The sequence below is a fragment of the Centrocercus urophasianus genome, unplaced genomic scaffold, assembly GCF_019232065.1.
Source record: "Centrocercus urophasianus isolate 14NV4802_14NV808 unplaced genomic scaffold, USGS_Curo_1.0 seq_28, whole genome shotgun sequence".
NCBI lineage: Eukaryota > Metazoa > Chordata > Aves > Galliformes > Phasianidae > Centrocercus > Centrocercus urophasianus.
Genome location: NW_024884844.1, coordinates 4,002,490 through 4,073,635, shown reverse-complemented (window position 1 = coordinate 4,073,635; position 71,146 = coordinate 4,002,490). Strand labels below are relative to the sequence as shown.

The window sequence follows — 71,146 nt, the reverse complement described above, 5'->3', positions numbered from 1 at the left end:
ATCCTTTCTGATAAATGGGAAATATTAAACTGGAAATATATCCAGAGGCGTTCCTGCACTAGTTTCAGCACATTCAGAATCAATTCACCCTTTGCTCAGGGAGGAGAGCAAACCCTCTCTAGTCAACAGTGAACACCGTGACTGTAGGACTGCTACTCTCTGACTCAGCTGAGGCGACAGTAGTTGGGTGAATTTTATCACCCAAGTCAAAAGCAGCTCAGCTGCAGCTCCTCACCAGTTATACCATGATGCGGTCTGCAAGGGGGGTGTCAGCAGCAGGACTACAGTGCAACCTGGGAAACACCAATAGAAGTCACTTTTATGAATCATTTACAGAAAACACATTTACAGATGAAAAGTACATTTATCTGAAGAGCATGTCATCAGTCAGAAGTCTTGAATGCACTGATAGGAGAGCTTTGGAGAACACTCAGGATCCAGTACTTTTTGGTATGGCTTTGTTACCAGATTTGCTTAGACTGCCTGCCAATTGGGCTACGTACCTATTGAGGAACATCACTCTAACTGACAGATAGCCCTGCTGGAGCAGGCTGAGGGAAAACCATGTGTAGGCATTGCTCTTTAGATTGCCACTCTGAGAGAAATCCATTGGCTGGAATTTTTTTGGGCGAGGGAAAATGACTAATCGTACCGATTTCTAAGATAGCTCCTCCACCAAAGTAACAGAAACACCAACTGACAGACTACCTGAAAGAAAGAAAATCCTGTAATTCAGCCAATTTCAGTGTGTAAGAGACGGCACCATAACAGGCAAATTAAGTTGTTAAGGTATCAAAGCAAGACCTTGTTTTCAGTTCTCAGCTACGTCACATCATCCTTCCGCAATCTTAGATAAATTACTTGACCTCTTATAGCTTGATTACTTGGCTTTTAAACAACTTCAGTAAGCGTCTCTTTGTGGAGGCTTGTACAGCATCTAACTCTTCTCCTCTGACAATATTTTAGGGGAGGAAACAGCATCTTTTATCTACTACTGAAAACACAATAATCACCAGAAAATTTTCACTGCATCTATAGTTCAAGAAAAGTGTTCTCATTCCCAGGCCACAGAAACAATCAGGACAAACTGAATTCCTTAAGCCCCCATCAAAGGAGCTTCAGATGGGACACGGGCTGTCCGGAGGTTAAAGGTTTTCAGCATGCCTTCGATGGCGCTGCCATTGCCTGTGGAGTCTTCAGCCCAAACAAAAGAGCAAAGACACTCCAACTCTTTGGGGACTTAGAGGAAAAGAAATCTTCCTTTGAATTGAGGAAATCTTTAGAGAAGGGACTTCAGACCTCCAGTTATAAAGGAAATAAAAAGCATCTGCACTGACAGCTCCAGTTAGGAGTAAAAAAACACAAAGGGCTTTGAAAAACAACCAGCCTTTCATCTTCAATAGCAAGCTCAACAGCTCTGCACCAGCTGCTCAGTAAACAGCATAGCAAGGGAAAGCAAATCATTGGCACCAAATGCATTAAACATGGCAGTATCTTCAGATGACATATTTTGTAAACTTCCTCCTTACAAGTTATGTTATTTCTTAAATCTAAAGAATTACTTGCTGTTTAGCAGCAGAGCCATTCTTCCATGCACTTGGGCAGGTTCATTACCCATGTTTCTTGCTGAGTTTCCCACAAAGCAGGCTGGCAGCTTGCATAAGAGAAGATCTAACAGGATGCCAGGTGACTTGAGTTCATCTTCTGTCTCTGCTTCACATTTTCTGAAGGCCAGCAAAGCACTTAATCTTTGGGCCAAGTTTTCACCTAGAAAGGGAAAGAACAGTCACTGGCAATCTTTATTGACTCTGCATCCATAAGACCATTTCAAGAGACAAGTATATAGATTCTGCCTGGAAAACTAAAGCCTCTGATCAGAGTGGGGTTTTTTGTTTTGTTTTGTTTTGTTTTTTTTTGTGTTGTTTTTTTGTTTGTTTGTTTTTAGTTCTGGACCACACAGAAATTGCCCAGGAACATCCAAAAACCTGCATACACTCCCACATTTCCATTTTCTCTCCTCATGTAGAAATCTGTTGGGATTCTCTGGTCACTTAGACTTCCTAGTGGGAAGGGAGGTTATAGCTCACATCTTCCTGCTGGTCTTTGTGAAACAATCATCTGAAGACTTTCTTAACATCAGCCAGTCTAGCCATTTCTGCCCTACCAGCTACAGCTAAGCCAGATGCTGTTCCCTTCATCATGCATGGAGACTTCTCAGGAGCTGCCTTGAGAAGAGCCCAGCTGTCTCACTGTGCTAAAATAGACACTTCAATTTGTTCTCTCCACTTTGGCCAATGAAATAGCATATGGATTCCTGCTCTCTTCTTTCATCCAATGCAAAGCAGCCCCAGGGCTTAAGCAGACAGCATTAGGTGTCTACACTTGGAATAACCCTGAACATATGTCCAGGTGGTATCTGCACACTCATTAACCATTCCAGTATGAAAAACAGCATCCCTACATCCCACATGTCCGTGGGGCTGCAGCTCTCGTCTTCAAAGCAGGCAGTGCTGGCAGCTCAAACCCAGGTAATGTGCTGTAGAAATACTATGCTGGCAGAGCCCTTTAGCAGCTCAGCTGCTATTAAATATCTGCTAGGCAGAAGAAGGCCTTGCTCCCACTAAGTGCAGCCCTAAAAATCCTACCTTCTTCCCTCAAAGCTGAGTCATGAAGAAGGCATTACCAGTGGAAAAGCTGATGTTTTACATACCTTGCTGTGATGGGTCTTTATGACTTGACTTGACGAGATTCCTTTAGTCAGAGGCATGGCACTGTAAAAAGGAGACCACAGAATGGCTGGTACAGAGCTAAGTTTCAGCAAGCTCTTGGACCTGGTCAGTTCTGCCTTCCTGTTGTAAAGAAACAGGATGAAGAGGTGTCATCACACAGCCAGAGCAGAATTTAATGGTAAAGGATCCTTCCACCTTAGTCTCAAAACCAACCTCCTTCCATTCTCTGGAAGCAGAAGCCTGTCAGGCAGGATAATAATGATGAAAACACCCTTCCTCACCTCCCTTCTTCCCCTTGTTAGGCTAGTGTCATTATCCTGTTACAAAAAAGGGGAAACTGAGACACAGAGCAAGATGACAACTTGTCCAAGGCTGCTCAGAGCAGCCACAAAAAGCCATGCTCTGTGCCTGGGAGGATGCTTTTCTGAGTTCCCACAAGAGACCTGAAGAAGACCACTGTGACCAGACTCTGATCTGCAGCAGAGTTAAGGACCTCTGTTACAGCCCACTTTTTCCAGAGATGTTCAGCAGGAGCAAGACAGCCTCCCATTGCCTTGGAGGCTGCTTCTACCAGACAGGCAAGGGGAAGGCCACTTCCCTGCTCCCCCAGTCCGGCCCACTTCTTTCCACAGCACAAGTGACCCCAATTCAAGCTGCTCAGGGTGTTTCAGAGCTTCATTATTTGTGAATGCTTTTTTGTGTTGTGCCACTGGCACCAGCACAGCCTGTTCTCAGCCTGTTCCAACAGCTCCCTGATCACTGAGGTGACAGACTCAAAACAAAGCATGGGATCCAAGCAGGTCCTCACTAGGGTCAGGGAGAGAAAGGAAGGGTCCTGGTGGATCTTCTTTTTCCAGCTTCCCGTCCCAGCTTCATGCACACAGCCTTCAGTTGCTGCTCTCCAGAGTTCAGTGCAGAGAGCGACTTGTTTAAAAATATATAAATTTTAAGACCTTCAAATTGGGCAAAAAAAGACTGCATAGTGTTGTGAAAAGGCAGAAGAAACAGCTGAGAGATTCCTGGGATACATTAGTGAGGAACAGGCTTGAACACAGACAAAACTCCATATCCTGACTGTGAGGCAGCCAGGCCCAGGGCAGTAGGGAGCTGCAGGCACCAGGGTACTAAGTGCTGCCAGGGCTGATCCACTACATCCCCAGTTACCATGAGAGCTCCGTATTTAAGAAAGGGAGGCTTATTCTGCGGAGTTACTGTGTAACCTGGCAGCCAGAGACTGGTAGCTGAACTATTCATTGCCCCCACGATCTCCAGCCTGTAGCTGATGCCAGGCTGAAGTCAGGGAAGAGGCTTAGGTATGTTCTCAAGCAACTTCTCAGCATTAGGGTAGGGGGAATAAAAAACAAGAGAGACTGAAGAAGAGCAGCATTCATAGGATACATTAAGCACCCACCTCAGTCAGGAGCCTGCCTTCAACCGTGGCCAAGGCAGGTGTCCAAGGAAGAGGAAAAACAGGGCAAGAGATGCACTCCCAAATGCTCCTCCAGTGTCTGAGTTTGCAAATCAAGTGCAAATGAATGAAAAAAATACCTCAGATGTGAGACCAGAGCAGAGAAAAGCCTCCTGAGAACTGAAACCTGCAAAAGTATGCCATGTGAATGGACATCTTCTGAAAGAGCAACACCATGCCACAAGCAATGGCATCTGTTCAAAAGAAACAAACAGGATCAGTATAGCAAGCTGGAACAAACATCTCAGTATCTACAACGTGACCAGTAAAATATACTTTGCTTAAAGACACTGCAAGCTTGAAATATGTCAAATGAAGCTATGTGGCACAGTGTCCCATAATGAGAAGTAGCAGCCTGGGGTCTTTCACTGAAATCCCACATAATTTGTAGAATTTCTCCTCAATAACCATGGCTGCTTTCTGCAGGATCTCATCCAGAGCAGTTTTGACAGGACTGTCCTCCTCTGTCCCACCAGATAACCCAGCTCTGCTGCACCTCTGTCAAATCTTCACTTCACCTGCAGCCACAGCACTGCTCCCATATTTCTATTTACAAATCACACCTTCATCACTGCCAGAAGGGCAAATTGCCTATTTTCCCAATGACAACAAACACAGTTACTGATGTTGGCCCTGGCTGCTTTGAACAAAGACCAGAAACTCTCACACATCCATGCAGGAAGTCCAGTTCTGACTACATAAGAGGGCAAAACTCAAAAGCATCCTTAGAAATACCTGCAATCAGCTGAGCTTGTTCTTGCTGTCAAAGGGTAAATGTTCCTATTTATTATGCATAACATTAATTTTTCATTTTTCTGTAGAGTGCAACATTCAGATTTCTCTATAATAATTTTATGAGTAGCCTCCTGTGTCAGCCAGTGGAAAACTATTAGAAAAGCAGTGCTTCAAAAACATGCCAGAATAACACAGGCCAAAACTCAACAAAACAGCTCGTATTGTCGAACAATAAAAATCAGGCTGCCATTCCAAAGTACCCCATGTTTTTTTCTTTTCTCCTGACAGCATTAACAAATCTATGCAGGTGACTATCTGGAGGGAAATGTGGCTAAGCAGGCACTCACCCAATCTGCTGTGATGAGAGCGGGTTGATAGGGGCACACGAGCACCTGAAAGCAGAGCACAGCTTAACCTTCAAAGGCAGGGCAGGATCTGAACGAGAAATTGCTGCCTCCATGTTCCTCCAAAATAAGGGCTGTTCAAACTGCTACAGAGACTGCAAAGTTCAGCTTCGAATGCCAGTCACAAGCCATCTCACCCATGTGACACAGGCAGCCCCTCCAGTAGATGGGGAAGGAAAACCAGAAGGGGCTGAGTTAACAGTCTTTGCCATATCGTTGCTGTGCCATCACTGTCAGCTAGAAGAATTCACAGTACATTAGAGGCACTGTTGAATTAAAGCTAGACTTTTTAGACCTTAGAAATCCTACAAACTCTATTTCATAGATGGAAATAACACGGCCCATAATGCCAAGGGCAAGAAATCTCATTGGTTTTGTCCAGGCTGTTCTTTCCTTGTTACTTCAGTTGCTTCTTGTTGTTTTTCACTTTTTTTTTTTTTTTTTTTTTTTTTAACCACCAGACTTGTGCACCTGCCCTTGATTGAGCACACTGGTCCTGCAGTCAATCACTCAACCCAAGTTAAAGGGCTAGGCCCACATTATAGGTCAAAGTAAATACTTTTTGTAAATGCTACTCTGAAAGGTTTTGTGTTTGGGAACAGGTAAGTGTTTCTCTTATTGGAAAACTGATTTAATTCATTGTTTTAAGTTTTGTTTTGAGCTTTAAGCCACTGCAGAAGCACAGGAAGTCTCCAGCATGCAATAGAGTGGCCAGCACACAAAAGCACAGTAACTCATTCAGAAATTATCATCTGAAAATTACTGTCATTACACTTCATTATTTAGAGGCCTTGAGTGTGCTGTCTGGGAAGACAATCTGTTTAATCCAGTTACTTCTTATGTGTAAAACTCAATACTCACAGGCTAGACCAAGAGGACAGCCATCATGCCAAGGGAGGAGATGCGTTTTATATCCTCCTCCACAAAACACTGTGCAGGGCACGAAGACAAACACCTTTCTCTCACAACAGTTACAGCCTGCAGCGTTGATCAATGGATTGATCTTAAGAGTAAAACTCTTCAGGCAGATCAGCCAGCAATGCAGTGATATCAAGTAGCTGGTAAGCATCAAGGATAATTCCAGCTCTTGGGCCCTTAACAGAAGAAATGCCTACAAAGGCTTTGCTCTGGCAAGGAAGCCCTTGAGAGGCTGATAGCCCTCACCGGGTTTTAATACAAAACCTGATAGCTTTGTAAGCAATGAACTTAGAGCTCACTGCAGGAGCAGGCCCAAATATGCTGTGTGATTACAGATTCCAGCAGCTGGAAACCAGACATGCATCCTACTTTCAAAGCACCTTAGGAATATAAACTGGACTGCTTTGATCTCAAGCAGGAGTTTATTAAAAAGAATTGAAAGTATTTCTGACTGAGTTTGTCCCAGACATAAATAAATTGATGTAGTCGCTCTTCAGGAAGAACAGAAAAATGCTCTTTGTTGGGATTGCAGAAGATTTACCAGCTTTGTCCCTGACACCAAAGGGTGTGTCAGAAGTCTCCCAGCCCCATCCAGGCACCAGCTGCACGAGCAGCAGCCTCCCCTGACACCAGTTCGATCAGGCTGCTGGGGGTGACAGCTTGGGTTAATTGCAAGGGTGAACACCTGAGCTCAAGGCAGCACACACTGCACAAGGCAGCTTTCACTAACACTTTTTGGTGGCAGAAGAAATCTATTTCCTTTACATGAGCGGAGAAGATAAACTCTCACTGAGACCACCAGATTTCATAGATCTTTAATGCATTTGCTGCTGGACTGAGTAGTAGGGGACAAACAACATGGGTGTTTGATTCCTCAGTCTTTTCCTAGAAATGCCTACATACTGCAGTTACACCTCAAAACTTGTCCTTTCCCCAGTGCAGCTCTGGGACGGGATAAGCAGTGAGCTCCAGGCACTGAAGGACTCTGCCCAGACAAGCTGTGGGTGCTCCGTCCCTGGAGGTGTTCAAGGCCAGGTTGGATGGGCAGCCTGACTTGGTGCCTGATTTAGTGGCTGGCATCCCTGCCCGTGACAGGGGGGAGTTGGAACTGGATGATCTTGAGGTCTCTTCCAGCCCCAGCCATTCTATGATTCTACAATTCTGTGAGTCTGCTGAGCCTCAGTTGTTGGTTCTACACACAGATCCTTTATTCCTCTGGCCAGACTTCCTACTGACACCTAACTGCTCAGAGATAGGGGTCGCATGCACGTGCAGTACCTAGAATAGTGGAATCTCTGTGCACCATGCAAGAGGAGTTGCAAAGAAATGCCCCAGATGGACCAGGTAGGATCAGAACTGGGGAAAACGAAAGGGCACAGTAAGGCAGGGGGAAGCACTCCAGAACCAAGGTGGAATGGGTGTGCAGTGGATTTGTTGTTCTGGCTCGGGAGCGCAAAGCTTTAAGTTACACATCCCAACCAACAGTCCTGATACCCCTGAAAGCTTTGGCCCTGCCAGATCCCAAGATGACCCAAACAGAGTCACATCCCAGAGCTGTGCCTGTGTGTTATGCTGCATGTCAGCAAGCAGAGGAGACATTTGGCTGCTCATTGGCACCAGTTGCTCTGAGCATGGGATCCCACATGGACTCAGCTACACCTCTGCCTTTGCCTTAGACTGTCACCATCCCTCAGGATGACTGGATACCACTGGTCTCTGGCTGCTGGACTGGGCCAAGAACTCAAGGTTAACCCTGGCTGTCTTCCCAACACACAGATTATCAGGACATTTGTGTGTCAGGTGAATCAGAGCCCATCACCATCTCCCCTGTCAGGAGCTGAAGCCACAAGGCTGTGACTGCCTGCCTGACAGCAAGCCCATACAGCAAGGGGCAGGCAGGCCCAACCTGCCCAGAAGTAGGAAGCCAAACTCTGATCTTTCCAGCATAGATGAGTCACTTCCCACCAGGCTATTAAGTTATTAAATTGTATTATTATATTAACGTCATTGCCATTTTCAGGAGAAGATAAACCTAATTTTAATCTGCTAGTAATTGAAAGCTTATCAAGAGACTGGCTCAATCCCTACACAGAGAAATGGCTTTTTTTTTCTTCCTTTTCCCTTCCCCCCCCCTCCATACACCACACTCCTAATGCTGATGAAAAGAAACATCTCTATTCATCAGAAAAAAGCAGCTTGGAGTCAACCAGGTCTGTTAACCTGAAGCTCAGGCTGCTAGTGCCCATCGGACCTCCCCAACAAGAAGATGTAGGAGCTGACGGCCCTTTCCTTAGCTATTCGTTTTTATGGTGGGCACTTGACAGTTTCCATTAAGGGAAGTGAGAATATTTGAACAGCTCTGGGAGAAAGTTAAGTATATAATACAAGGGGACTGTGTAGATTTTAATTACAGATTCCCCAAAAAATCCATAGAAACTCTGATTAAACTCCTAATTACTTTTAAAGAAGTGAATAAGCAGTCAATAAGATGAACAGCAGTCTCTCTCCTCTCTTTTTATTGTGAACAAGCTCCATGCTGATAGCACACTGCAGATGTATAACCACAGGCAAGCTAATAGGAGAGGAAACATTTCTCTCAAAACTCCTTTGAAGGAACTTTTGGTGACATACTCAGTGAAAAGCCATCAAATCAATCGGGTTGTAGTGCTGTGCACCAGCGGAGGACATGCCCATTGCTCAGGTTATGGCTTCATTTTGCAGGGTCCTCTGGGAGTTTGGATGGAGCTCTGCTCCTTGTACTAACAATGCTGACCCTTGGGGGCTACAAGTGGGTTTCAGGCCCTTGCCTGGCACATGAAGGTGATGCTCACAGCAATGTGCACCTTGTCCTTTGGGGCTGGAGCTGGTTCTTCTGGCTGGGACCTTAATCAGAAGATGCAGGTCACCTCTGATAAAACTGATGGCACTTTGATGCTAAAACCATCCTGTGCAGTGGCCAAAGGAACGGAGCTCAGTGATGGCTGAGAGCTCTCAATGTTTTTACCATATAAATAACTTTTGTCAGAGAAAACACACCTAAAGTAGTAAGACTATAGGGCATGAGCATCTGAAGCCTCCTTTTTGCTTTTGTTATGGGAAGAGAGGGTTGCAAAATGGGATCTTCTAGTGAAGAAAAAAAATGAAGGAGGAAGAAGATTTTGCAGAGCTTTGGAGAGGTAAGTTAAGTCCTAAGCTTTCAGCCAAGCGGACAGGAGAGAAAAAGGGGCTTGGAAAGAGAAGAGGATAAGGGGTTTGCTCTGCAACCAAGGCTGGGTAATAAGGCATATGTGGCTTCCAGTGACAGTGTGTGAATTTACAGTATAATAAAGATATATATGGCCATTTGGAAGAAGCTATTTCTAACATAAAACGACTGTGTATATTGATTGCCCGAGGAATTTGTACAGAACCTTATTTCCAGACATATAACTGAGAATATTATTTACTCACCATAAAAGCTGGATAAATGGCCAGCCTCCAGGAGGGTGTGAGGCAATGGTAGCTGTTCATTGACAGGATGAATGGAAGGAGGTTTGAGCATGACAGAGAATGCCAGGATTCTGGAACAGATCCCACCAAGCCAGCAGCTTCACCAAATCACTGTGACTGTATAGACCAGGTCTATCTGCTTGCTCTTAAAAAAGGTGAGAACTCTTCAGGAGGCATGAGCCCAGCATACAGGGAAACACTACTGCTTCTGTCAAGCATCACTGAATAATAAGGAATCAGAGACCAGCAAGTCCAGAAAGCAGAGAAGACTCTTAAAGGACAGCATATGAGCAATCACTTGAGGTCCCAAGCCATGGAAGCCCAGTTAGACCCCACATCATTCACTTATTAATGATGAGGAGAAATGACAGCTGCAGACCTGCCCCTGCCTTGCCTCCCATGAGCCCAACACCCACATAGTCCGAGATTGGTCTCCTTTGGCAGTACTGAGAGCTCCTGCTTATTTCCAGCTGACTGGAAGTGCCTGAATGGCATGCTATGGAGTTCAGAGGACCAATGCTTCCAGATCTCCCTTCTGCTTCCCAAGAGACCCCTAGGCATGCCTGTTTCCATTGGGAAGGCTTCTTTGTCTCATGAACAGACCGTAAGAGGTGTGAAGGAAGAAAGAGTCAAAAGATGCAGGGAGGAATAGACAAATATCCTTTGGTTTCCCAGAAGGCAAGCAAGCAGTAAGACCACCTCAGAGACAGGGAATTCTGCTAAGTTTAGCAGCTGTACTGCAATTATATTTGGCATATTGATAGTTTTGCCTCAACTTGTAAAGCAGGTGAACAAGAAACACTGTGATCTTGAGCATTCTCCTCTGTACCTCCTTGCCTTTCATGCTCCATTGCTATATTATGTGTAAGCAATCCTGAGTCCAGACTGAGATCCCCTAGGCAGGGACTGCATCATTTCCACATTCTGTTAAGTGTCCAGACAGTCCCCACATAGCTGTTACACAGAGACCCAAAGGACTGCCCAGACAAGTGAAGAGATCCTGATTCATGTCTTCTGCCCATCAGCAAGGTGTTCTAAAATGGGAAGGAAAAAAAAAAAAAGGAAAAGGAAAAAAATAGAGAGAGAAAAGTTTAATAGGTTGTAAGGGTTGTAAAACTGCCTTTATGTTCAGCACAAAGCCACTCTACCACAGCAGTTCAGAGTATCCAAGAGGCTGAATATTCTTGTACTCCTGCTGCCACCTAAAGGAAACTTCTCAGCAATGTTCCAAAATGTCCTGGAATAACCACGTTTTTGTTTCCATGCTAGGAATGGCTTTTAGGTGAAGAAAGATCCATTTGGAATATAGAATATTACAAAAGGGATATTTCTGTCTTCCAGAAATGCTGCAGTGTCCTGGTAGATTTCCGCAACCACGACTGCCAAAGGATGGGGCCAGAAGTCTTCTGCTGCCAAAACTGCAAGGACTCCAGCAGTGATAATCTTGGTGGCCATGGTCGAAGGATACAGGCAAAGGAAGGTTTTTAGAGTAGTATCTTTTGTTAGGTAAGCAGGCATAAATGGAAAATCAAAACAGCTTTAGGGACAGAAAAATATCTTTTTCACTTAGGATTCAACACAGAAATACCACAAGTTCTTGTTCAGTGGCTCTCTGAAATAATTTTCCTCAAGGCACTTGATTCCTATGTGTGTGTTCTTCCCTTATTCAGGAGAGATGCTGGGTATTTGCTGCCTTTGAAGACATGAGAGGAAGGTCAGGCTAGTTTAGAAATCTGGCACCATGGCCTGTTCCTGGTGTCGGCTTCCTTAATGCAGCTCCCTGGACAAATCCATTCTTCTGGGATCTATTATATTTTTTTCCAGAATTGGGCATATTCCAATGGTGCTGGTGGTAGCTGGGCAAAGTGGAGATTTCTAAAAGGCAATGTTGTTCCCATATTGTGCATAAAATAGCAATAACTTTGTTTAAGCTTCTATGCTGAATAAATGCCCAGCACCAGAAGTTCTGTACAGTCAGCACTAGTGAGCCCAGGGAAATATTAAATTGCCTCATAAACTGGAAGCCAAGTGGAAGTATTACTTAAATGTTCAAAAAGTGTAATTTGCTGCTTCAGATCAACGAATTGCCTTATTAAATAGAGGGAACATTACTACATGAGGGAAATTGGCTTTGCAATTTTAACTACGAAGTTCACATTTTAATAACTTACGTTTGTGGGGTAATATATCGTATCCTACTTAACTTTCCACCATGTATGCACATGAGGGCATGCGTGGAAAAGCACACATACAACATTCAGAGTGGTCAGAAGTACAGCAAGTACAGAATGTGGTCAGAGTCCAGCAATTCTATTGAAATGTATCAGAAAGTATGAGCACTTAGCACAACTGGGACTATACCCCTAAGTCAGGACTCTGGGGAAACTAAATGTGATGATAAATAAATGCTTCCCAATATCACAGTATGAAATGGAATGTTTGTCAAGAACAGGTAGCAGTGTGTAAGCTCCAGTGCACAGCACTCTCTGATGTATCATTTCATGTCTAGAGAACTTATTATCTTCCCCACGTATTTACATTCTGGGACGACTGAACACTTTGTTGTCCTTATTTCACAGAGAGTTAAGCTGAAATGCATATGCATTAAGCAATTTGCCCCAGAGTGTCCTACTGCTATGTGTCATTTGATGATAGCTGCTCTTCCCTGATGCTATTCAGGAAACCATTTGACTTCCAGCCTGTGACTAATGTCTTGCCTGAACAGTCTTGTCAGGAGATGTGATTTCTACATATGCTTTCATTCTCTGTGCATCCCACAGAAACTGCATTTACTCAATTTGGTCTAATACTTTCCCCATTTATCCTCACTAGGGAATTTTAGCTTCTATTGAAAGTGGAAACAGAAGCTATCTAGGGCAAAAGACACAGATGAATACGACCTTTTAATTAAGTCTTCTGAAACCGGTGAAGAATTGGGAATTGAAGACAATAAGGATGATTTTGAAAAAGAGAATGAAAAACAGCAAATAATCCTTTCAAAAAGGATTGCCTCCCTGTGCCTCGTCTTCCTTTCCCTCCCAGACCACACTCAGGTGCAGCCAATATTACCACAGATACTCAAATAGAGACTGCCCAGGTTCACTGATGTGCTGTGCTGCGAGGCCAGTGCTGTATTAACTCCACAGCCAGCAGCTCTTGTGACTGACGTCAGAACATATATCAAAAGATGAAAACCAACAGGGAAATCAAAATGATTGGGCTTTATCTTACCATTTTATTCCCCAAATGCCCAGATGTGAAAATATTTTTTCTCCAGTACCAAGGAACATGTATTTTCAGCTACTTGCAATGAGTGGCATTCATACCGACCTCCTGCTGCTCTCAAGGTATTGTCTACAGACTATAAGAATTCCCAGAGCCTTTAAGTCTGAAAGTGATAGGGTAAATGACACTAAATATCCCTGCAAGGGCTCTGCGATGCCTCTCACTTCTCAGCCACCCAGAAGTTATACCTGCAGTCTAACCTGCTCACTGGGACAGACCTTCTAGTCACTGAGAAGAGACCAGCACTTCTAGCAGTTCATGCACCCATCTCTGGGCCCTTTCTTAGGAGGAGATGCAGTTTTCTCAGCCTACATTTAAATGGCTTGCAGGTAGGGCAGAGGATTCCTGCAACCAAGAGGCTCAGGAGGCTGTTTGCCATCATCCTGCTGAAACACAGGCTTGGGGGCTTGCTCAGGGCACTCTCCACTTCTGTTTTGTCTCTTCCAGCAGTGTACAATAAATATACAGATAAATAATCACAGAAACCAATACCACATGCATATCCTTTCAAGACAGGAATATGCATTTTATATTCTAGCAATCTGAAACACGTCTCTGAGGCCTCAGGTAGCATTTACATCTCAGCCAACCAAAATTAATTTTGCTTGCTTCTATAAGTTTATTCCATAGTGTTTCACACTGTTTTCTTACCTACATCTATTAATTTTTGTAATGGTACGTAGGAAAAAAAGCAATTAGGTTTGCTTGGCATGCTTTGATTTTGAATACAAAAGAACCCAGGAGTTTTCAGTTTTCTCTTCTCTATAACAGAAGTCCTCACGTTCTTTTGAGTCATGCCAGAACCATAACTAATGCAGAATCCTTATACCTTACTTGGTTTAAGTCTCCTCCACTTCAAACTTTGCACTTATGCAAACTCTGGGGCTTCAAAATTCAAGCAATAGAGCAGAGCAACACTAGACACAAGATGCAGCATGCACATACCAGCACGTGTGAGGCCTTAACAGCATCTCTGTAAAAGAAGGAAGATGGAGTCATACTTAGCTTTTTGGCTTTATAAAAAAAGCCAAAATTGTTCCTCAAGATCTTTGCCTTTTTGAAAAACTCCACAATACTTCAGCTATCTGGCCCTTCTTGAGCCCCCAGCAGAATGTTATCCTGCTAGTGTTGTTACTGACACAGGAAAAAAAAAAAAAAGGAAGACCAAAAGTTAGGTGACAAGAAAAGCACTTAATTTTGGCTCAGCAAAGTGAAAGAGAAACTACTTCTGTGTTCACTCAGTTAACAAGCTGCCTGGGAAGATATTGCCTTCCTGTTAACAATCCTATGTGCAGATGAAGAATTTTTGCGCTGCATGTACAGATACTCATATGGACATTAGCCAATGTATTGATCAGATCAAAAATTCTCTGAGAGGCATTAGGAGAAGATTCACCTGTGGTCTTTATTCTCATTTTAGCACACTTTGCTGTGAAGAAACCACAGGCAGCAGTGGGAGTAATGCTGAACTGGATGAAGATCCTTTTGCCGTTTACACAGGTTAGCAACCCTCAAGCCACATTGTATGGAGCAGGCCCCCAGCTGTGGTTCATAGGGAGGGACTGCATCACTTCTGACCTGGCACACACGGAAGACTGGGATGTGGGGTGAAACCCTGCTTGGATTTGTTCCTGGTGCTGGAGCAAAAGAAATTGTGCACATACATTATCACACTTCACATCCAAGTGGGGATTAGTTACAGCTACTGAAAAAACAATAGGCTGCAGAAAAGGAAAGCTGCTCTGGCACTGTGTAGAAGAGGCCTTTGGAGCATCAGTGGCAGAAGCAGTTAAGGAACTGAGAAACCAGGGCTCTGCCCCTGGATGCTCTCTCACATGCACAGGTCCACAGGCAACTCCGTAAAATTACTGCTTCACCTGCTGAGAGCTCAGTGTTAATTACAGAGTCTAGACTGGGAGGAAATCCCAAGGCATTAGAGGCCAATGTGTTTAGGCCAGAAGGTAAAGAGGAGTACAGGCAATAAAAAGAATTGTATTAAAGATATGAACTACCTAGCAAGGGAACCAGAAGTCCTATAAAAACAAAGAGAAGTGAGTAAGGAGGATTATTAAGGAACCAGAAAGAGATATTGAGTATCAGACTTACAGCGAGGCTCACAGAAAGCACAGAGCACTGTGGACAAACCTGCGCCAGACAGAAGGTAAACAAGACAATTACTCCAGTAAAAATCATAGAGGCAAACTGGAGTCAGCGGGTGATGAAATAGGGGAATTTATGAAGCAGTTTTTTTCCTCCGTCCTCTTTGCACGGAAGGGAGGGAGGGGCCCAGTGCTGTATACAGGGTCTATATCTCTGGTTGGAAAAGGGCTAGATAGTGTGCAGACAGTAATAGAAGTGATTCTGGAAAATATAGAGCATTCACCACCTCCAGGTTTCTGAAATACTCGCTTAAAAGAGAAAATGCACCTAGCTGCTGTGAGGGAAATGAAGATAACAGTCAGTGAGCATCGGGTCTAAGAAAGGTGTTTTAAAACATCCAGCAGTGCTAGCAAAGGATCACAATGGAAGACATGTTTTGATTAGCATTAGTACACATTCCTACTGTATTAGCACAGAACTGAGATACTCAAGCAGGACTGGAGGAACAGCCAGGCAAGCAGATGCCCTGCCAGCCCCAGGACTATGCAACAGCTGCCATGACCACATCAGGCCCCATTTCATTGGGTATTTCAGAGTTCCTAGGTTTGGCTGATCCAAGCCCACACAGTAAAATAGGCAGATGGAGAGCATGGAGGAATTGGCAACCTGCTTACCTTCAGGAAGCCCTGGACAAAGGGGTAAAGACTTCTCCCTCTAATTCATTGTAACAGCCAAGCAGAAAGAAAAGATGTGTTTTGGATGGCAGCCTTATAGCAGGACTGCAGAAGGCTCATGCTCTAGCTTTTGATTGGGACTGTAGGAACCTGCCAGTAGTTCTGCCCGTCAACCACAGCACACTGGGATTCACTGTGTTTGATGCTCTCCACTCACAGCAGGAAATAGGACTGCAAAGGTGGGAGAGGAGAAACTAGGGCACAGAGCTGTTACAGAGGCTTGGCCTCTTCCTTTGCACAGGCAGCTCATGGAAGAACCTTCTTGTGGGTCCATAACAACTTTACTCAAGCCTGGGCAACTTGCAGGGAAGTGAGACATAGTACAGAAAACAGCTGCAATTGCACCTCTTCCTTAAACGCAGGTTTCTGGGTGGTAAGCCACCAGTGCTGGGGAATTATGGTGTCAAAACACTGGTTTATTTTCAAAGGAAAAGTACAGAGCGTCACCAGTTTCTGCTCTTACAAATGTTTCTGTGTGGGGTGAGTCTTAGTGAACAACACAGCCCTCATGAAGGTGTCCAGAAAGGAAGAAGTGCAAATATTCAAAGACCTCATTTCCCACACACTTTGTACCTTATCTCACCTAACGCCTGTGTTCCCACATACATACACTCTTGATTTCTTTTCCCTTAGAAACAAGGCAGAGCTGTTTTCCAGATCAACCCTAAATTGTCAATAGTCCTACACTTACTAAAAGCTGGGGATGTAATTTCAGATCTATATGATCAGTATGGGAATAAATGTCCAGTGCTATCATGCCTATCTGGTAGCTGGTTCATTTCTCATGACCCACAGTTAGCCTCTAATTAGTACTAAAATAGTCACCGGTGGCAGTGATTAATAAGGTGAACTGTCACTCAGGAGACCTAACTTCCCTCCTGCTTCTTCTGCTGTGTCTATATGGGCAGTAAATTATTTGTAGTAAAGACTATGTAGAGTGTGTCCACCTATTTTCAGGTTTTGCACCTATTTCCTCAGTAGTACTGTTCAGGCTCAATTTTCCAGGACAAATAAATGTTTTGTATTACATTTCCCATAGGCATTAACTCAAGGGAGTGTATGTGGCAAATTTACAGCTCTTTCAATTTGTCTACAGGAAGATGAGGAACATGACTGCTCGTAAATAACAGGTTTGAGGATGTAAATTATCACTCTGCTTCAGTCTATCCCAGAGACTCTGAAGCTAAAAATGCGCAGTTCATTACTGCACAGTAGTTAGCCAAGTTTCTGGTAGTGTTCATGCATCTTCTTATATCAGTGACAGATGAAGTCGATTGGCTCAGCCCTGTTCTGTGCATGGGAGAAGAGGTAATGATGGCTGCAGGAGAGACTTGCACCCTCTAATGTGTTCAGAACAGTCTCATCTCCTTAGTTCAAGAACTATGCATACGAAGGGAGAGACCAAATACAAGACTCATAAAATAGTTACAGCCCTGCCTTTTCTTCTAAGCCCTCCACACATGCGGTTCTCAGTCAGGGAAGGCTATGCCCAAGGCACAAAAAGAAGACCTTGGATGGAGGTAAGAGGCCTAAGGGATCCAAAACAAGAAGATCTTCCCTCAGCTTATACTGCATGTTTCCATCTGATCACAGGCAAGCACTTCCCTAACACTCACTTTTGGTAGTGAAAGCTGTGCATCTTCTACCTCCTTCCAGAATGCACTGTGCCTTAGGATACTGATTTGTGTCAGAAAGAGGGCAGAGCAGACACAACTGGAAGTGCAAAGCAGTGTCTAGCAGGCATGGGTAACAAGCTGAGTGATGAGTGGTACTGACACGCTTGCAAGTAAATAATAAATCTGTCTCTTCTGTGATGCATGTTGCACAGCAGCTAATTCCTTCATCTCTGCATAGCTGCTGCTGAAGAATGGTGAGTGACTACACACTCAGTGACGGCCTGCCCCTGAGCGTGGGATAGCAGTGCGGGGCCCCACCACGCTATCTTGACTTTGAAGAATATTTTAGTAGCTTTAAAGCTCTCAGACATTAAGAAACCATTACTCACTGTCTCCTTGGAGCTGATGGAGTCCTTGCCCTACGTGTTCTCCATTTAACAAATGTCACTGACTGTTTTACAACACACTCCGCTGAGGAACAGAGGAATCTTTCAACTCAAAGAGAACTGCAATAGATTTAAACAGCAAGGAGCATTTCATGCTTGCTTGGGAGCAAAGCAGTTCTGCAAGCAAAGGTCAGGCTAAGAAGTCCTGAAAGAAGTTATCCCGGGGGACTTTCTGCTGGTAAACTCTGCAGCCAGTTACAGACTGTGGTACAGCATGCTTGGCAGTAAGAGATGTGCCAAACACCAGGTAGCAAGTCTGTAGCAAATTAAGGCTCATGTGCTCCAGCTCCTGCCCAGCTGCAGACCAGGATCATACTTTTTGAGCTCTGGATACAGCAGTCAGGCCTCCCACGTCTCTGAGGCAGCAAAAGAGGACAGCATGGAGCTGACAGGGAACTTCCCATGTGGGCAGCACCAGCGCAGACATGCTGTTGTTCCAGCTTCTGTGCAGAGGGAGATTAAGCTGACATCAAATCATCATCAGTTCAAGTAATTATTAAAATTTCCCAGTGTTAACCCAGGAGATAATGTGAAAGTCTGTAAATGCAGTCAACGGTAATTGTGAACCTACATCCTGATAATGTGAAGGACAATTAATAATTTCACTCTGCTTAATACAGAGAAAGTGCTATATTATAGCTAAGTATCTTTTTTCCGAATCTGAACTGGACAAAGATAAAATAGCACAGCCACTCTACACTGCCATAATAACTTCCATTCCCTGAGCATAACGGATTTAATGTCATTATCTAGAGATAGTATGTGTTCCTATTCTTCTGAAATCATCTACTTTTTGCCTGTGGTTAATTACTTTGTATGAAAGCTGCTTAAAAATTATTTCCCCCAGTGGAAAATGTGGATGAAAACGAGAACATTCTGGTCTAAAATCAAAATTCTCAGCAGAAAACTGCTGGTTTGTTTTTTTTTTTTTTCCTTCTCCCCAACTGCACAAAGCATTCTATTAAAAGTTTTGAGTTCAGGTTTTCCAGTGAAAAGCATCAGTTTTTCAGCTGTTTCGTTTCGTTTCCCAAAGAAAGCAGATGCCCTCCATGAACCAATTTTTGCTATGTCAAAATTAATTTTGTATTGGCTTCAGGTCTGACCACCGCGTGGGTCTCACTGCTACAGCAGCTGACGAATACCCCAAAGCACTTAATATCTCTGACAGACACCGTTATTTTTTAACGCTCTCACACTGTGCTTTGCAGCAATACCCTGGGTTTGGAACAAGCTCAGTGCAGGGGAGGATGACGTGCAAAACCAGACCCGGGGAGAAGAGCACAGAATATTTTTGATCCTACTTTCTTGTTCCCACAGGGTTGTGCCAGTGGCACTTTGGCAGCTCTCAGCTCTGGTTTCTGAAGCAGAGTGACTCTCTGCAGCCGCAACTGGAACAGACTTTTTCACCTTTTACCCTAGGACCAAACAACCTTCCCCCGAGCCTCATCAGAGCCATCCATTTGTGAAATGGCTGTGCAAGAGGAGCACAAATGGCAGCAGGAACTTGGATGCTATTCCAGACTTAATGTAATAACAGAGGTGCTGCTCAGGAGTGATGTACTCTGTGTCCCTCAGTCCCTCCAAGATCCCAATTAATACAATTCCATTAACTTCAAAAGGTGTGCTAAGTAGTAATGCTCTGGGCCATTAATTCCAACAACGTCAGCATGCTCTTGCTATGACATTTACCTTAATTAGTACTACAACCCACTATTTAACTGCAAGCCTTGCAGGTAATGATTCATACACCAGTCTCCCCTAAACAGAACTTTGGTTGCTCTATGCTAGAAACTGTAACCAATTTATACATGTTAAAAGACAAGCGGCTAGGCACACGATTTAAAATGCAGTAAGGGAAAAGAAAAGGGTTTAAAAGGATGCCACTGAAATTATTGTAACCCTTTGGGCCTTGGTTACCTCCTTAGAGGTGTGCAAGGCTTCAGAACTGACAGTTTATTATGTTCTTAAGTGATCACCCAAAAAGCTATAGACAAGAGAAAGTGTCCTTGGATAGCATTAGCCTCTAGTAAGCTCTAGGCACCTTGTAAAATCTTTAGATGGATGAGATTCAGCTGATAAGGATTTGGTCCCTCGAAAATGAGAAGCAAGGTCCTTATCCACCCAGAAAACAGCCCCTGAACTACTCAGACTCTCTGCTGCAAAAATTTGGTATCAGACATGTCATTTTGTTTCTCCCTTAGTGATAATAAGGTTGTCCTTGGGGAGACAGATGGGGAGCCAGATTTGTAATTTAGAGTGGGGCAAGAACACCTACTGGCAGAAAGAGGCAGCTCTCAAGGAATCTGAAACACTTTGTGCTTTTCAGAAGTAATCTATCCTCAGATTGCAATGTATTTCTCAAATCCTAATGAGGCAGGCTGCTCCTGCGGGATGTGTTTTTGAACGTTTTGTCTCAAAGGAAAGCCAGATGTGCAGGAAAGGAAAGGGATTTGTTCAACCCACCTATTTTTCGGAGACAGAGCTCAGGCTCATGTCTTAAACACTGGACAATAACCAGTTCCACTGGGTTATCTATAGCTTTTTCAGGGAGACATACACCTCAGGGAAGAGGAGGAGGCAGCGATCTTCTCAGATAACTAGAGCAGGAGTGATAGGAATGATCCTCCCGAAGGAAATCATCTTGGTCACTATACTGCCTGCTACAGCGTAAAATGTTTGAACAGTCTTACAAAAGGAGCATGGGATAAAAGGAACCCAGAAGATTCCTGAAACAAAAAACAGGTGAGAACGCTGAGACACTGGAAATGAAGTGGCTCGGGTCTATCCAGCTACCCAGCACCCATAGACTGGGTTCTCTTTCTTGTCTCCTACAGCAACAGGCAGCCACAACAGCTGTCTTACTATCTAAACAAAGCAATCTTCACAGGCAAAAGGATCAAGGCTACCTTTACATTGGAATCACAGAATCAGAGAATTGCAGAATCATAAAGTCATGGAATCACAAAATCCCAGGATGGTTTGTGTTGGAAGGCACCTTGAAGATCATCCAGTTCCAACACTCCTGTCTTAGGCCCCAACCAACCTGGTCTTGAACAGGCTGAACAAAATATTCATGCAGAAAAATGTAGCTTGATGGAAGGATACTGAATATTGTATAAAGACAGGAAATGTAACCAAAAATGTCATCTCCTTCAAGTTGGTCTATTTGGAATTGGCCCTAAAAAGCAAGAGATTTGGATGCATGCTCTGTCTTCTAAAATGTAACCAAAAATGTCATTTCCTTCAAGATGATCTGTTTGGAATTGGCCCTAAAAACAAAAGGGATTTGGATGCATACTCTGTCTTCTAAACATTACCTCTTTCTCCACACAGACAAGACAAACAGATGCTTCCAGTAACAATCCCTCTTGTAGCTAAATGAGATAACACGGATGGCTGAGAGAGGCCAGAAATGTTGTTCCCAGCCCACCCATTTCCTTGTCTTTCCAGCTGAGACTGACAAGAAGAGAGGCACAGACTGCTACTTAAGAGTTTCTGAAGGCAACACTGCTCCAAAAAGAATTCAGATGAGACCAAACAATTCATTTCCCTCACGACTTCATTTTCATCAGTAGGGAAGAAAATGCAACACATTCCTGCAGGCCCTTGACACTGAAGTCTGAGGGTCTCAATCTGATCTCTATTATACTCGTGTATATTAAGTTTTGCTAGTACCACAGAGATAGTGACATTTCACCTCTTCAGTATTAATAAAACCCTGGATATTTCCTTCCTTGCCATGCATTCTGAATGGAGATGGAAAATGCCTTGTTATAATTCACTGCCCTTAACTTACACCTGTGAGCTGGTCAATTGCTAAAAGAAAGGAGAAAAAGCCCTAAAGCTGAAGGGAAGGGTTGTGTTGGTGCAGTAGCTGGAGATGGTCTACTAGAGCAGACCAGATATACCTGCAGAAGACATTAACTGATAGGGGAATGGTCAGCAGTCCTCATATGCTATCTCCTTGGCACATGGTTTGTATTCACATGTTGCCAGCATAGCCTTCTGATGGGAACTTAGCAATGCCTGGGGACTGGGTCAGAAGTCCTGCCCTCACCCACCCCACTGCACAGAGCCCTGACTCACAAGCTTTTCTCACGCACGTGTTTGTACTGGGACAGCATCCGCCCCAGGAGACTGACACCCTTCCTACGACTAGTATCCATCCTCATTCCCCAAGAATGAGAGCCTTAACGATTCTGGTCATTCTCTAGCTTTCTGCTAGGAGCAGACAGAGGAACATTTCAGGTGAAAAGTACCTGTTTGAACTATGCTGAGTAAGGTGTTTTGACGTTCTAGGATGGGTTTTGCAGCCACCAGGAACTATTTGCATTCCCATTCATTGCAGTCATGATCAGTTGCTCTCCGCTGATCTGAAAAGCAGTACAACACAGCAGCCAGCAACGGGTTAAATGGAAAATAAGAAAAAGACATGGGCACGATCCCAGTCCTAGTGTGTTCAGTGCTAGAAATAGCTCTGACTGAGGTTCAAGCCACAAGATTTCCAAACAGCTCCCTGACCCCTCACACTTCAGGAAGGCTGAGACTGACTTTTGTGGCTTGAATCTTACTGCCAAAGAGGTTTTTTTTCACAGAGGCAAGTCTATGTCTACAGACTGTGCAGCCTGCAGGATCTAAAAGCCACTGCAAATTGCTGTATAGTCCAAGTCCTTTTCCTAGCAAGACAGCTCATCTAATGCCACTCATGTTTAAAGTGAAAAGGCTGTGCAGATTTTTTAAAGTTCTCCTACTGTCTTCCTCTGAGGAGAGGAGAAAAGTAAAAGCATGATAGGAGCTGCTGGGTCTCCTCACTTAACATGGGGCTGAAAGGCAGGCTGGCTCCTCAGCACCACCAGAGAGCCACATCACTGACAGCCAAGTCCACATCCACACTTGGTAACAGATCCTGGTCAAAACCACCCATAAGCATCAGAAAATTCAGCCTGGGTTCTGAAGAGGGTGGCAACGGCCCAACAACACAGTTTCCCATACTGCCCTGAAAACAGACTTTCTGCTAAGAAAAGAGGCACTAAACAGAAGCGCCACTTCTTTCAGACACACGCTGCCAGCTCCAGAGGATGTCAGCTCTCACATATAAATTAGTCAATATAAAATGGAGAACCCAACACTGAAAGAAATGAGAGGAAATAATATGAGAGGCTTTTCTTGGTTCATGACTGGAACAGCTACTGTCATTTAAATTTTATTAGGACAGATTAAAAGGAGCCTTGGAGTGAAGCTGCTGTGATGAAGTGGTCCCAGGGTCCCTATAACTGTGATTGGCACCATACTGATGTGTCAGCCTGACAAAGTTATGATGGTTATTACGCTGGCCCTAAACCAGACCCTTCAGCCTGAGGAGATACAATAAAAAATGGGGAAGAAATCTCTAGAATGTAGGAAGATCCCGTCCAATTGGGCAGAGAGAGACATTTATATTTCAGCGTTATTTTTTCAGAGGTGATATAGAGTAGACAAACAACAGTGCCATATCTGTACATCTCACTCATCCTGGAGGAGTCTTTGAGTGTGGTCTGTAGGCTCGGTGTGTGGCTGGTCCATGCTTTCCCTCCCCTGCAAATGCAGGATCCCCGGGACACAGGAAGGAACAGGCTGACAAACCTGAAGACCAGTTCAAGGCTGTGCTTGCCTTGTGCATCTTGGCAGTTTCTGTCCCCAAAATGGCACAGCTCCTTAGTGAGTCAACCTTAGCGCTGGCTAAAGAGAGCCTCTGGTTTTACGACCATCTTTATCATAGGTAGGGAATAAACAATGATTCCCTGGGCCGGTATCACCTGAAAGTCAAAAATGCTTACCACATGTGACAGCACAGCTGTAGAAATCTCAGTTTGTGCAAGCTGCTGCCTTTGAGAGGTCTGCCTGCCTTCGAGATCTCTCTTGACGCATGCAGCCAGCTCCCCAACCCTATTACACTGCACATCTGAGCGTAATCTCTGGCCCCAAGAGACACTGCCTGCATAAGCACAGCTAACAAACAGAAGCACAATGAGCCCTTCTCGCCAGCCCAAAGTTGAAGGTGAGATGTCTTTTTAATAATGGGGTGTTTGGAAGGATTTATAGGCTCTGGCTGTTTCAATACACAAATGACAGTATCAATCAGAGCCAGACAGCAGAGGAGGAAAGCAATATACCTGCTAGGTGAGGGGAATGCTGATGTAAAGCACAGGCAGGAGAGGCTGTGACCAGCAGGAGCTGGTCTGTGCCTGTACCTCCCTACCTGGTGAGAGAGGATGAGCTAGTAATAAATTTGAAAGAAAAATTGCATTCTGCATCTCAAGAATGTTTGGGTTGTATTTTAAGACCAGATAAGTCACTTTGATTCTTTCCCTTCCTGTCTCAGGGACTCTGCCTGCTGCTTATGTAATACCAAAGGACTCCACAGAGGCTTATTCCAGCTCTGCTTATACCCTCAGCCCCTCACTGGAAGGTGGTAGATGCAGAATCATATTGTTATGTGCTGCAGAATAGACACACATCTGTGTAGCAGACCTAGTGCTCTATGATTCCTCTGCCAATATAAAGGCCAAACGTGCTATCAAAATCAATCTATTTTCTCATTCAGAGGGTGGAAAAACAGAGGCGATTTAGTTTCAGTAGCTTCAATCCTTAAAGACACATTGAGGAAAGTGATTTGAGGCAACCAAAGATATGTGAGAAGATGATAATCCCACACTGCAGCAAACACATCCTCTATAATATCACACATGAACTCAGGCAGTCCAGGATTACCTGACAATTGAGCCAACTGGCAATCCACAATACCTCTGCTCTGGTGCACCCTCTTTGTGTCATTACACATAGAAGGGTAATAAGGTATAATACTAGTGCCAGATATTCTGTACAAGAACAAGGCAGATGATACTTGGAAAAGGGGCAGGAGGTCAGAGACATTGTTTTCATAACGCTTGATTTGCAATTCCAAAGCAGAACAGGAGCCTCCCTCACCAGCAGGATCATTTTAATTCAAATTCATCCAGAGAGAATTGTTTAATTTGAGGAGCTCAGGGCTTTGGCTTACTCTGTGTTTGCCTAGTAACTGCACTGATAATATCTATACAAATTGATAGGAAACTTGCATTCATGTTTTTTCAAGATTTTCAGCAAATCTTTTGGGCAATGCTCCCTGATTAGAACTTACCTGGAAACTAGAGAAAACTACTAAGCTGAGGGTTTAATTGCCTTTCTCCATTAGGACAGAATACACTGTACATTCAGTCCTGTGTCCCACTGCTGTGTGTGCTCCACTGAGACAAGTACAAGGAAGAGGTGATCTCCCATCACACAAACATTTCTGCGACTTTGAAAAAATCCCATTTTGGAATAAAACCCAGGTTCTCTCAAATTCTTTCTGAAAAGAAATGAATGCATACCTTGGTGACTGAGGGAGATCAGCTGAGATGGGAGAGGTTCCTCAAGTCCAGGTTGATCTCACAGCAGGTCATCCACATTTCCTGATGTCCATGTAAGTTCTGTAACCCCTACACTACACATTTCTACAGAGCATGCAATTGTTCCTCTGTGTGTCCTTGATCCAAATGAAGCTTAATCAAAACCACCTATCGTTTTTAGAAGTGTCTTCAGAGCAAAACTGTTTTATCCACTTCAAGTTCAACAGCTCCAAACCACTTGTTGCTTTGTGCATACTCTGAAATTTAGGAGATCAATAGGCAATCTTTGCCTGTATTGGTAGCCACAGTAAGACCCTTTACTGCTGCAGACTCCTTTCTTTCTATGTCCTTTCAGAAAGATTTCTGCATCAAGCTTCTCTTTGCTTTCTCTTTGCTTCTCCACATGCTCATGAGCAAGGTCAGCATCTCATTCAATGAATAGATGAAGGAGAACAAAAAGAAGGATGAAAATACACCACTCTTGCAGAAAGGAAAGCTGAGCTCTCTGTCTTTCTTCAGGGCAAACCAAGCAAGCACCAAAAGCACTAACTTTTCCTTAGACAGCCATCTGTCAGCCTTGATGAAATACTAGGACACAGGGAGCATGTCATGAGCAGTTGGGCTAGCAGAGCCATCTCCCAAATGGCACAGGGCTGAGCAGATCTCCTGGTGGTCTGCACACTGTCCTTGATGAATTCACAGAATCACAGAAAGGCCAGGGTTGGAAGGCATCTCAAGGATCACAAATCTCCAACCCCCCTGCCACGCGCAGGGACACCAACGTCTCCATTCCGTGCTAGACCAGGCTGCCCAGGCCCCCATCCAATCTTGCCTTGAACACCTTCAGGGATGGGGCAACCACAACCTCTCTGGGCAGCGAATTCCTTCCACCTTTCCTCTCAGTCTTCCCAGCATAGGTGAGAGAGCCCATCCAGCACCTCATTTGTAACCAGCGCACTCCTTGCCAGAGCTCACCTCTGGAATTTAGCTTTGCTTTCAGTGCCACTGCATGGCCGGCCAGGGGACTGGCATTTGCTCATCCAGTGTGCCATCTGCCTTCTACACTGGCAGTGTTACAGATGTGCAGCCCAACTCACAGAGCTCATCATGAATCACTGCTGCTGCTGGGTCAGGAAAACAGATCTGTACAGTCCAGAAGGCAGGAGAGACTCCTTCACAAACACGCACAGTTTGACAGATGACCCAGGCTTTGGACATGAGATTCATGTTTTCCATTACTTTAAGACTCTTGTCCCTAAATATGCATAATTAAGTCCTTACAGAAGGATACTTCCATTTCCCCATCAGTACACTCAAATTAGTCACCAAGCACTCTCTTCCATTTCAAGAAAAAAGAGAACAACTACAGTTTCCCAGCATAAGGATCTCCCAGTCGCCTCAGAGATCCTGTGAAAGAGATGCAGCAGTTTCTCCCTCATTCTCCAGGGCTTTAGGGCTCATTACAAAATTAACAAATAGACAGGGTTTGCACATTAGGAGCTTTTCCAAATGGCAATCTATCTGCAATTCAAACAGCTTAGAACACAGCAGGAATGCAACACAATTTATCTTAAATGGAAAAGGCTCCAATCTGGCACTGTTTGTCTTAGAAAGTGGGTCTCCCTCCTAGGCTTCTTCATGTTACACAAAGCTCTGTGTCACCATACACGTGTGGAGTTTGATGCTGAGCAGTTTCTACTTGAGAGGGAAAGCAAGGCACACAGGCCTTCTAAAAGGTCACTTGGTGTCCTACAGCCCATCCAGCTGAGCAGCTGTAGGATGCAGGCACCAGCTTCAAGCACTTCTTAGGATAAAGCTGCTACTTGTCTGCACTCCTAATACAAAGATTACATCTAATTCTTCCTTGTAAGCAGCAGCAACTGGTAACTGCAATAAGAAAAAGATTAGAGAGCCCTGTCATCAGCCTAGGTTTATTATGCTGAAGACCTAGGAGCTTTGGATGATGGCTCACAGACCATAAAACATGCCAATCACAAGCAGAAAATTTGAAGATTCTTTTTTACAGGATTTTTCAGTCAACTTCAAGTCTTTCTCCACTCTAAGCCCCATTAAATGTCTTGCTTTCCTCCCTATAATTTGTCATGAGTTAAACAAACATCCTTTTCTAAAAAATGTGTCACGTTGTATTCTGAGGCTGTCAGAGCAAAACATCTGATAAAGTTCTCCCTTTTATTTTTGGCCCAAACAATTCACTGAACATAGGCAGGTTCTCAAATAATTTCCTTCCACAAAACTGTGTTTTTCAGTGATTTAACTATTCCTCAAAAGGCATTTCCCCCTCTGCTGATCGTGTCTGCCATTTTCTTCTTTGATGTGACAAGTAATAAAAGACAATAAACAGAGAACAAAACACTCCTTTACCCCTACACAAGCAGCTCCACTCCCAACCTATCTTTCATGTTAGACACAGGCTTCTCTGGCTTTCAGAGACCTGAAGTTTCTCCAGTCAGAGGAAGTAACTTGCCTATAGCCACACCAGGTCACTTGCAAGGCAAAAGAGTTCACTTGCATTGCAACTCTCTGCTTGAACAACAAGACACTTTTCAGGAGGAGAGATTTATTTCTACAGTTTCCTGATTTGCAGCAGAAGTACCACTATAGGGGTTAGAGTAAGGAACAATCATTAGAAATACCAGAGCTGTACCTAAAAGCACCAGTTACAACTGCCACTGTGTGAGATGTCAGTCCCACACCTCATAAGAGCCAAGTCTTGGTGCAGAGGACCTGCAGTCTGCACACACAAGTGAAGGATGAAGTGGAAGCGTCAGCCCCTTAAGAATGTTGATAGAAGCAGTGAGAGAGCATCCACACCATTCATTACACATTCCCACAGCAGCAGACCAGTAGATAGGCCAGACTTTCTCCTCTGATTTCTACTGACTGGGAAACCATGCTTCATTTATGCATGTCTCCTGATTCTCCCTAACTATTGCTGAGACTTCCTTTAATGCATTATGTGTGAACTCTGATTCCTTCCATGCAGGCTGGAAGTAATATGAGCAAGGGTGTGTGGAAGAGATTTATTTTTGATCAGATAAATGCCATAGAAGGATCTAGAGTCTGACCATAAGGGGACATGGACACTGTACGTTTTGCCTATTTCTAACTTCTCCAGCTCTGTGAAATCTCATGAGTGGTCAGTCTTGTTGCCCAGAAGCCCAGTGCCAGCCAGTGCTCAGCAGTGACTGCGTGTTATGCCCCTTGACTTTGTGGGGAGCCTGAATTCAGACAGATGGCAAGTAGAAATCTCACCAGACTCTGTGGGCATGTCAGCCCAGACAGGTAAATGCCTACCAAGCTCCAGCCTGCCTGACACAAACCAATTCCCACATGGAAATGCGGATGAGCCAGCACAGCGCTCACATTCAGAGCAATGCTGAGCTCCAACTTCACCCCCACAATGTGTGGCTGAAGACAGCAGTGCATGAGCACAGCACACATCCCTCCGTCTTCATCCAACCAAAGCACGTTCCATCTGGCTTTTTGTGACTCTGTGCCTCACAGATGTATAACTTACAGGTGACCTTCTGTGCTGTGTCATGCTGATGGTACTTCGCAGCACTGTTAAATTGGGCCCTGAGATACTTAATGAGCTTGTTGCCTCATTGGGTTTGATGGTTCAATGCACAGGGACAGCTTTTCTCCCTTCCCTTCCACCTTCCCTTTATCCATAGCAGATAAAAAGCTATTACTGTTATTTCTCTAGCCTCCAATGAGAAACACAAATAAGATTTGTATGTTTTTTCCTGTTTTCTTATGATTAGCATTCTGCTGGATGGCCCAACACAAGGAGCTGCAAGGGCGTGCAGCAGCACACAACGTGAAACCTCAGCACACAAATGCTCAGTGCTCCACCGGCGCCACATTTTCCATTAGCCAGCAAGCGTGATGGACCACATCGGCTCCTCTGCCCCTCTGAACTGCTTTAAAAAACACAAGTCTATAAAGAATAGAAGCCCAAGTGATGGAGGGGGAGAAATGGAAGAGGGAAAGAAAACCAGAACGTACTGCACGCTTTTCTGGCTGTCTACCTGACTTCCGACAGCAGCTGGGTGCAGGGAGGGCTTCTCGGGCAGAAGGGGGCGAGCTGCTCCTGAGCCACTTTTTCTGCTGGGCTCTCCCCAGGCTCGTACTTCTCCAACCCAGCCCTAGGGCGGATGTTTCCTTCCAGGGCAGCCCAGGCTGTGCCCGGGTATCCCGTCGGCACCTGTCGGTCGCTCTCCAGCGCCGCGTTCTGCCCCTCCGCAGAGCCCAGAAGATGGCGCCGGGCCCTCAGCCATCGCCGCCCTCAGCCGTGGCCGTCCGCCTCGGCGTGGAGGGGGCGCTTGCGGGGCGCTGAGGTAAAACACGGCGGAGGAAACCTCCTTGTCCCCGGGGCGGTGTTAAAATAAAACACCTTCTCGCCATACCCGCGGGGGAACAGGAGCCACGCTTCTTGTTTTAATTTTACATAAAACCGTGCTGGTTGGCTCTAGGAGAGCGCTCCCTCAGCCCCCGCCAGCTGTTCCAACAACCTTCAGCTGGCAGGGTTAAACCATGGCCTGAAGAGATGAGGACGTTTGCCAGCCACAGAACGAGCTTTCTCACGGCAGACGAAGTGGCTGAGGGAACCAGCATTAACGCACCCTGCAAATACCGAGGCAGGACCTGGGACCGGGCGAATTCATTTGGATCCAGCTGCAAAGGAACAAGCACCTCTCCATGGAGCTGCCCTCAGTCCTCGCCACCTCGCAATCACCACTGACTGATTGCCAAGCAGAAACAGTGCAGATTGGGGTTCCCGGTTAGACGAAACCAGCCGGTGCTTTCAGGCTGTGACACGAACACTGTCAAGGAAAGCTTAGCTTGACAGCTGGGATTAGGCACTTGCAACCGACCTCAGGAAACAGAGGAGAAGACATCCACTGAAAAACAATAGAAATGCAGCATTAAAGCTTTTTTCTACATGACTGATTCTTCAGAAATGCTTTTGTTTCACAGCTGCTCTGGGGAGGGAGATCGTGGGACTCAGGGCAGTCTCTGGCAGAGCTGAGGGAAGGAGATGGTTTCCTTCAGGAGCTGTTATCTTTATCTTCCGTGCAGAGAGGTATTCATACAAACCAAAAGCAAAGCCTATTTTTACTACAACAACACAAATACAACTGAAATACTGAAAGCACTTTTAAAAAGAGGAATTGGAGAGCAGAGCTGCTAAACACCAGCATTCTTTAAAGACAACAAAGCTGGGAAACTGCTCGATCTGTTCCTCGAGAGGGAGCTGAGGAGAAGATCAGTAAAGCTCACAGCATGGCCGTGTGGGACCCTATGGGGGACAGAGCCCCCCAAACACAGGGCTCACACAACTGCCTTCTGACTGTTGGTACAGCTATCGTCACAGCTCCCTCAGGAGAAATGCCATCTGTAAGAGCTCCATTCACTCCACTCAAAAAGCTTCATTCTATTTTTTTTTTTTTTTTTTTTCTTTCCTCTCTCTCTTTTTTTTTTTTAATCCCTGCTAGTAACATACTTCAACTTCTGTTCGCCTAGTAGCCAGCATCCTGATTAAGGAAATAACAGCACCTTCTTTCCTAGGCAAATGTTAAGAAATCCATCAGTAAAAGGTCATGGTCTGGACTGCTCTGTGGAATAAACTTGGAAAGCCCTCTGAGCTCCATCAGTCCTAATCAATACCAAAAGCAGCTCTCGTGGTGCTGGTTCATATCCCAAGCCTTTCCAGTCTCAGTCCAGGGTCATGGAAAAACTGTCTGCCTTCCTTGGCAATTGTCAAACTCAAGTTGCAAAAGTGAAAAGGCGTGCAGCATGCGAAAATAGCAGATGTTAGACTAGTACTTCTTGACTAGAACATTGTAGGGATGCACCCCAAACCAATCTGCTTCACATTTCCTTTGAGCAAGAGTACAGGGAATCAAAATATTCCTGAATGCAGCACCATCTTCTGTCATGTACACCAACTCCCCTGTGCCAGTTTTAAAGATGCACAGAAGTTCCATGTGTGCTTCATCAGCATTCAAATGTAGCTCTCTGGGGAAAGACAAACTCTTGGGGAAAAAGTGAGAAGGAGAAAGGTTTGCCCAGAGAGGATACAAACCATTCAACTGGATCAAATTGGTTAAAGTTTCTGGAATGCTAAGTTTAGGCTTCTGAAAGCCTGCAAGCACATGAAGTGCAAATATTTTCACTGGATGGAGTGACTAGTAATTTCAGTTCAAACAAAACAAAAAACCCAAGGCTCAGTGAGGGCCATCTGTTCTGAAGGGTACAGGAAGTCAAGAGCTGAATGTGGTAACACAGCCAGCAGAAACAGTGGCCTTGTCAGTGAGGAACTGTCCTGGTGGCAACTGTTAGAAGAGTGAAGTGCAGGAAGACCAACCAAACTGCATCACTCATGAGGAATAAGCTGGGAGAGGGGACTTGTTACATCGCTGTGAATGTAGAAATGACTTTTTAATGCCCTGAAGAATGCCACTGGGATATCTGTATACATTCAAGTTCTCATTTTGGTCACATTGAGGTGAGTTAGAACTTTGCAATTAATTTAAATAATGTTCAGACTTTACAACCCATGTTGTTACCCTGAGGCATTTAAAGCCATTGTAAACAAAAAGAAAAAAAAAAGAAAAAAAGAACCATTATCAGCCATTTCTCCCTTGCACTAAACAACTGCCCTTTTGCTGCGTAACAGTTCTGTTCATTCTTTTGAAGTCAAGACCGGAATCTACTGCACCAAATGCTCATTCTTCAGAGCTGTCTGTATCTCAGCATGCACACAAAAGAGAGTTAACAGCAGGCCTTGCAAGCTCATGGTTTTATCTTAACACTGCTAGAAAATTATCAGCTAATTTCTGGGAATTCAAAGCAGCCAGGTGCCAGACCCCACTCACACATGTTGCGTGTGATAAGAAGCCACACTTTCATGTTTATGCTTTTTTTGCCATTGTGACTGAACAGGTAAGCTGTTTTACTGCTAAATACACCCTGACAGCCTTAAACTTGCATCTCTGAAGAGTTACTTTGGCCCTGCTGTAACTAACAAATAGCCATCACTCTGTAGTGTGGAGTAAGCAGAGTTATGACTGGAGACAAATCTTATGCTACCCTTACCTGGCTTCACAATTAAATTCTTAATTATACCACATCCTGAAAGCCTCAAAAGACATTTGAGAAAACGTTGTAACATTGTTTAAAAAAAAACAGTGTTGTAACTTCCAGTTGTTTTGTTGTTTAAGAATTAGAAATACTGAAGGTGGGACAAAAATTCTAGTCACAAGAATCTTTCTGCTAATCTCTAGAGATAGACAATTAAACTATCATTAATTCTATGTACAGCTTTACAAATCAGATTACAAAATACAATAAAATGATGCCCTTGACAAATTCATCAGGACACACCTTATCAATACAAAGACACTATTTGAAACAGCTTCTAATGAATCATTTTGTGCCAGAGATAAATTGTCTCTGCCTGAAGGGATTCAGCTCATCTACGCCACGTACAGCAGTAGCAATAATATATCCCAGCTTTGGTTTGTACTGTAGGTAGGCTGATTTTGTGATGACTCCCTGCCAACCCATGACAGACACACCATTTAGTCAGGTGGCCGGCGATCAGAGTTCAGACATTTCTGCACCAGCAACCCCTCCCAACACCATCCAGAGCTTCAGCACAGCCAGGTTCATTTGCTTCAGGACAAAATAGGAGCAATATTTGCCTGCTGCTGGCATGGGTTAGTCAGCACAGCCCCACCTAATCCCGCTCACCCACCCATTGTTTGTGACTCAAACCTTTGCGTTTAGTGCTTTTTTCTCATGAACTGGTGATGCTGGAGGCTGGGAGACCATGCAGCTGGTTAATCTATGCCCTGACAGGACTGGGAGCTTGAACATGTGACTAACTCAGTCTGTAAGTGAAAAGGACTATCCACTATGATTCCCCCAGCTTGGCTCTCTTCTGAGATGCTCTTTCTTTATGTTTTGAAAGCGGCACCTTTAGAAACACAGGAGTTTTCTTTTTTTTTTTTTTTCTTTTTTTTTTGCCAGAAGGGGTACAGCAATGGCTTAAAATACTATTGAATCAAATGGACCAGAAAGTGTGAGGAAGGCCTGTGAGAAAGCTGGAGAGGGACATTTATCAGGCAGCGCAGTCACAGGACAAGAGGCTGAGGGTTTAAAGTGAAAGATGGGAGATTTGGAGTAGAAAAAAAAGGAATAAATTATTTTCCATAAGGGTGGTGAAGCACTGACACAGGTTGTCCAGAGAACGCCTGGAGATGTTCAAAACCAGAATGGATGACACTTTGGGCAAACTTGTCTTGTGGAAGGTGTCTCTGCCCATGGCAGAGGGCTGAAACTAGGTGGTTTTTGAGATCCCTTCCAACTTTGAGGTAGTCTTGATCCTTTGGCCAATGAAGATTGTTTCAGTAGTAAGATGGCAGCTCTGGCTGCTGCTGCAGTGGAAAGGTGAATGGAAAGAATTTCAGTGCTCTGCTCCGTGAAAGCAGGCTAAGGAGGTTTCTGCAGAGCAGGGAATGGGGATATTATCACCTGCCCATACAATTAACACAAACCTAAATACTCTCTTCCATGAAAAGAGATGAGGAAACCATGTGCTACTTCCGCTGCCCATAATGAGGAATCCGCTGTTCTTTCAGGGCATCTCCTCAGTCTACCTGCAGCAGCTGCTTCCTGGGGTGGTTGGTGTTTCATGTCAGGAACAGCTAGGGATTGTCCAGCCTCCCTGAGTTCATAGCCGTATGTGTAGAAGGTTCAGTGCTGCACATGGCTGAGAGTGGAGCATAAGAGGAAAGACGTTGAAAGAAACCATGAGCAATGCTCACGATTTGTCCGGCATTCACCTCCCTTAGGAGCTTAAGGTGGAGGAGAAGCCTGGGAAACATGGTGGCCTAATTCACTGCAACAGTGGCATGTTCCAGTTTGGGAGAGCTGTAGCAGCACAGGGTGTTACATTGTGTGGTTTTGTCACATGAGCAGGGTCAGGCAGCAAGGATTCCTACTGCTGAGCAATTATTCAGCCTTGAACAGTCACCTCACCTTATTATGGGATGACCAAAGTATTTCCTTCCCTGCCAAGCACCCTGCCACTATCCCTGTAAACTGAAAAGCTGTGAGAGGTGCCAAGGCAAGTACACTTGAAATTACAGTTTTCATTTAGCTTGGAAAACAAATTTACCATTGGGACTGCTCCTCCTAGTCAAAGAAGTACAAGAGAAGAAAAGACAGCTGTGAGGCAGGCTCTTGCAGCTCCTGCAGGAGGTCTCTGTACAGTGTGAGCTGATGATAAGACCCAGAAAGTTCACAAGCTGCAGAGCAGCAGGGAAATATCTGCATCTCTGCACTTCCAACAACCAGCATACCTGTATGGGGGCTGCTCTTCATGTTCCAGGAAGCATAAGGTCACCAGCACCATCAGACACATCTGATGAACTATCTGATTACCAGCCTCGTGTTGCAGAGATTTAACAGCAGCTGAAGTCACCCAACCATGACTGTTCTCCAGCATAGCGCAGACAACCTCACACATATTTTTGGTGGATTTAGAGAGATTTATGCAGCATAAGCACTTCTGGTTTCCAGAACAGAGGTCGTTTGGATCAAAGGCTCTGATGTAATGTGGTGGCTTCTTTGGCTCACTCAGCTCAGAGTCTCTCTACAGAATTATAAATATAGCTAAGACATTATTAAAACGTTAACTAGCTTCTCTCTTGGGGACTTCAATTATCACCTGTGAGTAGCTGTTGCTTCATCACCAGGAGGGAGTCAAATGGAAAGTACAATAGCAAGGAGAGTTCTCAGCGTTGAGCAGTCATTTTGTTTTACAAATGAACGGGGATAAAAAGTCCCCACTAAGCTCAGCACACTCCTTCCAGGTGGTACTTTCTAAAATACAGTCATTGCAGCAAGAACTTCTTAAATAGATTAACCGTCTTGCATCCTCAGCTAAACATAGCCACAGCCACTGATCATCAGTCTCCTTGAGAAATACTGTATCTGGGTGAAGGTTACTAAGCAAAGCCTGGCTGTATTTGTAAGAGGAAAAATAGCTCAAGCACGTGAGGAACACAAGTAGCTTCTAATCTATGTGGAATTTTTCCCCACCCACATTCAGGTCACATTTGACAATCATTTTTCTTATGACCATTACTTATTTTTTTAAACAGTATTTATGAAATGTTAACTGCTTCTATTGGTAATTTTTGCACAGGGAAAAAGGGAGGGTAAAGAAAAAAAAGGGGGGGGTGGGTTATCATGCAGAACAGGAGTGGGAGATGTTCCACCCTGCAATGCAAGGGGATGGCAGGCATGCAAATCTTCTGAGGAGGGTTGCTTCAGGAGCAGCTGAAGAGTTGCTAATTCCCAAATCATCTGTAGTCAGTCTGACCCTAATGCTCTGACAAGTGTCACCTCTTGCAGTGCTGCTCTTGTTCCTATCCATTGTTCTGATGAGAACAGCTTTTTGCCATGGGGGTAGGTGTACCCACATGTAGAGATGCTGGTGTTACTGTGAAGTAATGTGATATCCAGCCTGGCTTCACCTGTGTCACAGTCTACAGTCTAATAAATGAATCACCTGTTTCTATTATCTCATCATTTCAACAGAACCACAAACTGGCACAAAACCTCTTAATTTGAAGGGGAAATCTCAATCAGACATTGGCCTTTAAAATGCCGTTGGCTTTAACGAGCACTGGGGGATTCTGTAACACTACCGTAAATATTTGGGTTAAGCCTGTGGTAAAAGCTAAGATTTTTTTTTTTTTTTTCATGCATTGTCAGTTGTAGCGAGTCAAATGTAGCAAGGAAATCAGCTAAGAGATGATTTGGCATTTCAGGCTGCATCATCTCCCATGTCTCTATGAGAACTGTGTACAAGGATGTCCACGAGTATTTACTGTAGAAGCTGGGGCAATTGAAAGATGCAGGAAAGGAGGGAGAGGTTGCAAAGTTTACTGGAAACTCAATACATCACGGATCTCAGAAAAGGTGCATCCAAGGAGGTGAGCTCAAGCTTCATTCTGCTGGTTGTTAAGAGGAAATCATTGTGCAACTGTTTTGCAAGAGCATGGAAACTGGTAGAACAAGATGCACAGCTTGGGAAGTGAAACTAAAGAGATTAAAGAACAGTTTACGTTGTTGCTGGACCTTAATTACCTTTTTAAGACACTCTGCTTTTTAAACTTTAAACAACAGCATGAAGACGGCCTCATCTCCCAGAGGGAGACAGTCCCCTGTTGTGTGTATGCACACTTATGAGAACAAGATAGGTATGAATTTTCAGGAGACAAACCAAGCTGCACAGAAAAGACAGCATATGGAAGATGAGAGATGGAAAACAGGTTCTGTAACAAGGGCCCCTGTTTAAAGCAAGTCAGGAGAGGTCTCTGTGGCTAACCCACCAGATCTGTGTTGTACATCAACAAAGCTTTCTCTGTTGAATGAAAGGCTCCTTCATCTTTGCCTTAACCTCCATTCCTTCCTTACCACAGCAGAAGGATTTGCTTTTCAGAGAAGGAAAAATCTGAGAACACACTAATTTCTTCTATGGATTCAGAAAACCACAGAAACAACTATAGCCCAAATCTTTGCTGTCCTAACAGGCCGGACCCTTCACTACCGCAGATGTAGCAAAGTTTCTTATGAAAACCCTGTATAAAGTTGGTATGCCTTCTTAGGAACTGAATAGCTCTTCCTGCTGACACAAACTCTGAGAGCTGTCTGACATTCAGGAGCTTTTCTTCACCACCATAGCATGGAAACTGTGAAGTAGAAGTTGCAGTAACATTCTTTTAGAGCTTCCACCAGCTCAGTCCATTCCTGCACACAGATAACTGGTAAGCAGAGAGCTGCCTTCAAATACCCAGGTCATTGTGCATTATTCCTAAGCAGGGACAACCAGGATTACTTGGGACAAAACTGCTACCCAATTAGCAATCAGGTGACCTTGTCACCATAAGTTCATTTAACGGGGCAGAACAATAGATGAAGATTTGTGAAGACAGATCTTTCGGTCCCCCCTTCCACGTTTCAGATTTGGTTGGGATGACTGCCCCCTTATCTAAGTTTGAAGTCTAAACAGGGGAAGAACCCATTATTTCACACTTCTCCTCATTTCAGTACATCTCCACCTTCTTTTTCCATTTCCCTTATCTCCTCCAAAAAGCAGAAATGTAGATTTTAAGAAATTGCAAAACCCCTTTTTCAAAACTCTCTCCTTCATTCTTAATTTTACATCATTGCCAAAAGCTGATTTGAGCCCCACATCCTGCCAGATCATCCCTACATCCTTGCAAGGTTAGTTGAATGACTTCAAAAAATGGCGAGGGAAGGAATCGACATGAAGGCAAGATTTCAGGCTTGGAACCACTGTAAGCCATGTTGATCTCCTTCCTCCTCTTGACACTTCATTTTTGCCCATTCTAGGTGTCCTCATTGCACTGTTTAAGAAGGATGTTCTCAGAAACATTTGTATAGAAATTGCAAAGAAAATTCGAAGTGTTAACCAGAAATGATGAAATGCTTCTATGGCCCAAACCTAAGCAAACTACTGTCTGAGTTGATCTCTTCATCAGAAACCACTCATGAAAGACTCAACAAATAATAACTCTTAGAAATACTGTTGCTCCTTTCTCAAGATGATTCAGTCTGTTAACACAGGAGCAACTCATTAAAGCCACTTATTCTAAAAAAAAAAAAAGTTATCTTCCATTTCCCTCCAAAATAGTTATGTAATAAAGTAATAAACATTGATCTAAAAATTCTGATGGAATAACTGGAGTAGTTCCTGCTTGGACAGCAAAATAATTTCTGAAGATTATTCAGGAAACAAGATCATTGCTTACCACGCAGCTGCATGGACATTATACAGAGCCTGATGTTTATAAGAGCTTCCTAAGGGCACGTTGTAGCACTGTGGCAAGAATCTCAAGAGAGAATTACAGATAGATGTAAAACTACAAGTAAATGGCAATCTCAGTGTAAGCTGTGGAATAGAGCAATGTCAAGGCTGTCCAAAAGAGATCACCTTAGCCTGTCCCACTGCCCCTAGGCAGGGTTCATGGAAAACAAGAGCAGGACAGAGATCTTAAGAAAACTGGAAGCTGTCAGGCAACATAGCTGCAATTAGCAAGTATATATTATCACCATATCAGAACTTACTACAGTTGAATACTGTGACCAGAAGCAGTTACTAGAAAAACCGTATGCATATCAGGTGCCGTGAGGAGAGGAAGGCTCAGGTGGGCTGTTTCTGCAGCAGCCATAAGGCAGACCAAATTCAGTTTCCTGTTGCACTGGCAGACATTTTTCATTTATCAGTGCGAGTGACATGCAAATATTCCTCAAATCCCAAACACACACAGTGGCTTGGTTAGGTACCTATAAAAACTGCACTTACTCTTCTGACATATCCATTCTTTAGAGATGCATGCACACATACATGCTGTATCTCTGGATGTAGAGACAAAACTGCCAAAAGCAAGGAGATGGAACCATACGCATTTCAGAAGACTATTTTGAAAGAGGCTTTCAGAGGTTGTAGGGACAGTGCTGCAGACAATGATTTCATTCATCACTAGTTAATGCAACAGAAATAAAAATGACTTCAAAGGAGAGGAAAAGAATTTTCAAGTCAGGGCCTATGGAAAAAAAAAAAAAATGCAAGAGCAAAAAAGCCCTAAACTGTTTTCCTGCTGCAAGAATACCTCTTATGCTTCCAGATCTCAGTGCAACCTTTTTCTCACTTCTGCCATTTGGTAACACAAGGAAGAGTCACAGGTAGCTCAGCCTGCTCAGGAGAGCACACAAAGCGAGCCAGAGGAGCAAATGCCCCAAGAAGGTCACAAATGAGGCCCAAGCCAATCTCCTCTGTAGAACAAAAGATCCAAGCAAGCTCTTTAGGTTGCTTGCCAAAGCCTGACACTAGCATAGAGAAGGGGAGCGATTCTGCATACATTTGGACTGCATCCAGCACACAGCACCATTTTCTTCACACATTCAAGGTCTGTTATCTTTTCCCACTTATCTCAATAGGAACTCTGTTCCAGAATCTTATCTCCTGGGCTGATATTTAAAGGGAGCCTTTCATGAATTATCACAACTGTGCATTTGACAGAATACACCCATTTAAGTCACATATTTATACTGGGGTGTGACTGGCTCACCTCTAACCACTCTATACTAAGTGATGTACAAAAGCTTAATGAGGGCTCTTCCCGTTCTAGAAAGCTTCTAACACGAAGATCAAAACCTAAAGATAGAGCAGGCTTAGTTACAGTCCTGAGACTCAAGAACTTGGAAAGCTGCTTTACCTGCAGAGCTATATTTAAGCACCCATGTACATGTGAATACAATTATACATCAAACACAAGCAGGCTGCACTTGCAGTGGTTTTTTGTTGTTCATTTTCCTCTGAAGGATGAATGATTATAATTTAGAAATGTAAACACTTACCCATAATTTGGATCCTAGCCTAGTCAGCACTGCCATACAGATGCCCTAAATGCATGTATCTTCAGGAAGAAAAAAAAAAAAAAAAAAAAAAACACAGAAAAATTAGCATTGGCCTGAGGGGAGGCTTTGATGCAAACCATTAGGGGTGCAGTGGGGTGTGAGGAAGCCAAAAAGAGGACATTTCATTTTAGGACACTGCTTTAATACAATTACAGATTAGCAGTAACAGCTCAGGTCCTCCCATCATCATAGAAACCTCACCAGCAGCAGGAGCCAAGAACAAAGTAGCCTGCTAAAGTTCCGACAGCAAGCGCTATAGCTCATCAGAGAGCTCAATACCTTTGAAAAAGTCTTCATTTACATTGCATCCTATCTTAAAATTGCTCATTAACCTTTTCTTCTCAAAGATCTGTTTAACCACAGTCATTAACATAATTTTTTTTTTTTTTAAACTTTTAGTATAAGCAGAAAACTGTTTTGTCTTATGATCCCATCTTTAGAAAGGCGAAACATTAGAAAGCTGTTATCTGGTGTAGATCACAGCCAAGTGCCATAGTCTGGGGGCAGAGAGCTAAGCAGACACCTTTTCTTCTCTAGTACAGAATGGTTTAGCAACTGCATTTGGATGCAATCTCTTACATACGTTCACCTGTCCCTGGCATTGCTGTAAACTTACAATGCTCTCTTAAGAGCTTTGCTGTCTCAATGCATACAAAAGCAACAAATGCACAGGTCTTGCATGCTGGATGGGGATTACATATTGGTTATAAAGAAATAGAAAGCAGGAAAATGGCATCATCCTTTCAATGGCACAACTACGGTAAGTAGAAGGTGAAAACAGAAGCAGACAATAAAATGATAAATATTGCTTTATTAAATTACTTTTATACCCCTACAAAGAAAATTTTTGATTTCCATTACAGAATTAAATGAAGAAAATTCCTTGCTGTCTCTGCAGTTATCTAAATTTAGATACAAAAAGGTTGTAAAAAGACCAGCCTATTCAAGTTGCATAAAAAAGGCAGAGAATAGACAAGTTCCCTCAGGAATCTTGAGGCTCAGAATATAAAGTCCTATAAAACAATGAAATTAGGAATTCAGCAATGTGTTGAACAATTGTAAACTGTAACTGCGCAAGTGGACCACATGATTCAGCAGTTTCCTTAAAGGTATAATCTGTGAACTGAACAAAAAGCATTGCTGACACAGCAGACCTCATTACTCTCCCTTTTATACCCTCCAAGTTTAAGCTGTGAGATCAGCATCCAACATTTAAATGATAGAAAGGAAACTTGCCTCCATAAATATCAGAAATTTCTCCATCCTATAACTATTTATATAAAGTAGCTAGCTGTTACAAATCTGTTACAAATCATTTTCAAGTAACACAGGTGGCTGAGGCAAAACAATTAAAATCAGATCATACACAATTTTACTGTAAATACAGTAATCTGAAAGGTAAACACATAACCATAGCACTGACAATATATCAGTGCTGCCGTATTGTGGACTCGATGTGTCAGTAGAAAATTAGGATGCCTTTATTATCAAAAATTAAGGACATTCATTCCAGTCTCTGGTAATCTAATCTTAGTGCAAAACAGATGCTAAGACATATTTAGCAAAAAAAAAAAAAAAAAAAAAGAAGGTGATACATTAAGGCCAAAGATTTGTTCAGTCATCACTATCGCTTCCAGATTCACTCAGCTGCAAGTCATTTCCTAAAAGAGACAGAGTCATCATATTAGTCATCTTCAAGGAAATCTCTTTCAAGATTTTCCCCTTTCCCAATTCAAGGCTCACAACCCACTTGATATTAGTTTCGACGTAAGCAAAGAACCCAACTCTTCTGTGACAGAACCACAGAGACCACATTTCTGCAATTTTAAAATCTTAGCAGGAGAGCCATTAGCTTATTAGTCATGAAAGCATTTACTATTACAAGATCACAACAGCTGACACCTATCTTTGCCACCCACATTTTCATGCTTCATAAATGGGAAAGCTGCTAGCAAATGCAGTTTTGTGAAAAACAAGTTGTTGGGCTTTTTTCTTCTCAATCAACATTTGAATGCACTCAGCTGTACTTGAAAACAAAGCCATGTCTCAATCAAGAACAGCAGTCCTTTGATGTACCTTTTAAAGATGTATCAGTGACCTACTATTTCAAACAGGTTTTGGAACAAAGTGAACAAACAAACCATCAAAAGCAATTTCACACAGCACTTTAATTTGGAAGCTATATATGTATTTCAAAATGGGAAATTAAGAACAGAGACTACACGGTGCTTGCAATGAATGTCCATAAGCTTATGGAATGGGAGGGAAGGAATCAGAGAACACTAACAACAAAAACAAATGCAGCAGTGTGTTATAAAGGATAGGTACCATATCAGCAGCACCCCATTTTTTTAATTAAGAATTTCTTCCAGCTAGCATGATTTTCTTCACACCTCTGTTGCCAAACAGCCATAAAAAATTAAAAATACATCTCTCACATTGTTCAGAAATGAACTAAAAAGCACAGAGAATGACTGAAACACAGTCGGCACAGTATTTTCACGTTCTTTCACCCTCCACAGATCACTTTGGCAGATAGATAAGAGTAACCTCAATAGGGTAAAACCAGCAAGACACTCAAATCATATGTTTTGTTATGAGGCATAACATTTTTGCTAGAATGCTGACATCTTTAACATGGCTGCATTTAGCCTTCCTCTATTTTCCACTATGTCATCACTACAGCTTAGGAAGCGTGGTATAGGATTCTCTGCAACAAAGCAGAAAACACTGTTTATATAAGACAAGAATAGCACAGATGGATATTTTCAGCAACCTTTAAAGTACTGTTGTAGTCATTTCTCCAATTCTAAAGAGAATATTTACAGCCACATCATTTATAATGTTTAAAAAGCAATTTTCAAAGAAAATGTAATCTGTCAGAAATTCAGCACAATATATTAACCTGAAAAACAATATTTCATTTCATTATGGCATTAGCAAATTAAACTCAAGCATTTATCACTCAAAGAAAAACAATCAAAGAGTTCTTGGAAATCCAAATCCTATTATGCACTACCTACTTGGAGAGATGGCTGCAGTAAGAACAAGAAGATAACCTTCCAAATAATGATTCCTGCAGCCTTCAGAAGTTATTTCAACACAGTTAATAGAAATTACACAAACTGAATAACACCAGCCAGAAATACCAACGCTTGTGAAAACCAGCAGATGGGAAAAGCAAGGACTCCAAGTTCCAGAGTCACAAGTAATACATTTGGATATATTTCAGGGAAAACTCTCTGGCCCATCTTTCTAACTCTGCCTCTAAGAGGATTTTGCCATCAGAAAGATGGCAAAATAACAGAGACTAGAGTTAGTATATTTTGGATAGGTTTGTGCAAGAACGGAAGCTTCATTCATCAGGACTCTGAAGAACCATCTACAGTCAGTCGTACTGTTGCAGACAGTAATAAAGTGGGAGAAAAATGGGGAATTCAGTCTTCCACAGTGCCAGTGCTTACCAGTAACATTAAACAAATGAAATAGATTACCCTGCAAACCATGACACTTCCTAAACTTTCAGATCTGTGGCTATAATACATTAGAATTCATGCAAGAAGTTATTTGGGACAGGGAAACTCATAAGAGCGTCTGCGCTTCATAGATCATAGTTGGTTCACCAACACCAAACAAATACAAGGAAAAGTATTTCATGACTGGTTGCTGTACCAGCACCAAAAAGAATCTAGAGAACTGAAGCTGTGTTGAAAGTCAAACACACGAGACACTGCCCCAGTATAGCCAGTGTACTGATTTTTCCTAGAAAATTGGACTTCGTAAATGAGAGTTATGCTAAGCAAGTAAACATAAAGCAACATATGTTCAAATATTTGTAAAGAGATTAACTAGTGTCAGCACTTACAAGCTTTGTCATAAGGCAAGTTGTGAGCTTAGATCAGCTTCTGAAGGGAGAAAGAGAAAGAAGCAGGATGTGAGCCTTGCTGCTGAGGATAAGGAGGCAGCTTTGAGCTCTTGATTCCTGAGAAGGTAAATTATTTCTCATAGAAGTATTTTGTTACCATGCTCCTGTCTTCCAAGTTCCACAAAAGCTCAACTGTATGATTTATACACCTAAGATGAAACCTCTCTCTAACCCGGTCCCCAAACTTCTGCCTGCAGTCAGCAAGCCAAAGAAAACTTCACTAATTACTAATCACAGCCTTGATTCTGCAGAGGCACACAAAACCAGTCACGCACATGCATGATCAAACCTCAAAACAGGATTAGACAAGCAAACTATTTGTTTGTGCTGACATTTGTTGCTTCAGTGTTTTATTTTTGAAAAACATTCGAGGTGGAAGAAATGACTGTGCAGGACCCCAACAGAGAAATCCTGCCACTCAAGCTAGAACCACGTGCTATTCATTTAGCGTCTCCAGGTTGCACTGTTATTTACCCTCTCCTGCCAAATTTCCTCACCAAGGGAGCTGGAGGAAACACGTTCTCCTTCAAAATGACTTTCTTAATCTTTGTCTAGTTGCAGTGTATTTCAAACATTAACGGTACTCAAGTGAGCTATGGAATTAAGAATTAAATAGAACTGGGATCCTCACAGAATCAGGTTGGAAAGGAGTTTAAAGATCAGGCAGTTCCAATCCCTCTGCACAGGGCATGACTGCCACCCACCAGATCATACTGCCCAAGTCCCCATCCAAGCTGGCCTTGAATATCTTCAGGGACAGGACATCCACAGCTTCTCTGGGCAACCTGTTCAGCCTACAAAAGAGGAAACTGAGGGGAGACCTCATCACAGCCTACAGCTTTCTTAAGAGTGGAAGAGGAAGGACAGACACTGATCTCCTCTTCGTGGCGACCAAGGATAGGCCCTAAAGTAGCAGCATGAAGTGGCAACAGGATATTCAGGTTAGATATCAGGAAAGGTTCTTCACCATGAGGTGTTCAGACACTGGAACATCCTGCCCAGGGAAGCTGTCTTGGCACTGAACTTGACAGAGTTCAAGAAGTGTCTGGATAACACTCTCTGGCAGTCTGATTTTTTGAGGCCTTGCCTAGAGCCAGGAGTTAGAGTAAATAATCCTTATAAGTACCTTCTAACTTAGGATATTCTATGATTCTAACATCCACAAGTACTTCTCCTCAGGACTGCTTTCAGTGCATTCTCCACCCAGCCTGTGTTTGTGCTGGAGATTACATTGATCAACATCCAGAACTTCATGAGGTTTTCACAAGCCCACCACAAAAGCCTGTCAAGGTCATTCTGGATGGCATCCCTTCTCTTCAGGGTGTTGACTGCACCACTTAGCTTGGCATCATCAGCAAACTTGCCAAGAATGCACTTGATCCCACTGTCCATGACACTGATAAATGTTAAACAGCATCAGTCCTAATATCAATACCTGAGGAACATTACTTGTCACTGGTCTCCACTTGAACAAAGAGCTGCTAGCCACAGCTCTGGCTGTGATCATCCAGCTAATTTCTTATCTACCAAGAAAGCCTTCTGTCAAATTCAGGTCTCTCCAATTTAGAGCTAAGCTAAATAGCTACGCAAGCTAGTTAAGCCTGAGGCTTGATGCTACAAAACAGAAGGTTTCACCTGTCTACATAGTTCTCAGGCATTAAGTCATCAACTTCCTCTGCAATGGCTTTGATGTTGTCATGTTTCAAGCAGCATTTTCTCACTATGATTGTTGGAACTAGTAGAGTTAGCCACCTGTACTCTTAAGAGTGTTTCTCAGTGGAAGTTTGGCCAGCTGGGATTCTGTCAAGGAGGAAGAGCTTCATCACATTTTCATAGGAGCTTTAAATAAAGCACGAAGAATGGTAAATCTCATTTGTGAATGATGGTTGAAATAAATGGCACCTTTTGAAGTCACACAAATTACAAAGATGTTGTTTTCTACATTGACAGTAAAATGCAGACAGCATTTACTTCTTGGCACATGAAGTCACAAGACTTTTCCATCTGATCTCATCTCTGATAACAAAGTAACCACAGATACTTAAATATTTAAATACTTGCTATGAAAAAAAACAAAACAAAAAAACAATCACCAAACCTGTTCACGTTATCTATTAGGTGTTGAAACAAAAGTAGGCCTGCCAGAGTCTGAAATTTCAATAGAACCAGTTTACACATAAATGATATGCCTTAAAGATCTTGGGCAGTACAGTAGGGTTTCACAGAAATCTCTTATATTGTGAGCCTGCAGTTAAACACCTAATTAAAAAAACATACTTGTTTTCAAACAGCTGAACATTTACAACTCCAATGTCTGAATGCTCCTGCTTATTTAGGTAGCAGACTTGAGACTCTACCTACTGTTTTTCCCCCCTCCTCTGACCAAAATGTCCTTCTTGGATGACACTCATCAACACATTCCAAGTGGTGCAGCAATTCTTCAACCACTTGCTGAAGAACACAGCAGCAGCTACTCTTCAAATAACGTTTTCAGTTGGTTGGATTGGTGGAATAAGACAGTATCACCTGAAAATAAACAACTGCCCTTCTTATATGCAGAGGAGAGTTTTGCCACGCTGTCCAGCTGGGCCAGTGCCATGAATAACAGTAACTGAAGTAGCTAAGAATATGCCATCTTTTCTGTAATTCCAAGTATTGTCAGTGTGGTATCTTTCCCATAGTTCTAACCAAGAAATTACATGTTTTGGAAGTACCCTTTAAGTTCAACTACTTTCATTACAAAATTGCTGTTCTGCAGTCTCAACGTATAGAACTGGGAGGAAGCCAGAACAGCTTAGAACTGCACCAGCTTTAATTTAGTACCTCTTGGGACCGAAAGCCTTCTAGTCTAGCATCTAATTCAGACCTTGGCTGAACAATCAAACCTTAGCATTGCTTCCCACAGTTTTAATTAAAACAGAGACATACTTAAAAACAATATGGTTTCCTTTCAGAATCTTGATGTCTGGAATTGCATACTAAGAAAAGAACAGTCTTTGTACTTACGTAGTGTATTCATCATATGACCACTGTTCTCCTGGGATCTGTTATGACTGGCATCTTTGTCAGGAAGAGCCTGATGTGGTATGGCAGACACGGCAGGCTGTGGCTGCAGATATGGCATTGACATTGGAAGAGAGGGCCTTGCTTCCTCATCTTCAGACTCACTGGAACTATTTTCACTGCTTGATGAGGAGGAGGAAGAACTTTTGGAGTCAGATGAACTGTCAGAACTACTCAGCTGGTCCATGATGCTGGCTTCTGCTTTTAGTTCTGCAAAAAATATGTTTCTCAATTAGCATTACCATAGTTGATGTATAAGAAGGACAAAGAAAATCATGATTAAAAAAAAAAAATCAGGTACACAAATCAACATGTTACTGAGAGAAAAAAAAAAAATCAGAAAATCTCAGAACAAAGAAAAGGGTATAAGCAAACACCTGGTTTGTCATGTGGCTTTCCTCTCCCAGAGCTTGGGCAGTATTTCCCTTTCAAGTCAAGCTTTAGAACAAGGGTAACTGGTGAACCCAAATGTGAACCCCATATTCCACAGGGTAATGCATCCCACATAACCTTTAATTTCTGTGACTAGCTAGTCTTATATTTTCCCTAGCTCTCTGAAGATGTCTTTCCCTGATTAAAAGCTGCAGTTAAAAAATCACATAAGTTAGCAAAATGTCAGTAACTGCACTCAAAATACCTTCCAGCAGTTCAGCAATGCAACCAACATGCACACAGACAATGTGACATTTTGATCAAAATTAAGTTAAACACACAAAATATCCGAAGGAACCATCTACAGTTTCACATTAGGATCATTTCATCAAATCCTTGTTTGCCTTGTTCTCCTTATAGACTTGGAGAAAAAAGAAAAAAGCTAGAGCAACAAGGAGACAAGAAAGACTTGAAGTTAACAAATAAATCTTGTATTTTTGGCTAAATAACTCACCTGAATATAGTATTTAGAATGGTATGACTGGAAAGATTGTGTTACAAAGTTTGCATTTTTGATAAATAACAGCTAAAGTTCACCACTGAGGAAACTAAACTTTGCAAAGTACACATAATAATTAGGCAAAAAAGAGGTGCTGCTGAAGTGAGAAGTCTGAAACAGACCGCTGAACCACACTGGATGGAGATCTTATGCATCAGCTTGAGGAGTAACCCAGAGGGCAAAAGTTCACCATCACACAAGGTTGTAACTATCCAGCCATTTGCTATGGTGGTCTTACAAGTACTTGGAGTACTTCAGGAGCAGCTTTGATACGGCAGACATGAAATGTACTTAAGGAAGGTAGCTCATCTTACTTCACATTCTCTAGTATGGAAGAACATATTGAAGATGAAAGTGATCAAAAAGAACGATTGTTTGAGACTTAATCAAATCAAGAAGGGAGAACAGAAGAACAAGCTTAAACACAAACTTCCATGAATGCTTCCAATCCTTCATTATCAAAGGTCAGTCCAAAGGAAAAGGTGTTTTGGCCAGTCAAACTTATCAAAGGCCAGCCTAAAGGAAAAAAGGCACTCAGGAAAACTGGCAGTTCCTGAAATAGCATGGCTATGACTGCAAGGGCAAACTAACTCAATGCCAAGGAAGATTAGAAAGTACACTAAAAGACCACGTTGGCTATCTGACTCAAACATAAGGAAAAAAAAAAGGAGGTTAAAAAATTGGAAGCATCCTGCAGCTAAGGGCAAGCACAACATCAGCATAGAAATAAGCCAGAAAGTCTACGGCAAAATTTAAAAAGCAGCTAGAAGAAAGATCCAAGATGATACTTCAAAATAATTCTAGAGAAGGAAGGCCAAGGACTGATCTACCACCCATCTGAGGTTGTAAGCTAACCAAGATACAGCACTCAAGTTCTATGCACTTAATGCCTCTTCCTCCCTGCTTAACCTATGACTACCAATTTAAAAAAATTAAGTTAACAGCACCAAACACTGGTGAATGAGAACTGTGCCTTGAATTCTGAAACAATTGAATTTAAAAGTCTTTTTAGACAGAGGGAGAAGGGCTACACCTACATTGGAGGAATAAAGAGAGACCTTCCTCCCGCCCCAGAAAATGAAGATAGTAACAAGTTCAAAGTGGTGTACTTAAACAGGAATAGTCAGTTACACAACCACAGGATGAGGAATGATTAAGCAGGCAACACTTTGGAAGAGCTTGTTACAGTGGATCACTAAACACAGTTCTACTGTATCATGCTGCAGCAGAATTGACAAGCATCACGCTGAGATGAGATCCTATCTGGTCTTCTCATACGAAGAAAGTGCCAGTAAGCCAGCCTTCTTGCTCAGAGCAGCAGGGCTAAAACCTCAGCTGAAACACTAACTGGTTTTTGGCACCACACTTCAGGAAATTTTTAAACTAGTTGGAAGATAGCTAGAGGAGAGTGACAATGAATTAGAGATCTAGAAATCTTCCACAAAAGAATGAACCAGATGGCATCATTTTGAAGAAAGAATGAGCAAGGCACAGCAGTTTTCTGAGTACGTTAAGGGCTACTTAAAAAAGTAGAGTAGTCTGGCCTGTATTTACATGGTGAATGTAAACCATAAGGAAAACAAAGCCCTGGAATAAACTGCCAAGGAGAACTCAAAATCCACCACCAGAGAACTTAGTAAAAAAAAAAAAAAAAAAAAGTGGTAAAAAAAAATCATCAGAAATCTGACTTTAGAACAGAAGGATGGGCTGGATAACCTTAAGAGGTCCCTTCCAGCCCTGTTCCTCAATTATTCTGCATTTTCTTAAGTAGCACTCAAAATTGGACTGGCAGTACAAAAGAGTCTGATGTATTTTGGCAGCCACTTTGGTATCTTGCAATATGTTCAACACTCCCACTCCCCAAAAACAACAGAGCACCAAGAAAAAGCATTATTTCATTTGCTGCACTCAGGCTTTCCTTAGTCTTTGCAACTCCAGCTCTATTCTAATACTGTTCCATAGTGTGAAAAGTTCTGGTCAGAGTTTAAACCCAAAACAATTAAATAAAAAAATCTTCATAGTGACATCTGAAAATCCTATTTGAAGGAATTTAGAACATCTTTGGAGATAGACATCAACTCTGATTGAAATTGTCACCTGTCAGTATTTCTGTAGCAAGTAATTACCACCTGCCATTTTCTCTGCCCTCCAAAAGGTAGTAAGGCCTGCCTCTACACAAAATACATGTCTCACCAAACCAGTGCCTCAAGAACACAGCACACAGCACTGTTCAAGAGATGAGTTGTGCAGGCACTTGCTGTATTTTTTTCCCCCCCGCTTGAATGTCACCTTTCACGAGTCTCATCTGGGAATTCAAAAATTGAGTTGTAATGCACTGCAAACTACACGTCTGCAGAACACAGAGAAACAGTCCTGAAGAAGCAGTTGTGTCAACATGGGAAATGACTACACTGGTTGCAGTACCACAATACAGTCTACTTTCTGCTTGATTAAAGAAGCAGCATGAGAAAAAAAAAATAAATCAGTAAAAGCAGTATAACTTGTGAGATTAAGCCTAATGATTCACCTGATTTTAAGGTTCAGTTTCAAACACTGCTTTGCTACCACTTGAACCAAAGCATGGGGTTAAAGTGCTTGCAAGATCAGACTTCTGGAGTCAATGTCAAACTAAAACACACTCTGCTTTTAAAAAAATCTTAGTTAAGAGCAAAGTTTCTAAGCAGTGGAGCTTACCTCGTTCAATGTCATCCATAGGGGAGGATGGAAACATCTTGTCTTTTGGTGGGGAATTTTTAACGTTGTTTGGAGTCTTAGTTGAGTTTCGGATTTGCTGCTGTTGCTGTTCTATACGAGACTGAACCTTACTGCTTCCTTCAGCTCTGTTTAAAAAGAATAAAACTGTCACTGTTTAGAAGACAGGATACCAGATAGAAGACACCAGATAGAAGACAGGAATTCAGGGGATGCTACAGCTCAACTTATGGAATTATTTGCCATATCTTCCTAAGTAACATAATTACACTTACAAGTACATGAATTAATCTTATTAGCATATTATTAGATATGGATGTAATACATATATATATTAAATACACTGCCAGTAAGTTTTGTATTCTTTGTTAGTTGACTTGTTATAATAACTGGCTACCGAAGATCACTCACTAATAACTGCTGAAAGTTCTGAAGGTTCAGCAGTACAAAAGAACACAAACTTGGTATGGGAAAAACAAGTCACAGCTACAACTGAAACCAGAACAGATATTTTGTCTATTTTCTCATTTAGAAGTCAGAAGACATTATGCAAAGTACTTTCCAAAGAGATTTGCCCTCCCCTATATTCTTTAGATAGTAGTTGCCACCTCTTAACAATGCGCCACTTCTTAGTTAAAATAAAGCAGAGGAAAAACAACTTCTCTATGATTTCTGCTGGTCAAGACTCAGAACCCACAAAGCAAAGTTGGTGTATTGAGATCATGGGCTTTTCACTCTACTGAACAAGACCAGAGACTTTCTAAATACAAAGTTATGATAAAAATAGTAATGGGCTGAAGCATATCTCAATTTCAACTCTAACAAATAGATTTTCTGAACGAGGACAGCTGTTCATCTTGTAAATTACCCACCTGATTTTCTTCACAGTGATGTTGCTACTAAGTTTCTCTAGGCGACATTCTCCAGTGTCATGATTGATAATTAAGATACATTCCTTTAGGTAAGGCTTCTTGGAGCCCTTGAACACTGTCACCGGTGGAGTGGAGCCCTGGTAAACCAGAAGAGTCCAGCAAATGTTACTATGTAGTACTTTTTCTTCTTAAGAACAGCAAACAATCCATCACAAACATGACAAATTCACTATAAGCAATCATTTCTAGCTTTGAGGAATGCTATTGGTTATTTCAAATCAGACTCAACCATGACCAAAAGCAGCTGGTAACTGACTGAAGGGAATTTCATCTTTAGCATTTAATCAGTTTCAAACTTATTTCCAGATCACAGCATATTTACTGTAGGACTCCTTTTACCAAAAGGGGTTTCAGTAACCAATAAGCAGAGCAGTAAAGCATGGCAGGTAGTAAATTTTCCCTTTCCAGTCTTTCCTGCTTTAGAACTGTGCTACTGCAGTAAATACCAAGGGGAAACTCACACTGCCAACATCCACATAAAGCTTTTCAGCGTATGCAACACTTCAGGGTCATCCTACAACTTATTTCCAATTCAGTGAATACACTTAAAGCTACAGCACAGCTGTTTAACCTTTAGATCATCTGCAGTTTTACACATTAGAACAACTGGTTTTGAACTCTAAAAATTCCACAAGCAGCTCTGAAGCAGCATTAAAACTTTGTATACTCCTATATTCAACATATTTTTATGATAATAAACCATAAGAGATAATTATGGGGTGACCAAGGCCAGGCTGGTTGGGGCACCAGGCAGCCTAATCTAATGGTTGGTGACTCTATCCACAGCAGGTGGGTGGAAATGGAGAGACTAAGTCCCTTCCAATCCAAAACGTTCTGTGATTCTACAACAGCAAAATATACCATCCCATGTGCCTGCCACTCTTCAGCCATCCCCCTCACCTCAATATTCGGCAGTGTTATCGTCACCTGTTCACCTTTGCCAACTTCAAGGTCTCCTTCACAAGCAGTATCAATAGACGCAGGCTTAAAGTCATCTAAAAATAAGATGAAACTGGATTATTTCCGGGCTTTTCAGGAGCCTTCTAATCCTAGACATGCTCTGAATATCATTTCCACTGGAGACTATTATGCCATGACCTTTTTTGCTGGCGTATCACCTGCTGTTCCCTGATCAGATCAGTAAATTAGCAGAATTCAAAGTTAAGCCTCTTTTCTCCATATTCAGCTTAAATGTTAACACCTTTCAGATAAAATTTAGGAAGCACTGTTAGGTGCTAAAGGATAGGAGACTGGATGCGTTAGACTTCAAAGGAAAATAACTTCAATTAAATACTTCCAGAAAGGCAATAAATAGCTTTTGAAAGGCCCTGGGAAGTGATTGTCCCTCTCTGCTCAGCTCTTGCGAGGCCCCACCTGAAGCCGGCATTCAGCTCTGAGGCCCCCAGCAAAGAAGGGCACAGACCTGTTGGAGCACGTCTGGGGGGCTGTGAGATGTTAGGGGGAAATTCTTTGTGCCGCAGTGCGTGTGGGTTTGAGTCTTAGGCCCCACACAGCGTGCTGCTGGGGAACAGCCTTGCTACGGGACCCTGAGAAGCGCTCCGTGCTCACAGCCCAGGGCTGCAGAATCCCCTGAGCTGGCAGAATCGAGCATAGCAGTTCCAGAGCTTCTAAACAGGAGCGAGGAGGGATATTTGCTTTAAGCTACAGCCAGCGGGCAGTTCAAACCGAGAGACTTCAGCTCCCATAAGCTGACTTCTGAACTTCAGTGGCAGCCGGCAGCTGCGCTCCCTTTCAGTCATTTGCTAACCAGCTCCTCAGGTGTCAGAGCGATCTCCGCGCGCAGCGGCGATGAGCGCGCCAGTTCCTATGGCTCATTCGTTGGAAAGGAAAAGAGATTTCAAAACAGATTTCAGAACAAATAATCACATTACTGCAGTCAGCGAAAAGCGGGAATGGTGGGAAGCACCCGGCACAGTTTCAGAACGAGGGCTCATTTCAGCACAGTTGCCCACGCGCCGTGCTCCCCTCCCGGCGTGCGGCCCCGAGGGGAGCGCGTGAGCGAACGGGGCAGCGCTCGGAGCCGCCGGCCCGGCCTCGTATCAGCCCCAGGGCGGCCGCCTCCGAGCTACCGCGAGGGCACGGCTCTCCGGGCAGCGGCCGCGACGAACGCCTCCCCGTAACCTTTGATGCCGAATTGCGCTCGGCACCTGAAAACGAAGCGCGAGAGGGCAGAGCTCGAGCCCTGCGCGCGGGGACCGCCCGGCTGCAGGCAGAGCCGCCCGGGCCGGGCCCTTCCCCCCCCCCCCCAAGCCAGGGACCGAGGCGCCGCGGGCCGCGGGAGCTCCTCTGGGTCCGGTCCCGCGCCAAGCCGGAGCCTGGAGCCCGGCACCTGGAGCCCGGCACCTGCCGCCCCCTCGCACGCCCCTCAGCTCACAGCGCACGGTATGGAAGGCGCAGCGCGGCTGCTTCTCGAAGGTCTCGCCCAGCTGCAGCACCCGCTCCTTGGGCTCGACGAGCGGCGGGGCCATCCCGTTCATGGCGGCGCGCGCCGCACACCTCACACCATGACCCGCCCGGGCGGCCCCCGCCGCTACCGCCGCCACCGCACATCCCTCACGCCGCGGGGGCGGTGCAGTGCCGGACACGCCCGCTCGGCCCCTCAGCCTCTGGCCACGCCCACACCCCCCAGGCCACGCCCCCGCATCGACGTGCCTCTCGACACCGCCCTCGTAGCCCCGCCCCCTTCGCCGTGCGTCACGGAGCAGCGTAAGCGCGGATTGGACGCTGAGACGCGCCGCCGGGAGGCCGCGCTGTTGGGGGGGAGGGAGGTTGGAGGCGCCGTTGGCGCGTGGGTATGCAAATGCCCCCCTCCTCCTTCAGGGCGGCGCTCTGGTTGGTGGAGAGCGGGCGCGAGCGCACGGCCGGGAGGAGTGGCGGGTCGGGGGACTCGGGCTCAGTCAGCGACTCAGTCAGCCTTCGCCCCCCGCGGGGGCGTCCCTCCGCGCGGGTCTCGCCCCGTCCGTCCCCGGGGCTGAGGGATGCTGGAGCTGCCGAGATCTCTGGCCGAAGCCGTAGGCCTCGGGAGGCGGTGCGAGGGCTTCCTTCGCGTTTGTTTCCGTCCTCGGGGCGGAGCGCGGGCTTCCAGCTGACGGCGAGGGAGTCGGGCCCCAGGAACCCCGTGTGGTGCCGCGGGTCTCCTCGCGCTCCCCTATGGCCGCGGACCCCCGAGTGCTGGCCCTGGCCGCGCGGGTCGCTGAGGGCAGCGAGCGGGACGTGCCGGGGCTGCTGCTGAAGTTAAAGGGTAATTTGTTCCGCTCGCACAGTTAAAGGAGACGAGCGGCGAGGCGTGGGCCGCCTCCTTAGGTTCAGAAGGTCGGTTGGAACGGCGGTGGCGGGGCTGGCAGGGCTGAGGAGGCGATAACGCGGCTGTTCTGACAGCATTCAGCCTGTGGAGGTGAAGGGAGGAAGTGGGAAGAGGCAGCTCCCCGCCGGCACGCTGTGTGGGCCCGCGCTGATCGGGGCCGCGTTGCTCCCACCCTCGTTTCTCCCTCATCGAGCCAGGCTGTGGCTGCCAGTAGGTCTGTACGCCCGGAGCTCGGGCACAGCTCGGTGAGGCTCCCCTCCTGGTCTTGCCGCAGCCACTCCTCGTGGGAATGGCACGAACAAGCCAGGCCCTGTTCTAAATCGGGATGTAATTATAAGGGAGCCGTACGTCTGGCAGTGCCTGTGGCTTTCTCTGGCCTAGGACATTCCTACAAGTAAGCTACGTCCCGCATAGCATTTGTTTTACATCTGAGTGTACGGTGAGAAAATAGAAAGCTACATTCAGCTATCCTCCCAAGCGTCATCCAGCAAGCAGATTGTAGCTGTGAGTGTGGAAAGTGCTGAGAAAATATTTGGTTGCTCCTAGGATTTTTAGAATTACCTTGAGCTCTGCGTGTATGTATTCCTCTTTGGAGAATGAGCAAATGCCTAGAAAAAGTACTATCCAAATTGAACAGCAGAACCTTATGCTTCCCTTTGCTTCCCTTCTTCCTATGCTTCCCTTCCCTCCTGCTTTCTTCCCACAGAAATTTTAAGCAGTGCTTCCTTGGGGCATCAGGAGTCCAAGAAAATTAAGCAAGACATATACTTTTATGATCTGATTCACTACTGCATGCTGGTCCTTAGACAAGATTGCTCTCGGCTGCAGGGAGGCTGGGCTACTGCTGCCCAGCTTGCAGAGATAATAAGGTAAAAAAAAAAAAAGTGCTAAAAAGTTTTCATCTTGTTTTCTTTGTGGCTTTTCATCTTGCTCTCTTTCTTTTGAAGCTGTAATACGTTGGCTTCCATCCAGAACAAGGCTTGTTGTTCAGGAAAGGCCAGGGTTAAAGTGCAGGGAGCAGTCAAGAGCAGAGGGATCAGGCATAGCCTAATTGGCCCTGTTTAATTCATTCTTATTGTGTTTCATTGAACTGGGTAAACTGTTCGGTGGGAACAGTTTTTGCATTGGGTTTACCTTTTTTTGTGACCAGTACTTGTCTGTGTCACAGTTTTTACCAAGTAATTAAATAGTTTTTATTGGAGTTATTAAAAAAAAGTCTATTTAGATGTCTTTTACAAAAATTTCAGCTTGATTGACTCTCAGCTCGATTTGGCTCCATTTAAATATCTATTTACATTTTAAATGTAGCAGAAGGCATTATTCTTACAGACTAGATAGCTTGATGTACTGATGCTGTGAGAATGCGATAATGAAGTTTAATTCCTAGCTAGTAAATAAGCCAACTTAAAACTTAAATCCCAATGATCCAATCTCAATTTTTGATGCCAGGAAAAATAATGAGTTATAAATATTCCCCTAGTTGTACTTGATTTTGATTTAACTAGGGAGCGAAATTCTAAGGCATGAAGCAATTAGGCAACCATCCCTTATTTATGTCATATCTGCAAAATGAATTTTTAATGCAGGGAATTTCTGTAAGAGATGCAAGATTTATCACCAGAGCTGCGTGATGTTTAAACCAACTCTTCTAAGCTGTTTTGGTTTGTGGAGAAAACTGAGATTTATTTTAGCTGTAAAAATGTCCTTTTGTAACTCGATGAATCTGAGCTTCATGCTTAGAATGTGCTTTCACAGGGCTTAGGTAAGCAAAGCTGTTCGTGTGTGTTCGCAGAAAGCTAACAAAGATTAGATAAGATGTCAGGAAGCAAAATTCATAAGACGTTGGAAAGGCGTTTTTGTTGCACTGATGTGGGATACAGACTTGAAAAATTCCCAGTTCTAAAAATTACAGTTCCTTGTACATAACCTTTCAGAAATGACCGACGTGTTTGTGGTGAGTGAAGTCAGAAAACAGATCTGAGGAACTGATCCCGCATGTGTTCCTCGATTAGAGGAAAGCTGTAGGCAGATTCACAGAATTTTCTGTGGTGAAGTAATAGCTGTTTGGTGTATTTTTTTGTCATATCATCTGCACCACCTTCGTCATGCTTTCTTTTCCCTTATCAAGTCTCTGTTTGTCTTTGCTTCTTTTCCTTATGACTGTCAGAGCCTGTCCCAAACATATGGAACAAGTCTGAACAGAACCCTTGAAAATAAAGGCAAAAGTGCCTTGGATGTGTTTTAAACTGAGCCGTGCTGTGAGAAGTGGTATTATACTTGGTGTCTCCAGCCTGCCAGTGATTACTGTTCCTTCTGAAGCAGCTATAGTGGAGCTAGTCACAGCAGTTAACTGCTGTTCAATGTTGGATTGTCCCATTCCAGTGAAGCATTTCTTCTCTGATGACATGACATTCATTCAAAACTGTTCAAACAGGCCTTTGACAATTCAGGTTGATCTCTTCCCCCTCCCCCTCCCGTTTCAGTCATTGTTGTGTAGGACTGGAGGTGAAAGAAGATCCTGAGGAATTTTACAAGAAATTTCTTCCTTCAGCTGTAGACAACCTGCTGTTCTTGGGGAGACGCCTGCAAGCGCGATTTATCCGAGCAGTCAAGGTATTTAAATTTCATGATCAGAAGAGCAGAGAATCTCTGTAACCTTTCTGAACCTGTGTATTGCATGAGTAGGATTATTTTAGATGTGCTGTAGTATGAAAAATTATTTTCCAGAAATTAAAATAGTTTTTCTTTGCATAGCTTTGAAACTAAAATCTGTTACCGTGGAGCATCCAGTCCATTACATGGGCCTAAATATATTTGTTACCATAGATTTAGAATTTGGTTGCTACTTTTCAGAAATTTTAGAGGAGTTAACAGAGGATGTAATTATGTATAAGACAAAAGACTTAGAGCAGTAAGATGGAAAAAAAAAAAGCCTTAAAAAACAGCATCCCAGCCATAGCAGTGTCTTTTTTACTTGGCCTGTGATTCGTTCAGTCTTTGTAACTGCTTTATTCTCAGTGCTTCATTCAGCTTTACAATAAAAGTAAGTGTGGTTTAGGAAGACTTAAGACTTTAGGTCAGATAGGTCAAACTTTGTTTTGACATAGAACTTCTAAAGTGAAAATGGCAAAAAAATTTCCCAAATGCCTGCTGCTTCTGAACCAGCATGTAGGGAACCCTAGAGGCAGGCTTTGTGTTTTAGCAGATGAGAACACTTTCTTATATTGCTCTCCTTTTGCGGAGAGGAAGGGTTCTGTCCAGTTATGCTTTTGAAGCATTCTGAGTGCCAGAACCAGCAAAAAAGTTTAATAATGATAATGTAAATAACCAACCCAGTGGATTCTGATAGTTTGATTTATTATTCCTGTTTCTCCTTTGTATCCCATTTCTTGTCTCACTAACTCCTTGGACTTAGGCAAAGTTTTCCTACAGTGTCTTGTTCTGGTCATTACATACATAATCACTTCTCAGAAAGTATCAGTAGAGTGATGTATTTTTTGTTTGTTCAATACTTTAGAAGTGCATTTAGTGCTCAGGAAGCTTCCTGAATGACATCCCAGGAGACTCCAGTCTTATCTGCAATATTTAATTTCCCCTATTCTTTCTTATTATGTCTCAGCCTGCATGCTACTTGAGTCATGCAAGTGGGCAAAGATTACTTCTGAATTCCAGTGCAGTCTGTATTATAGTTAGTATGTTGGCTTTCAAATCTTGTGGTCTCGGAGGTGACCGGGCACCCAAATTTGATGCTTGCTCACTGGAACTTCAAAAGTCCCTCTTTGCTGGTATTGTTGTGCCCTCACTCGCCTTGTGTAGAAGACTTCAAAGTAAAGGGAAGTACTAAAATAGCTTTCAGAAATTGATGCCTTGCCAAACACACCAAAGATAGTATTATGCCTTACCTTCTTCCTGCTGTTTTGTATCTCTTGTTCAGTCAGTACCAAATAATTAAACCATGACTAATGGCTGGGACTCACTGCACAGATCTAGGAAGTGACTTCCCGGAATTCCACTGGTGGAGGCTCAGTGGTGTGGGAGATATGAGGCTAAGTGCTTTATAATAACATTTGTCACTTTGCTATCCACTCACTGAGAATTTTGATTGCCAGTGGCTGTGGATCGTCCCTGGAATACAAACTCCAAACTGTGTCTGTGCTCCCATTAAAACTTAGATACTTCCTGGCTGTTGTGTCCAGTGCAGTGTTATCACAAGCAAGCTTGTCTATATTCTGTTTGGGTAAACTGATTGAACTTCAGCTCTAACAGTGGTTTGGTATTTGGTGCCAAACCTCCAACTAGGAGTGCTTCTGCAGCCGCACCGTGACAGTTCACAGCAACCTTGTGGATTGTTACCTATATCTTTGGCTGCTTTGTGCTCATTGTTTCTGTGCTGTAATCTTAAATAATGTATTTACTACTTTGTGAATCAAATCTGTGATTCATTTGTATTAACCTGTCAGTTATCTTCTTAGCCCTCCCATACTAACGTATACTTCTAAGAATTCAACAAGCCTTTTCTCTCCCCATTACAAAGGTTTCAGGATTGGATGCTTTATTCTAGTATGTTTAGACTGTGTTGATTGATCTCTGGCCTTTTTTTTTGGTGTGCCTGGTTCCTGTGGTTTGACCAACTTAATTTGTGCAGCTGGTAGAGCTGGTTTCCAAATAGCTGAAGTATACAAGACTTCCGGCCATATCGTGATGTAGTAGGAAGATACACACACACGTTTGGTTTTTTTTTACTTCTCTTTTGTTTAGGATGAAGAAAAACAAGATTTTTTACGCTATTTCCAAACAGTAACTGATGCCATCTGCTGGCTGTTTGGTGGACATATTCAACTAACAGAGTGTGGTAAGGGAAAATTCATTCATAAAATACTTGGGTATTTGTTCAGATGAAATAGAGCTAGCAAGAGACAGTCATAAGCCAATCCCCTCCTAGTTTTCTAATTTGTGGTAGATCTTAAGGCAGTCTATTAAAGTATTCCTTCCAACAGGAACAGCAGTATTGAGGATGTAAAAGATCCACTAAAGGAGAATACTGGAATTGTATTTCTAATCTTTTAGAAACCAACAGTAAAAGTGTTTTCCTGAAATTTCCCTTTGTAATCTTGTACCTTTAGAAGAGCAGATATTTTTTAGTGAAAAGGTACTTCAGAACTTCTTACTTGTCTTTGATTAATATATGCAGAAGTTTGACTGAAGTACATTCCCAGACCTAAAATGGGGGATGAATTGAAAATGGGTTATTTGATTTGTTACCATGCTATCCATGCTATCTCTCATGCTATTTGTTGCCAAGTATCTAACAAACTTTACTAGACTTTTGACCAAAATAAAATTTCAATTAAGCCAGTGTCGAGCACATGGATATTTAGTTCATAATGAAAAGCAGAATTTGGTTTTGTCTCTCACAGAAAGCAGTAAATTGAAGATAACAAAATACATAGCTAAAAACATAAATGGACAGAAAAAATTCTACGTAAGTAGGCTGGAACTGGAATAAAAAGAAAAGATGGTGCTTCAGTGACATCAGTGGTCTTGCATTAAATGAAGCTGGTTTAACAAACTGTTAAGGTTGTAGTGCTTATTTTCTCTGGATATTGTTGCCCCGGTGATGAAATTCCACTAGTGTAATGAGAAACTGGTGCTAGTGTAACATAAGAAGTTTTAAAGCTTTTGTTATATCTCAGTGCCAGTGCCTAAAGGATATCCAGCGGCAGAAAAACAGCCCAGCATGTTTTTTTTCCCTTTTGTGTTGAAATAGTTTGCTTATTCCAGGAAGCTTCAGTGTAAAAATGATAAAAGATGATGTTTGTTCCAGAAAGTGTCTGTTTTTACTTGCTGTGGCTTTCGTGATTCAGTTAATTTGTTTTATAGTATTTTAAAGCCTGTGGTTCTGACTGTGTGATTTCTTGTCTGTTTGTTTTTCTTGCAGTGCTGCAAAATGATCACTTCCTGAAGTTGCTAATATCAGACAGTGTTGAAACAGCAGTTACAATGATGTCTGTTTTACACAGTATCTTGGGGGTCAATAGGTTAGTTATTCTTATGTCACTGATTTTCCTGAATCTCAAATTTCAAATTCAGTTCATTACTGCTTTGTAAAATAGAACTTTTCATATATGAGAGCTGTGGTGTGTTTTTTTTTCCTAGTCTTTGCTGTAGAAATAGAAATATCCGATATTTTGTTTACCCTGTTAAAATGAGGGAATGGGAATGGGTTGAAATAGCAGTACTGCCTCTGCCACTGAGACAACGGCAGTGAGGAATGAGTTAGCAATACTAGTGTTCTCAGTTTAACTGGAATAAACGTGGGAGTATCGACTCATCACAGAAAAAGAAGCAGCATAAAACAAAAATGACTCTTCAGTTCCATTTCCTTACAGCCTGGATCAGATTGCTGGTCCAGTTAGTTGAGTATGTTAGCTGTTGGCTTGCTGAATACCTGAGGACATCTATAATAAGAATTCACTATTAAAAACCTGATAGTTTGTAACTAACTTTTCATTTGTCCTCCCCTCCCCTTATTTTTATATATTAAGTTCTGTCCTGCTTCGGGTTGATGAAGAGATCCTGCATTCCTTATTGGATGAACTTGTTTATAAGCTTTCATCTTCTACCAACCCTGTCATAGGAAACTCTGCTACAAAATTGCTGTTGCTGATGGCAAAATTTTGCAAGCAGCTCCTGAAGTTACTGGCAGCTCGCTACAAAGGTTTGTGATTGTGTGCAATCAGTCACTTGGCCTCCTTGCATCCGCCATAAAAATGCAAAGGTGGAGGTTAACCAGAGCCATCTTGGTTCAGTAACGAGTAGCTTACAATGCTGTACTGATAAGACACTGGAAATACATTGCTAATTCAACTGCCCATTACATAGGTGCAATAATAATGATTCCAGCACCAGATATTCAGAGATAATATGTAAACTCAAAGATGACTGACCTCGTTCAGCTGCAGTCTAGTCTTCTTTGCACGTAGAGTCAGCTTGGATTTTTCTATTTGAAAGTTTGAAATCGTAGAAAGAAGAAATTGCCTTTGCAGTTTTGCACGGTTCTTCTCTCTTTCGTAGGACTAAATGTGCTTTTAAGTAAACAGTGGACTGGCAAAGGATTTGACAGGGATCTCAGTCAACTTCTGGACTTGCTATACTTGGAACAATCCAATGGAAAAGAGGAAGTGCAGGTGCTGAATTTTAATGAGACTTTCTAATATGAATTTGTAGTTAATTGTGATTTGTATATACACAGGTTGCATTTACTGTCTCACTTTGTCTGAGCTTTTCAAAGCCTGTGCTGTTTTTTTCACTGTATCAGTAGGTGTGGTTTTTTTTTCATTTCCAATTCACTCTATTTCTTTTTTTTCTTTCTCGTTGTTGAGATCTCAAGGAATTCCAGTAATTGAGGAATGGAAATTGAGAATGGCTTGAGAAACTGACTTTGCATAGTCACAGTGCAGTGTGAAGTTTTATACAATCATAGGGAAAAAGATAATTTTTGTTAACTGTAAAATAAAACTAATTGTATCTGCTTGTTTTGCATCAGTGTTATAAATGTAGCTTTCTGAATTCTTGGGAGCATTAAGAGCTGTATTGTGAAAGCATTCAGTGAGAACATTGGGCTGTGCTTCCAATAAAAAGAGCAAATGTGTGTTTTATGAGCTTAACAAAATATAGGCAGGGTTTTCAGAGAGAGCAGTTCAAAGGAAGTCAGAGCTGTGTTTGCACGGTCCTGCTTTCACCTTAAACACAGCAGGGTGTTTGGGTGTTTTGCTCTCTCTGGAAAAAACACCATTTGAGAATATGATTTTTTTAAATCTTATTTGTTGCATTTTCTGATCATAGTGGGAATGTAAATATTCCCTACAGTTAATTCTCCAGACGTGTCTTTCCATTCTCTCTAGTGGGGATATTTTGACCGAATTGACACTTGAAATATCAAGTGCTTCAGATACTTTCAATTTTAAAATTTCTAATATCACTTATGTGGCTAATATGTGTCTTGTGCTGTAGATTCATTTGTTTACCAAAGAGAGCACTGATGATAGGTTAGCTGCCTTTGGACTAAAGACAAGTTTTGTGATAATAATTGTCTAAGACCTTAGCTGCCCCTCACTGGTATAAACACTGTGCATTTCAGAGCATTGGAAAACTGATAAGGTTTCACCAAATGCTGAGATCGTTCCAAAGATGCAAACAGTAATAATGTGTTCTTATATGCAAAGCAAATATCCTGCTAACTCTTTTATACATTTCAGAGACAGCACCAAGCAGCTTGTGTAATTCAGGCAACATGGAAGGGATTTCAGACAAGAAAAAGACTGAAAAAACTGCCCCAAGCAGTGACAGCTTTGCAGAGAAGCTTCAGGTAACCAGCATCTCTTTGTAAAAAGTGCTAGAAAATAGTGTGATGGGACTTGTTTGTGTTTAGTTTGGTGTTTCTCACATCACAGAATCTCAAGAAAAATTTAGGTCATATCAAGTAATTCCCTGCTAAAGGCAGGGCCAGCCTTAAAACAAGATATCTGGCTGCTTGGGGCTGTATGCAGCTGTGGAGGTCTCCAAGGATGCAGACCCACCATCTCACTCAGTCCCTGTCTTGGTGCTGCATGATTCATGTTCCATTAGAATTCTTCCATTAGAGTTAACAGGAATGTTCCTTGTTGCAGCTCTTTTCCACTAACTCTTGTCCCTTTTCGGTGCACCTGTGAGAATGTGGCTCTATCTTCTCTACACATAACAAAAGACAGAGATTAGATTCCCTGAACTTATCCTATATGCTCTGTACCATTATCTCTCCAGTCAGTCGATGTCTGTCTTGCTGGGTGACCCAGTAAAGTATGGGCATATTGCAGGCGTGCCCTCCAGAGTGCTTGAGTAAAGGTGTTTAAATAATTTTCTTTGACCTGTTGTCTCTGCTTTTGCAAATGCAGCACACTATGCAGTAGTGGTTGTTACTGCAAGGGCACACTGCTGGCTCATGTTCACTTTGTAAGCCACCACGATGCCCAGATTCTTTTCAGTGGAGCTGCTGTCCAGGTAACCCAGGCCCAACCTGTATGATTCATGAGGTTATTTAGTCCCAAGTGTAGGACTTCCCATTTGAATTTAATGTGGTTTCTGCTGACCCATTTTCTGTGTCTGTGGAGTTTCCTTTGAGTGCCAACCCTGCCCTGTAGTGCATGGGAGACTGATGATAGCCTTGCTAAAGTCCAGGTAAATGACACCCAGTGCTCTCTCCTCATCCACAGAGCCAGTCATCACAGAAGCCATCAGGCTGGTCACACATGATTTGTCTGTGATAAACCTTACATGGCTGTTCCCATTTGCTTCCTGTCCTTCCCGAGCTTGGAAATGTGTAGCTTTCCCAAGGATTTGTTGCCCTGTCCCAGGGAATTTTCCTGGGTTGACCCAGAGGTCCTCCATCTGAAAGATGCCTTTTTCCTGTCAGCTGTATTTTCTCAAACATAGAAGTAATGTAATGCCAATATGAGCTATTTCACTGCAGATTCTTTTAGCAAAAACATCCAAACAATGTGCTTTTCCAGCAGTACCAAATTGTTATCTCTGGTGCCAAAAGCTCCAACTGTCCCTTTCTCAGCTGCCAAATTTCTTCTCCATGAAAAAAAGCCCTTAGTTCTGTGAGCCTCTGTGTAAAAATGTATAGCATATGGAAAACTGAAAGTGTGGAACTCCAGCATTGGATTGCACTAAACAGCATTAGAGGATGATGTACTGGTGGCAGAACAGTTAACTGCTTCACAGTTAACTCTATAAAAATTCCACCATAAAGTAAATGTGTCCTGAAGTCCTGATAGGATCAGGTATAGCAAGATAAAGCAGAAAGGAGAGGGTGGCCAGGCTGGAGGCAATCAGTCAGCTGCTTAACTGTCATGTTCTCAGTGTTGCAAGCATTAGCACATGCATCTTAAACAAGCAGTTCTTGAATCAGTTAAGTTGACTTTTAAATGTGCTTTTCTAACATTGAGAAGAATAAAAATGTATTAATATTTTTAGTCATATGGTCATGGCCCAGTCAGTCCCAGTGCACTAAGTACAGTACAGTGACTGTACAGCTCCAGTGGTTGTTTTTTTCTGTCTAGGTCAAAGCTGCACTTAGAGTTAGGCCAAAAATGAAAATAAGCTTTGGAATATTGTGAGCATTATTTTAGAAAAGCTTTCAAGTGGCCTTTTGAATTTTTAACAGTTAGAGTTTGGTTATATTCATGGATTTATTTTAGAACAAGTCTGGTTCCATGCTGTTAAGGCTGAAACTCTAAATCTGGCTCATCTGCAGCTGCAGTGGAAGATCTTAAACTCTACAAGTTACAGACTTCTGAAACTCTGTGGTTTCACAAATGTCTCCTCATTGAGATTAAAGCTTGCAGTCTTTCCATGAAGTTAGTTCACTTTTATGTAACTAACTGTAGAACTGTTAAAATGGCAGTGATTTGTATTAATCATGTATGACATGATTGTGTGAATGTAGATGTACATGTAGGTGATCGGAGGGAGGTTAGTCCATGCTATGAACTGCTGAAGAAAGCCTGGGTCTTCTTGTGTTGTACTTCAGTGCAGACATATTTCCCTGTCAGCGCGGTTTTGTACAAGCAAATGTGGCTTATTATTGGGAGAAATGGAGAATGAAGAAGAATGTATAGTTTTACAGGCTACTTAAGAAGTAAACACTTACAAACTTGGCTAATACTATTGTCAGCTTCACAGATCCATATCTGAGAAGTTCATAGGACATTCTTGCTGTTTTCTACTTAGTGGAGCTCAAGAAAGTTTCTAGGGAAAAGTGTTGATAGTTTTATTAGGGAAATATCATCAGAAGTCTTGTTTCACCCTGTGACATCATTCAGCTTAGTAGTATAGTATGTGCCTTCTTGGATTAAAAATGCAAAAGTTAAGAGCTCTCATTTACAGAAATGTGTGGGCTGAAAACCTTGAGCCCATTCTGACGTTATTGTATACATCGTGATGTATACATGTGTGGGCACACTTAGAGTCTGCATTACTGTCATAAGAGGATTATGGTCTCTTAGATCATGGTGTTTATCAGTTGGAGCCAGATCTTTAAATCCAGATCATAATAGCTTCCATCCTATCTTTCCCCACAAAGTTACAGAGACTGAGGAGAAACTGTAGTTGGTGGAAAATTTACCTGTAATTTTATACTAGCGATGAAGAAGCACGCTGTTATTTCAATGGTACTGTGAGTCTAAAGGTATGTGACATATAGTGATACCAACATTGCTGGGCACTGGTACTAGCCTGCTTTTTTCTCCCCTCCTCCTCACCCTTTATGCTTTTACTCTGTTTGTGCCCTTTTCCCCGCATCTCTTTCACTGTTCCCAGTAAAATGCTAGAGGAGAGCAGAACTCCCAGCTGTGGGTCCAGCAGAGACACTCAGGCCCTAAGCAGGCTAGTGATCTCGCTGCAATGGGAAAGGGAGTTGTATCATTACCTCATCATGGGGGGAACTCTTAATCTTGAGTGTTGAACTGCTAATGAGGTTGTCAGGTCCACTGGGACAAGAGAGGGGAGAGAGGGAGTGCCCTAGCTCACAGCTCCTCCAGCCTCACTGAGACCATGTCCAAGTGGTCTCAATAATTATTGGTATAGATATGGGAGTGTGTTTAGCATTAATATATTAGTCTGAGTATTATTAGCTTAGGAGCCAGTCACAGAGTTTTTGCTTGTCTGATTTGTGAAACATTTACTGGGGCATTTCCAGTGCCAAGCACAGCGGGGCAACGTCCAAACATCAAATTACGACAACCAGTACAGGTGAAGAATTTGCAAGAAGGTTCTTTCTTAATGTTCTGTTAACAAAATCGATGGAGAAAATGTGTCAGTGTGTATTTCCTGGAGAAAAAGTCCTTCAAGATTTGAAAAGTGAACCTTAACAACCAACATTCTGATCTCCTTTAGCAGCCTGTATGAAAAAATAGTACATAGAATGGAAAGCAGGTGCCATGCATACTGATGGATGCACTGGAAAAGATACATGCTGTATCAGTTGCCTAGTGTTGCTTTACCTTTTCCACAGATGATGGAAGCAAAACAGTTTAGTTCACTCTAGTTGTAAATGTCCCATGTGAAGCATTGCTCTCTTTAGTGTGTTTAGAAGTATAACCTAAGTAAAAAAATATATTTTTATTTGATAACAAATTGAATTTCTGGCTCACATCTTTCCTGCTCACAGGTAGTGTGGTAATGTATTAGTTTGCAGGTGATATCTTGTTGCTTGGTGTAGTCCTGCAGCCAGTGGCTGGCTTGGCAGCAGCTGAGCCATTCAATATAGACAGAGATTCTTTTAAGAAGTGTACAATTAAGTTAATTGTTAATGTCTTTGTGTATTGTAGAGCTAAACGAGAGCAGGAGCTTCAGCTTTTGGAGAAACAGAAGGAAGATGAGGCCCTAAAACTGCAAATGCAGATCCAGAGACAGAGGGCCATGAGACTCTTCCATGAAAGACAGCTGGCCTTACTGGAAATAATCCATCCCAGTACGTGTTACACTGAAGTGTTTCAGAAGATTAAACTGTCTGGGTCTCTTTAAGAACATTTTCCTCAAATGTATTTCCTAATCTTGCATGTCTGTTTGCACTGTAGTCTTACCATCTCTTTTCCTGACCTGATTACCTGACCAAGAGTTCTTCAAGGGCTCAGTAACTACTGACTGAGAAATGCTGCCTGCAGAATGGTACAGGATAAGAAGGAGGCCCTCTCTACGTAAAGCTCCGTGGCACTTACCAGCCTTCTCTGAGAAATGGCCTGCAGCTAGTGGAGGAGGACTATTTCACTGATAGTACCCAAGCTTTTTGATACCATTTAGTTTTTAAGGATTAAAGGTGTAAATTGTTGGTAGATCTCAACCCATGATCTTATAACTGGATTTTTCTCACGTTGGTAGGTCAGATAAATAAGCACATGCAGGAAATGGAGGTGAAATCTGCATTAACTATCCAGAGATTTTGGCGAGGGTATAGAGCAAGAAAAAATTTTCATCAACAGAAACAGTCTCTTAAGGAGTATAAAGCAGCTGTCATCATTCAGAGAGCAGTAAGTGTACAAATTTTGTTCTAAAATTAGGTAGGACTGAGTGCAGTATTTTGACACCTTCCAAGAAGATTTGTTCACTTTTCTTAATGTTGATATAGCTATAAGTTATTCAGAAAACATGCAGAGGGTGATAATCTATAGCTACAAGTTGGCTAGAGAGGTTGAACCTTGCGTGACATAGGAAGTGTGATACAATCTTCTAACTAAAATATGAGCTACCATTTTGAAACCAAAGGCTGGAACCTCACTACGCCAGCGTTCTAGCATTTAGTATTCATGCTGACCATTTCATGTTGCCTTTTTGGTATAGCTGAAGTTATGTTGTATGGAATGCAGTGCTAAGACATTTTTCTGTCACTGATTTATTGCAAAGTGAGACAAACTCCCTGTCTATGATTTTCATATTCTCATGTGTTTTTTTTCAAAGGCTTGTAAGTTCTTGGAAAAACAAAGAAGAAAGAAAACTCTCTCTTCCTGGAAAGATCCCAAAGTGCTGACTGATGAGCAGAGAGTAGCTTTACAGCAGAAGGTGGATGACTACATCAAATTGCATCCGGTCTGTTTTAGTCATTTATAATTCTCATTAATGATGCAATGTAAAGTACTGTAGGGGTGAGGTATATTCATAAATTCTGATCAAGATAATCCGTGTGAGGTATGCCTATATTAACCCTGCTTGTTTGAGAGCAAGGTGCTTAAATGTTGGGGATTTAAACTGTTAATTGAATAAAAAAGGTCAAAACAAACTGCAATTGGAGAATTACATATACTTGGTAGATAGGTTTGGAGAGAGCTCAAGAGGAAGCAAAATGATTAAGTTAGCAATTAAAAACAGCATTGGTATTCCTTGTTTGGACATTAGTCTGCCCCCAGTGGATTAATGGATCTTCATGGTAACAAACTTTTATTTTCCTCCAGGCTTCCCAAATGTCAGAAGAAATGAGTAAAGAATTACATATGCAGGCCCAGGAAAAGCTGGCACAGTTCCTGCTGAGAAGCAGGCTGGATCAGAGAGCAGCACAGCGGAGAGAGACGTTACTGGCTCAGGTCAACACTGATGTGGAGCTGCTAATGAGTACGTGACTGCTCTGGTCATAGTTTTAATTAGCATTTGGATTAAACTAATTTAGAAAGAAAATTAAAGGGAACAGTCTTATTTAAAAACCGAAGCAGCTTTCTTCCTTTGCCATACGTCTTATGTTGAGATTTTGAGGGTAGTTAGAAACTATCCAGATACTGCTGTAAATATATCTGCTTTTCAAGGAGCTGCTTATTTTTCTGCTGGAAGTCTTTCTGATGTACTCACAACAAAAGCAATGGTCCTTGTAAAAGACATAGATGTTTTTAAGGACATCTTACACAACCTCTTTTTCTAATGTTTTGTTGTTGTTGTTGTTGTTTTGTTCTGTTTTATTGTTTTCTTCATATGAAAAGGAAAATCTTTGAGCTGAAAATTTTGAGGCATGTCTTCATTTAATCTGGCCTGGCTTTATTTGGAACAGAATTCACTGCTGTGCTATCTAAATTTTACATAGCTTGGATTGAAAATGAGAATAGCAAACTGCAGCCAGCAGAGAGCACCCAAGCAGGACAAAATTCAGCAAGTTACTGAAATTCCATTACTTAGTCTGTCACATGGTGTGCCACTGCAGCTCAGTGCTGCCTGAACAGGCAGACCAACAGCATGCTTACATTGTGCTGGGGCCCCCAGGCAGTGAATACGCAGCGCTGCTGCAGTAGAAGCAGACGCTGATATCACCCTGTGCCAGGAGTGCTGATCCAGCATCAGTGAGCAGGAGCTCCTCTTATGTCACAGCTTCATGAGAATTTGGTTTGATGGATACCGCTGCTGTCACTGAATGATGTAGTCCTGCTTTCCCTCCTTCTCCCTTTCCCTGTTGTGTATTTATTTTTTGAGATAGCGCTAATTCGGATTACTTCTCCAATCTGGTTGATCACATAGCAATAAAATTGTAATGTCAGCAAGGGGAAATGAGTGACCTGGGACAGTAGGAGGTGAGAGAGTAGTGGTCTTTATTGTTTTGTTTAAAATACTCATAAAACTGCACAGAAACCTGACTCTCCTTGTTCTTACAGATGCTCCGCAGTTAGCAGAGACCACAGAAAAAGATCTTGCTGTTTTCATGAGTCGATCAGTCCCTGTAGCTACCAAGGCCAAGGAGTCCCACAATGCTATGCTGAAATACGCTCGCTGGCCGTGGTGGAAGAAGCTTGGAGATGAGTTTGAGGAGGATGATGTCATTCCTGATGACATCCTGAATGCAGAACTTGGAAGTCTGTTTATTGGTGGAAGGAAATCCTTATAGCTATTGGTGGAAGCTCATCCATTTACAGGCAGAAGAATCTGTTACTCATTTAGCCAGGCTCATACCTTGCACTATGCATTACTTGTACATGTTTTTATGAAAGCAAAACACTTGAATTCTAAGGCAAAGCTCTGAAAAAGAACAAGGTTTTATTTTACTTACCTTATTAAGAATCTTTCTGCGCATCAGCAGTAAAATATTGACTGTGCTAATACCAAAAGGATTTAAATACTGTAGTTGCTAATAAGGATATTTTGTAACTGTTTCAAAAAGGATTTAAGTACTGTAGTTGTAAATACAGATATTTTGTAACTTATATAGCTTTGACTGTATATATTCTTTGCATTTTCACTTACTACTTGCACTCAGATGCATAAAAAATTATTCCCTTATAAAAGCCTGGGCTGATGTGCTTTGAGGTGAAGGTGGATTCAGAACAGATTAAGACATGAGAACTCAGGCAAGTAGGAAACAGGCTGGGTGTTTCCAGCAGGGTAGAACAGCTAACTGTGGTCAGCACAGGCAAAGCTTGGACTGAGGAATCTCCACTTCTTGCTTAGAAACAAGTGAAAAAGCAAGAAGAAGAAAGATTTTGTTAGGCTGTATGCCTAACTGTATGTTTTCCTTTAAAAGCATGCAGTTCCTTGCACAGCCAGTGCACTGCAGTGTAAGATGGTCACAGTCCAAACTGTTAAATGGGATCAATAGTGTCAGTGTGGCCATCTGCACCACCACCCTCATCTTAAACCACGCGGATATCGTTTAATTCAGAAAGGTCTCCAGCACGATCACTGTCACCTGGTCTATGGTGAAAACCTGTAGTCGAGGGCCAAAGGCCACAGCTGACCAATCTGCACAGAAAGAAAGGAGAACACAAGACTGCAGTGGGTGCCTACACTACTAATGAAGTATTCATTAGGTGAGACCCAGAAAGTCTTAATACTGCAAAGGAAGAAAAAGCACAGTGGTTTCTGCCAATTGTGT

The 71,146-nt window shown here is 42.9% G+C and overlaps 3 protein-coding genes across 4 annotated transcripts in view; 1 reads left to right on the top strand and 2 right to left on the bottom strand.

Annotated features, from left to right (window-relative positions):
* SLC15A2 (solute carrier family 15 member 2) overlaps positions 1-1,630 on the bottom strand; it is a 66,688-nt gene extending 65,058 nt beyond the window's left edge. The window contains exon 1 of the mRNA XM_042827039.1: positions 1,563-1,630. The gene's annotated coding sequence lies outside the window, so the exon portion shown is untranslated. The remainder of the gene's footprint in view (positions 1-1,562) is intronic.
* A 39,038-nt stretch (positions 1,631-40,668) lies between these two features.
* Positions 40,669-53,963, bottom strand: EAF2 (ELL associated factor 2). 2 transcript variants are annotated; one of them, XM_042827401.1, is made up of 6 exons: positions 53,836-53,963; positions 52,341-52,435; positions 51,381-51,517; positions 50,491-50,636; positions 46,809-47,075; positions 40,669-41,538 (listed from the first exon to the last, which is right to left on the bottom strand). In XM_042827401.1, the coding sequence occupies exons 1-6, from the start codon at positions 53,936-53,938 to the stop codon at positions 41,492-41,494; spliced, it is 795 nt and encodes a 264-aa protein (XP_042683335.1). In that variant the 5' UTR covers positions 53,939-53,963; the 3' UTR covers positions 40,669-41,491. The 2 variants fall into 2 exon arrangements, with proteins under 2 accessions (XP_042683335.1, XP_042683334.1); XM_042827400.1 differs by lacking the exon at positions 40,669-41,538 and adding an exon at positions 42,027-46,328.
* A 569-nt stretch (positions 53,964-54,532) lies between these two features.
* IQCB1 (IQ motif containing B1) lies at positions 54,533-70,478 on the top strand. The gene is made up of 13 exons (XM_042827310.1): positions 54,533-54,702; positions 55,472-55,634; positions 57,249-57,378; positions 59,524-59,617; positions 60,704-60,803; positions 61,311-61,483; positions 61,840-61,952; positions 63,024-63,133; positions 67,137-67,279; positions 67,687-67,835; positions 68,263-68,391; positions 68,754-68,910; positions 69,933-70,478. Exons 1-13 carry the CDS (start codon positions 54,612-54,614, stop codon positions 70,160-70,162), a joined length of 1,782 nt encoding a protein of 593 aa, XP_042683244.1. The 5' UTR covers positions 54,533-54,611; the 3' UTR covers positions 70,163-70,478.
* The last annotated feature ends 668 nt before the right edge of the window (positions 70,479-71,146 follow it).

What these genes read in the sequence shown, in the direction of transcription:
- EAF2 (XM_042827400.1), bottom strand. Translation starts at nt 53,938, where the DNA reads ATGAACGGGATGGCCCCGCCGCTCGTCGAGCCCAAGGAGCGGGTGCTG. An exon ending in CGCCTTCCATACCGTGCGCT is followed by an intron (nt 52,436 to 53,835) that starts GTGAGCTGAGGG and finishes TCTTATTTTTAG; the next exon opens with ATGACTTTAAGCCTGCGTCT. An exon ending in TAACACTGCCGAATATTGAG is followed by an intron (nt 51,518 to 52,340) that starts GTGAGGGGGATG and finishes CTGGTTTACCAG; the next exon opens with GGCTCCACTCCACCGGTGAC.
- IQCB1 (XM_042827310.1), top strand. Translation starts at nt 54,612, where the DNA reads ATGGCCGCGGACCCCCGAGTGCTGGCCCTGGCCGCGCGGGTCGCTGAG. An exon ending in CAGCTTGCAGAGATAATAAG is followed by an intron (nt 55,635 to 57,248) that starts GTAAAAAAAAAA and finishes CTCCCGTTTCAG; the next exon opens with TCATTGTTGTGTAGGACTGG. An exon ending in ATGGAAAAGAGGAAGTGCAG is followed by an intron (nt 61,953 to 63,023) that starts GTGCTGAATTTT and finishes TATACATTTCAG; the next exon opens with AGACAGCACCAAGCAGCTTG.